Source organism: Lissotriton helveticus, chromosome 10, assembly GCF_964261635.1.
Source record: "Lissotriton helveticus chromosome 10, aLisHel1.1, whole genome shotgun sequence".
Lineage (NCBI taxonomy): Eukaryota > Metazoa > Chordata > Amphibia > Caudata > Salamandridae > Lissotriton > Lissotriton helveticus.
The window spans coordinates 920,481,092-920,553,180 of NC_136071.1; the positions used below are offsets into that span (position 1 = coordinate 920,481,092).

General features: G+C 42.6%; 1 protein-coding gene across 1 annotated transcript; it reads right to left on the reverse strand.

Annotated features, from left to right (window-relative positions):
- Window positions 1-18,749: 18,749 nt before the first annotated feature.
- Window positions 18,750-54,516, reverse strand: LOC144784145 (vimentin A2-like). The gene is made up of 5 exons (XM_078662821.1): window positions 54,133-54,516; window positions 41,391-41,486; window positions 40,684-40,851; window positions 36,961-37,086; window positions 18,750-18,974 (listed from the first exon to the last, which is right to left on the reverse strand). The coding sequence occupies exons 1-5, from the start codon at window positions 54,514-54,516 to the stop codon at window positions 18,750-18,752; spliced, it is 999 nt and encodes a 332-aa protein (XP_078518947.1).
- Between the last annotated feature and the right edge of the window lie 17,573 nt (window positions 54,517-72,089).

The window sequence follows — 72,089 nt, forward strand, 5'->3', positions numbered from 1 at the left end:
CATGCAACTAGCCCGGTGCCCCTTCCTCCTGTGGCTGCGCATGGGCCTGGTCAAGCCAGGGGGACACCGGTAAAATCTCCATGCAGTCTCTTTCATCATACGTTCACTGTGGGTGAGTCCCAACTTATGAGGCTCCCCCACAGTAAAAGCCCAACAATTAGTTGCTCAAGAAGGGAAAAATCTGGGTGGCCCAAAGTGTCAGACCACCTTCTAACAGAAGCACAGAAAGTCTTATATGGATAATGTGTTCATCCAAACTCTGCACCAAATACACAATGCCTATGACATGACAAAGTGCTGGGAATGTGGGTTACTGCCCTTGGTGACTCATAAAAGTGGGGACTTGTTGTCCATGCCATTGTCTTATATCAATAGTTCCGAGGGATGGTTTGCATTTTTTATAATGGTACGTTCATCTCCCCGAGTTGATACCTTAGAACAAAAGAGTACTGATTCCCGCATCATGGTCCGAAAGGTTTGCTTTCAGCATAGAGCTCCACCAAGTGCCAATACAGGTCAACAGCCGTTTGGTTGATTATTCTTAAATTCTTGCATGCATTCACACACAAGTGTGAGAAATAGAACATGGTCCAGTGTGGAAATGGTAAATTTCCCTGCAATTCAACACTTCAGAATATTTCCAGTCCTTTCAGGCCCATAATGTTACTGAAGATAAGACGATACCGCTGTCAGTGGTTAATGTAATGGCTGCTTTCTGTGTCCAGGGGACTGGGAGGGTAGAAGTAGGGGAGAGCAGGTGCAATGCCACTAACAATTTGTGAGCAGCAGAAAGTTCGTCCTTCATACCGACCCCTGATGTTTATTTTGTTTGTGGTTCTCATGGTCATGTCTGGCTTCCTGAGGGGTCTTATCCCTAGTGTATACAGATCCGCCCACTTACCATAAGGACCATCGGTTACAGTGTAGGAATGCAGATGTGCTCCGGTTTAAAAGAATGATCAGCACAGATGACATAGATCCGACCGACACCACTTTGCAGCAGTTGACTAATGCTATGAAGGGTATGATACCCTATTGGGGCCCTGTGTCCAATAGTCTTAACATTTGACGGCTCACAAGAGTGGTGGAAGGGGCCATTAACACTATTGCAGGGATTTTGACCAATATTACCGTAGAGGTCCAGGCTACGAGGCTTGTTGCCCTTCAGAACAGAATGGTGTTAGACGTTATCCTTGCTGATCGGGGTGGGGCCTGTCGCGACATTGTAAGTTGCTGCTGTGTGCATATACCAGACCAGATGCAAGCTCCATAGGCTTGCATCTGACATACATCAAGAGAATAGCACATGGTCCCTCACAGGGTAGTTGTGGGGCCTATTCACATCTTGGGGTTGGAAGATTCTCATTTTCCTGGTTACCAAAGCTGGTATCATTCTAGCATGTCGTCTCTGCATACATTGCCTCCCTGCCTGTTGTGCCTGCTGTGTACAAATCTTGACACCTCGCCACAAACACTTGGAACACAATTTGAAGAACAGGGTCATGATTCAGCAGGATATCCAGAATCTGATGTGCATTGATGAGGGCTTTTTTGGATATTAATGGTATATGTCTAGACTTGTAATATGTTTTTATGCATAGTAGAGAGTTTTAGATTTCACTAGTAGGCAGCTGAGTTAACAAATGCTGCCTATGTTCGATCATTTCACGCCCTTTAGAATTGTAAGACCCTTACCTGATAGCAATACTAAAATTTAGCATTGAATGCTATAAGGAGGGTGTGTTAGAATTGAAATGTTATCCTATTGCTCATGCTCTGTTCTCATTAAGTTAGCATTCATGGCTCCATTTTGATAGCGGCTCCATTTTGTTCTATGACCAAAGCTAAGCTTCTGTCTCACATTAGTTGCTTCAGCAGAAAGCTGCCTCGATGCATTTTACCTGTAATTCTCCAAGGTCGAGTTTCGCTGCACTAAAGAATGTACTCTCTATTATGGCATACCTTTCTTGTTAGATAGGCTCATTCCCACCTTCCAGAATGGGGGCGCAAGCAGAGCAGCCTTGAAACAGAGATAACATGTACCCGGTCTCAGGACCGTAGCTCATCCTCATCCATCTTTTGTTTGCTGTGCCTGTATTGGAATTTTCCAGACTGGGTGGGTTCTTAGAGAATGGGAAATGTATAATATCTGATGTTATGTTGGGGGGAGTCAGTACCTCAGCAGCTATCTCAGGAGGCTGGTCAGACTGGACTCCGCCGTAGCGCAATACTAATAAATAATTTTGGTTTATATTCTCTACTGTCTGATCGACTCTTCATTTGGTTTGGAAGGATGAGAGGTGGTTGTGAGTTACCCGGGTGACCCTATTTGAGTCACTTCCTTCATTTATACCTTCATATTTGAGAATTGTTCACATTATATGCCATTAGAAAAACTCCATTTAAGGCCTTAAGGTTTGGCATGTTCTAAAAATGTACTGATTATTTTGGTTTAGACCTCTGCTCTCTTCTTGGAATCTCAACCAATGCCATACACTCCCAGCTAATGCTGCTCACGTCCTGTTTCTAATTACTCTCTCTTGCACGTTTAATGTTATTTTGTCATTAAATTGTGAGCCAATTAGGCCTGGGCAGAGTTTGCAGAGTACTTCTTTATAGAACTCTTCGAAGTGACAAAAGAACTCCACCGTGCTATGCGGAGTTCCGCAAGCAGCAGAGTGCGTTAGGGTCATGCTGTTCGTAGTGATTTTCAGCGCTGAGTGTTTTTCCCGTGCTGGAAAATCATTGCGAACTGCACCATGCGCAGTGCAAGAGGGCGCTGCTTTCTTTCTGGTGCTTGGGTAGATTTTCTACCCGAGCTGCATCTTTCTCAAAGCAAACGGAATGTTTCTCACCTTGTGCGGTTGCGAGCATACGCAACCCCTCGCATTGAGAAATCCAACCCTCGTATTGAGAAATCTCATCGGGAGGTTGATTTTCCTTGCTCGCCAATTAGACCTTGACAAGTGGGAGGGAGAAAACATCTTACCAGGAGGTGTATTTTCCTCGCTCGCACTTGCTAACTTGACGGTGATGAGCGCAATAAAAGGAAAAAACTCAGTGAAAGGTGGAGTGCGGAAAACTTCGCAAACTGCAAACTAAAGAGGCACTTGTCAAGCAGCTCTCTATTGGTTAGTGATCAGAGGAGGATTGCAGTTGAAAACTGGAAGCCAGAGGCAGCATTGCAAAATCCCACTGGACATGTTGATGTAATGCACTTTGAGGGCTGTAGCAACTCCGGAGGCCCCAGGGACCGGGACACATGGTAAGAAACAGGGGACATAATTGAACTCCACAAAAGATGAAGAAGTGTGGACCCTTAGGGGATGAGAGCAGACGCACCATATGCCAGGGTTCTAGGATCCAGGGCAGAACTGCAACATACGATACCTGCTGTGGGACAAGGCAAAATAAAATGAATAACCATCAACATGTTCCTCCCCAGGAATCTTTAGAGCACGGCCACTGCAATTATGCAATTTTGTCCATGTGATGTTTTCCGCATATATATGGATTTGATGCCTTTTCCAAATAATCTTTCATCTGCCGCAAACTCTGCAGATTGTACCAAAAAAATACTCTAGCTCAAATAGATCAAAAGTTACTAATAACTCAGCAACGTATGTTATACTTATTGCTATATCTGTGTGTTAAACTGGTACTAATGTGATTAAACTTTTACCCAGGCAGTGTTAACATGTATAATTTACAAAATAATGAAGTAATACTATCACAAAATGTACTGCATTACGTATCATAATTTCCTTTTTCTTGCCACATAATTTGGTCAACCTGCTGCATAAAATTTGGTACTCCCCAATGCATAATTCCAGTGGCATGACTTTAGAAGAGGGAGAATAAGACAAATGGTGCTAAGCACCTAATAGGGGTACCTGTTGGTACTTGTCCAAGTCAGATACAAACCCGGCTTCCTGCAGTAGTATCAGAGTTGTAAGCTGTGGGCTACTTTTCATATACAACTCCCCTAATGTCTATTTTTAACATGTGTAGCCATTGGTTCCCGCATGTCCCTCCTAAGCCAATGAAGCCCACCATGTAAGAGCAGGGCCACTGGAATTATGCAGCAGGGAAGCACTAAATTATGCAATAGAATTGACTTAATTATGCAGCATAATGCAGCATTATAGTATTACTTCATTGCTTTGACTTTTTTTATATTAACACTGTCTGAGCACAGTTTTCACCTCATTAGTATCAGGTTAACAATCAAATACAGAAATAAATAACTGAAAGATGACCAATTAACCTTTGGTAAGGGCCTTCCAATACACGCAGACACATTTCATCATATTTTATTCACTTTTGATCTGTTTGAGGTAAAAATAATGTTTTAAGATTATGCAGCAGATGATGGATTGTATGCCAAATCCCTAATTATGTGGAAAAAAGCTGCAGCTGCAGATTCACGTATTTCGAGTGGCCCTGGGTAATAGTTTCCAGGTCCAATAGCCCAGACCACAGCTAGCTGAGGCATAAGAGTCTCACCACTGTGTGAAGTGTGGTTGATGCTCTGCTCAGAACACATTTATGTAGAGTGACTCCATCTGTTTTTTTTTCATATTTTGGGTGATGTACCTTACTCTCATTAATAACAAACTCCAAAGCTGAGTATCACAAACCTTTACAGTCAGAACACAAAGTTATGGATATTTGTAAGCCATCTTGTGGGCACGAAGGTGAATAGCTATACCTACTTTTATACCACTATGCCCCCTAATGTCCTTTTCTCCAGAGTTGCTTGAGTGCCCCATCTCTGATCCACAATCTGTGGGGTAAATTAAAGCAGCATCATGTTGTGACTGGAACAAAGAGCACAACCTACCCTCTTCCGCCTATCTGTAACCACAGAGGCTTCCTGGGCCCAGAATACTATGATCTTGTTGAAGAGTAGCAGTGCGGGGTTTGCGTTCACAGAGGAACATCGTCTAAAGGCTTAGTATGGACCTCGGGCCACCTCTCCTTGGTAACATGAACAGACTGAAGCATCAGTATCCCACTGATACATACTACTCTGGGTGTTTTTCTAACACTTCGGGCCCCTTTTTATATACAGTCCTCCAAGAAGACCTGATACTGATGAAGTTGAAGCCTCCCAGGAGGCTCTCCAACATCAATTGCTTCAGAAGACTAACTCACTCACGAGCACCATTTATCACCGATCAGAATTCAGACACACCCCTTCACCCACCTGAGAATTCATATACTTGCATCATGACTAGCAATGTGGGCCCAATCCACAAAATCTATCAGGCCGCCTTTCTGTTGCTAAGGGATACAATAGCTATTCCACCAATTTCTAATCTGCACATAAAACGACCATCTACTGGACCATCAGTAGCATGTACAAAGGGCTGTTTCACTCACTTGGTACTAACAAGTACCTGTAACCTGATCACCGCACTAAATGACCCCATGTCACAAAAGCCACAGTGGTGGGTAGTGAATTCACTGTTGTATTTCAGCAATCATCCACTACCAGACCTAAAATCAGATGCACTATATGGTTTATCATGGGCATAACACAATCATAAGTGGTTCAGTAGAACCGTAGATTTCACCTGAAGCAATTACACATCACATGGTGACTTTGTGTGTTCATGCAGACTGGCAAAGGTGCTGAATGGGATTTAGGGGTGTGTGAATTTAAAACTTCAACACTGTAATTGGGAGATGGCATGAAACATTCACCGTTGCGAAGATGAGTGAGGCTTCTTGTCACTCCTGCCCCTTTCCCTGGGGCTGCAAGTCTTGAGTGGCAGCAATAGAACACAATTGCTGCTAGGTGAGTCATGTTCTACCCATTAGTCCTGGCCCGTTGATATACCTCTGTAAAATAATTGCTGTCCAGAGATTTTCATTTTTGATGTGTGGTTTTGTATCATTAGAGAAGTTATTTAGTTTATTAATTTTATTTTTTAAGCTTATATAGCGCGCAGCTACCCCCAACGGAGGTGTCCCGGCGCTACGGACAGAGGGCAGTAGTGAGTATCTTAGCGTGGCTAAGGGTTGGAGAACATCCAGGTTTTTAAATTGCGCGGAAACAGGCATTCAGATTCAATCATACGAAGAGATAGTGGCAGGCTATTCCATGATTTAGCAGTAATAACTGCAAAGGCTCTGCCCCCCATTCTGGAGCGATGAAAACGGGGAAGGCGTAGGAGGCATAGATGATTTGATCTAAGTGATCGATTGGACTGGACAAGCTTGAGCCTGGCTCTGAGAAATGCAAGCCCTTGACCTTTTATTGCTCTGAATGTCAGGACCGGGGATTTGAACTGTATGCGGCTAGTCACAGGCAACCAGTTTAGCTTCTTCAGATAAGGAGAGATTGAGTGTCGATAGGGGATATTATATATCAGCCTTGCCGCTGCATTCTGTACAATCTGCAGACGTTTAATCAAATAGGCCGGAGCTCCCACATACAGACTGTTTGCATAGTCCAAGTGTGATGTTATAAGAGCGTGAATGATGGTCCTATGTGTGTCCATAGACCGTACCAAAAGCCGCGGACAGGCCAAGGATGACAAGCATAGCCGCCTCGCCTGCATCCACGCATTTGCAAATAGTCTCAGTCACCTCCAGGAGTGCAGTCGCAGTACTATAACCGGACCTATATCCAGATTGTGAATCATGAAGCAGTTGTCCAGACTCAAGGTAGCCAGCAAGTTGTTCTTGCACTACTTTCTCTAGTATTTTAGCTGGTTTAGGCAAAAGGGAGATAGGCCGGTAGTTACTGAACACCAAAGGATCGGCTTCAGGTTTTTTCAAAATAGGGATCAGCATGGCCTGTTTCCATGGCGTGGGGGAACAGATCAGTTTGTAATGAGGTGTTCCATATCGAATTTAGTGGAGAAATAATGAGAGGGGCAAGAGAGCTAAATAATTGAACTGGACACGGATCCAACGGGGACCCAGATTTACACAACAGCAATTTTTTCAAGGAGGTTTCGGTCAAGATAGTGTTGAAAGACATAAAAGCCTCCTCCTTGGGTACCCTGGAGTCAGGGGCTGGGTCTGACAGGGGTTGATTGAATGTAGCACAAATATCTATGATTTTTTCGTGAAAAAAGTTAGATAGGCCATCGCAGAGGCTTTGGCTTGGGCAGGTCGAACTGGATAGTACAGCAGGTTTAGAAAACTCTTTCACTATTTTGAACAAAGTTTTGGAGGAGGTTTCAGCAGAGCGGATTTTTCCAATAAAGTACTCTCTCATTACAGTACGTTTAAGTATGTGGAATTTTTTTATGGCGGCTCTATAGTAGACTTTAATGTCTGGATCATAGGATTGTCTCCAACTGCGCTCAAGCTTTTTGCAGTTGCTCTTTTCAGCATGCAAGGCAGGGGAGAAACAGGGTCCTGAGGGTTTTAGCCTAGAGGAAGCGATAGGTTGCATAGGGGCAGTAGCGTCAATGGCTGAGGATAACCAGGCATTGAAATTTGAGACATCGGTGTCCAGGTCCCCTACTGACTGCCAGGTAGAACTAGCGAGCACGGGGCTAGTGAGGCACAAGTGATTTTGAATCATTTCCTACCATAGTCCCTGGCCTGAACTGAAATGTCGGTATGAAGGATAGTAGCCAGACTAAATGGGATTAGATAGTGGTCAGACCAAGTGAGAGGTGGGGGAGATGAAGTGGTCAGACCTGAATGATTGGTAAACAATAGATCAAGCGTATGGCCGGTCCGATGTGTGAGGTCACTAACCCGCTGGGTAAGATTGAGGTCCTCCATGGTATTCAGGAGCAATCCTGCTTTGGTGCATGAAGTATCATCTACGTGCAAGTTACAATCTCCTAAAATAGTCAAGTGAGAGTGTTTAAGCGATAGGTCGGCGGCCGTGGTGTGTAGATCAGTGAGAGATTGAGGGGAAGAACAAGGAGGATTATATACATGAATACCCGCCAAGATAGAGTTTGTGGCTTCCGAGATGCTAAAATACATGGCTTTGAGAGAACCAGTGTTAGAAAGTTTTCTAGAGACGGTCTTCCAGCTTGAGCATAGGATCACAGCAATCCCTCCCCCTGCCTAAGTGCCAATACGGTTAACCCCTACAAAACGGTAGTCCAAGATTGAGGTCAGGATTAGAGGAATCTTTGACCCACGTCTCTGTTAAAAACATTAGGTCCCAGGAATGAGTGGTAAGGGAAAGCAAGATATCTCCCGAATGACGGAGTAGCAATCTACAGTTGAGCAGGCACGCCTTGATGAAATAGGAGGGGCCAGAGGGTGCGACTACCGGTCCAGTGGAGAGGAGAAGTGTTCTGAATGGAGCAGCAGGACCCAAATTAAAAGGGCAAGTGCCACAGCTAAAATGGTAATTGAAAGACCCAGAGAAATTGCAAAGTAACAGGGTGTTGCACCCTTTATTTCTAATTGTCAAAAGTTGGGACCTGGACCAACATATACGTGCTCCAGGGGAGCAACCAACAGCATGGCTGGCGCTGGTCCTGGAACAGGCACGGAGGGCGCAGACAGGCTTGCCTTAGGCACGCCATCGGCGCGCCAGTGGCGATCCCACTGCGCGCGTCCGCTGCACATAGGAAATGACATGGCCCTTAAGTATCAGCAGAGGTAATGGTGCTAGATGACAAAGGACAACGGAATATGAAAGTTTTCCTTTCATTTTTTTAAACCACTGCCTGCTCTTAAAAAATGTTTTTACAAACATTCACAAAGGGGAAGAGTGTGGGGACACCTTCCCATTTGCTAATGGGTTACCACCTACTTTAAGTAGGTGGTAAAATGCGAATGTTTTTCAACCGCATTTCGGTCACAAAACCTTTGTACATTCCGAAGCGATTCGGTATTAGGAAGGGACACCCTAAACACGCCCCTTCCTAATAGTGAATGGCAAACCCATTTTGCGATTCGGTAACAGGTTACTGAATCACAATATATGATGTGCTGCATCTGAAAAGCATTTTTTGCATTCGAAAACGATTCTGCAAATTGGGCCATTTGAGAAGACAAAAATGCTTCATGCTTGTGCCCCTTGGTTTGTAATGTCATGAGTAGACAGAAATACGCTCAAATTATAATAATGTTCTAATCAATAGTTATGTTGTAGAAGCTCCAATTTGCTGTAGTTGTTTGTAGGAGTCTCTACACTTGCAGAATGACTGTCCTAATGATAAAGTTAGTAATATTTTGGATTCATATTTTTAATCTGTGGTTAATTTATCACTGTTTGATTTCAGCACTTGGCTAAGAAATATTGCAAATGTTTTTAATTAAAAGCAAAGTCAAATCAGGAGCAAATATATATAAAACCTCCTTTAAGGCATTCTTTTTAAAATATTTATTAAAGCATTGGGAGTTGTGTCATACACAGTATGGAAAACGATCTTTATTGGAAGGCGGGGTTTTTTGTTAAAAAAAACAGTGTGCGGGCACAAGATATTGCTATTGCAGTTTCTGTAAACCAGACACTGTTGTAAATGGGTTTTCTGTCTTTCAGAAGAGGCCTCTGCTCACCAGACCTAAGTACTGTCAGAACTATCTTGCGCTCTAAAATTAACTGCAAAAGGCACTTGCAATGTTGTCTTCATCTTGAACACGGCGGACAGCTTCGTCTTGCTGGTGAATGTTGTCTTTTCTGCTTCAAAGAAAATACATGCAGGGCTTTACAGATGTACCTTTTCACTCCAAATCCGGAGCATTCAGGGCATTTTACTATGCCACGAGGGCCTCTGTTAAGATGATTCATTCTCTTCGTTATCACTCTGTTGAAAGTAATGGTTTGTCTTGAGTAGCGCATACCACAAATGAATCAATTATTAATAGAAATATTGCAACTGCATTATTTGAACTCAAAGACAATATATCAAATGCTACACTTTCCAGTTTGTATTTTACACATCCATGAGACGAAGTGAAGACAGCAACCTTAGGGCACCCTCTAGTGGTGATGACAAATAACATTTAACGGACACAAAAAAAAATATGGGGGCATATTATCAAGGGGGTTTATCTCCGCTTCTTTGGCTTTAAAAGCCAAGAAAGCGGAGATAAAATGATCTCCCTATTACCTAGCTGTCGCTAACACCAGTTAGCGACAGCTAGTAGGAGATAGCGACCATCTTGGGCCCCACTTTGCATGTCAGTGATATTTATCACTAATAACATGCAAAGTGGGCGTGCCAAGATGTTAGCGACTGGAAACAGTCGCTAACATCGCTATCTCCTATTACCAACTTTTGGAGATATTCGCGCTAAGCCCGAATATCTCCAAAAGCTAACACCTGCCCTGAGCAGTTCTTAGCCATGTTATCCAATGGGAGGTGGATAACATGGCTAAGAGCATTAGCTCGGTAATGCATGAATATCGCTGACTTTTCAGCGATATTCATGCATTGCGGCCGATTTTTATTGCATTTGCGATAAACCTTGGTAATACCAAGGTTTATCTGCGATAAAAATCACCGCAGCTCAGCGGTAAATTTTTGTCTCTAACCAAGCAATAGCGATAATTATCGCTATTGCTTGGTAATATGCCCCATGATTTCTAGGGTGAACGTTCAAAATTCTTGCTATTTTCCTGCTTTGGCGGGGCACTTGTGTATCAGCTCCTTCGGTCTGGAAACTTACTCAGTGGTGATATGAAATGCCATGATGAATGAATGAATGAATGAAATTATTTATAGAGCGCACGATGGCCAAACGGCTTCCTGGCGCTGAGAGGTCTAGGGAGCAGAACAAACAGGGCCAGGGAGGATTAACAGGGGTAGGCCAAGGCAAACAGGAATGTTTTAAGCGCTTTACGGAAGTGTGAAAAGATAGGAATAGAACACATAGAAAGAGGAAGAGAATTCCAGAACCGGGGTGCAAGAACAGAAAATCTAGACCCACCAGTGCGAGTTTTGCGTAAACGGGGGAACAGTGAGGAGAGCAGAGGAAGATGAGCGAAGAGTGCGGACAGGGGTGTGGGAAGAGATAAGAGAGTTGATGAACGCCGGTGCAGAGCGATCAAGGGCCCGATAAACAAGGCAACCTAGTTTGAACAAGGATCTCTGCAGAATGGGTAACCAGTGAAGGGATTTGAGGACAGGGGTGATATGGAAGGTTTTGGGCAAGTGAAAGATGAGACGGGCAGCCTGATTTTGGATTGCTTGGAGGCGGCGGGTTTCGTAGGCAGGAATACCCACGAACAAGCTGTTTCCATAATCGAGGCGGGAAGTGATGAGGGCAGAAATGATAATTTTAAGAGATTCAAGGGAAAAGAAACGAGAAATTTTTCGGATCAGCCGAAGGGAGAGAAAACAGGAAGATACTACGGCACTGACCTGGCCATGCATGGACAGGTCGTGGCTGACCTTAATGCCCAAGGTTTTAACGGAGGCAACCAGGGTGGGAGGGGGGCCAAGGGTGGGGGGCCAGAAAGCAGAGGACCAAGGGCTGGATCAGCCGCCAGTCAGGACAAGCTCAGTCTTATCTGGGTTGAGCTTGAGGTGATTGGCGCTCATCCATCCAGAAATAAAGACCATGGTGGAACGAAAAAAGGATAGGGAGTGAGAAGAAGAAGATAGGTCAAAGACAAGCTGGAGGTCGTCTGCGTAATTAAACACCTAGACCCCCAGCTGAAGAAGAGAAGAAATAAGTGGGTGAATATAAAGATTAAAAAGAAGAGGAGAAAGGGAAGAGCCTTGGGGAACCCCACAGGGCACCGGGAGGGGAGGAGCAGAAAAACCGGGGAGGTGAACTGCTTGTGAACGTCCTGTTAGAAAGGACGTGATCCAGGAAAGGGCAGGGCCTCTAATGCCCGCTGCGCTGACACGGTCCAAAAGAATGTTATGGTCGACCGTGTCAAACGCAGCGGACAGGTCGAGGAGAACCAAAGCTTGGGGAGAATTGGTGTCAGCTTTGGCTTTCAGCTCGTCGAGGACGGCGAGCACCACAGATTCGGTCGAATGACCCGAGCGAAAACCTGCTTGGTGAGAAGCAAGAAGTTGGTTCTGCTCAACATAAGTAGAAAGACAAGAAGTAACGTAAGATTCCAGAATTTTAGCAAGATAAGGAAGAAGAGAGATGGGCCTGAAGTTAGAAGGGAGGGAGGAATCAAGACCAGGTTTTTTAAGAATAGGGGAAACAATAGCAGATTTAAATGAAGAAGGGACCGATCCAGTAGAGAGGGAGGCATTGAGGAGGGAAAGAGGGGTAGCAGGGCAAGAAGAAAAGAGAGTTTTAAGAATGCGAGCAGGGGCACAATCGGTGGGAGAGCCGGACTTGACTTTTGTGAGCAGGGCTAAGAAGGAATCCAAAGAGAGGGGTGGAAAAAAGGAGAAGGAAGAATTAGACATAGAGGGGGCAAAATGAAGTGGAGTAAAAGGAGTGATAGAAATGTTGGATTTAATTTTAAAGATCTTCTCAATGAAGAAGTCGTTTAAAGAAGAACAGAGGGCCTGAGAGGGAATAAAATTAGGGCAAGCACGGTCAGAAGTAGCCAAATTGTCGACCAAGGAGAAGATCTCTTTAGATTTGTTGGCCGAAAGGATTATTTGTTCGGAGAAATACTTAGACTTAGTCACAAGAATGGCTTTCTTGTACTCTTTAAGAAGAGATTTATATTTATCCTTAAGGTCAGGGCAGTAGCTACGGCGCCAAAGGCGCTCAGAGCGTCTGAGTTCCAATTTGAGGACCTTGAGCTCAGAGTTAAACCAACGATGAGCCTCGTGTGGACGAATGGACTTAACTAGCTTGAGGGGGGCTACTAGGTCGCAGGCAGACGATAGCCAGTTGTCAACTGCAGCGGCCTGTGAATCAAGGGAAGTGCCATTGAGGTCAGGAGGAGAGGAAGCATGGGGAATGAGAGAGGGAAGACAAATCAGCACGATTCCAGCTACGTGCAAAAACATTCTTAGGGCGGGGGTGTTTGTGAGGGGAACCAATGTTGATAGTGAAGGAGATGAGAGAGTGGTCAGACCAGGTACAAGGGAGGATGCTGGGGGGAGAAACTATATCCGGGGATGACCAAACTTGGTCCAGAGTGTGTCCAAGATTGTGAGTAGGGATCAGTACATGGGACTTAAAATTAAGACATAAAAGAGTGGCCGTGAAGTCCTTGGACGCTAGGTCCTCCCTGGGGTCACCTGGCCAGTAATTAAAATCACCTAACAGGAGAACAGAAGAGTTGTTAAGTACAAGTGTAGCGAGAAGTTCCTGCAGGGAGGCCACAAACAGAGGCATACTCAGGGGGGGGCGATAGACAAGGACGACAGTAAGAGGCGCAGAAAGATTAGTGGAGCGGGCGACCAGGAAGTCCACCCCAGCTATAGAAGATTGAGAGAGAAGCTGGAATTGAAAGGTGGATCGGACAATCATAGCAACACCCCCTCCGGTCTTGCCGTCGGGGCGGTCAGCCCGGAGGGCATAATAAGAGTCGGGGAGGATGGCTAGAATGTCAGGGAGAGATGAATCAGAAAACCATGTTTCCGTTAAGAACAGAATATCAGGGGAGTCAGTGGTAAGAAGGTTGAACAGTTCCAGATGATGCTTGCCTGCCGAGCGAGTGTTGAGGAGGTAGGCAGTGTGAGTAGATAGTGAGGTTGTAATGGGGCGAAGTCTATTGTCCAAAATAGGCAAGGGAGGCGTAGAGCGCGGAGGAGTGACACGGCCTAAGTGGGGGACATAGATACCTAGTGCAACGAGGTGCTGCATGAGAGAATGGGGAAGGGGTACATCAACAGTGCAGGAAAGAAGTTGTCCAGAAGTATATGCCAATGAAGAGGCAGGGGATATGGCCCCTGGGCCCGTCCGGCCGCGGACGGGCGCAGACGGGCTTAACTCTGGCGCAACTCCGGCGCGTTTACGGCGCGCCCCTGCGCTTGTCCGCTGCGCTGACGCATGAGGGACGTTTAAATAGGCTGTGACGAGGGAGGTGGGAGGAGTCAGCAGGGCGGGATGGGAGGGGTGTTTTAAAAAAATGGAACCGACCACCGCTCGTATTCAGCAGGACGAGGAAGCGTGGGGCTGCTATTAGTCAGCAGAGAGGAGAAGAGAAAGGTATTTAAAAATGGTTCCAGCGCCCAGCGCGCGAGCCCTCTGCCACAGGGCTGCTTGTCTGCGCTGGGGGAAAAGTGGGCGGAGCCTAAATAGGCTGTGACGAGGGAGGTGGGAGGAGTCAGCAGGGCGGGATGGGAGGGGTGTTTTTAAAAAATGGAACCGTCCACCGCTCGTATTCAGCGGGACGAGGAAGCGTGGGGCTGCTATTAGTCAGCAGAGAGGTGAAGAGAAAGGTATTTACAAATGGTTCCAGCGCCCAGCGCGCGAGCCCTCTGCCACAGGGCTGCTTGTCTGCGCTGGGGAAAAAGTGGGCGGAGCCTAAATAGGCTGTGACGAGGGAGGTGGGAGGAGTCAGCAGGGCGGGATGGGAGGGGTGTTTTTAAAAAATGGAACCGTCCACCGCTCGTATTCAGCGGGACGAGGAAGCGTGGGGCTGCTATTAGTCAGCAGAGAGGAGAAGAGAAAGGTATTTAAAAATGGTTCCAGCGCCCAGCGCGCGAGCCCTCTGCCACAGGGCTGCTTGTCTGCGCTGGGGAAAAAGTGGGCGGAGCCTAAATAGGCTGTGACGATGGAGGTGGGAGGAGTCAGCAGGGCGGGATGGGAGGGGTGTTTTTAAAAAATGGAACCGTCCACCGCTCGTATTCAGCGGGACGAGGAAGCGTGGGGCTGCTATTAGTCAGCAGAGAGGAGAAGAGAAAGGTATTTAAAAATGGTTCCAGCGCCCAGCGCGCGAGCCCTCTGCCACAGGGCTGCTTGTCTGCGCTGGGGAAAAAGTGGGCGGAGCCTAAATAGGCTGTGACGAGGGAGGTGGGAGGAGTCAGCAGGGCAGGATGGGAGGGGTGTTTTTAAAAAATGGAACCGTCCACCGCTCGTATTCAGCGGGACGAGGAAGCGTGGGGCTGCTATTAGTCAGCAGAGAGGAGAAGAGAAAGATATTTAAAAATGGTTCCAGCGCCCAGCGCGCGAGCCCTCTGCCACAGGGCTGCTTGTCTGCGCTGGGGGAAAAGTGGGCGGAGCCTAAATAGGCTGTGACGAGGGAGGTGGGAGGAGTCAGCAGGGCAGGATGGGAGGGGTGTTTTTAAAAAATGGAACCGTCCACCGCTCGTATTCAGCCCGACGAGGAAGCGTGGGGCTGCTATTAGTCAGCAGAGAGGAGAAGAGAAAGGTATTTAAAAATGGTTCCAGCGCCCAGCGCGCGAGCCCTCTGCCACAGGGCTGCTTGTCTGCGCTGGGGAAAAAGTGGGCGGAGCCTAAATAGGCTGTGACGAGGGAGGTGGGAGGAGTCAGCAGGGCGGGATGGGAGGGGTGTTTTTAAAAAATGGAACCGTCCACCGCTCGTATTCAGCGGGACGAGGAAGCGTGGGGCTGCTATTAGTCAGCAGAGAGGAGAAGAGAAAGGTATTTAAAAATGGTTCCAGCGCCCAGCGCGCGAGCCCTCTGCCACAGGGCTGCTTGTCTGCGCTGGGGGGAAAGTGGGCGGAGCCTAAATAGGCTGTGACGAGGGAGGTGGGAGGAGTCAGCAGGGCGGGATGGGAGGGGTGTTTTTAAAAAATGGAACCGTCCACCGCTCGTATTCAGCCGGACGAGGAAGCGTGGGGCTGCTATTAGTCAGCAGAGAGGAGAAGAGAAAGGTATTTAAAAATGGTTCCAGCGCCCAGCGCGCGAGCCCTCTGCCACAGGGCTGCTTGTCTGCTTGATAAACAAACAAAATTAGACGGAAAAGCATAAATACAAGTGGCCCTTCCAATATGGCAACCGAATCGAAGTTCATCACGAGTGTCTCAGTTCAATGATTTCCTGCAGTTTTCGAAGCAAAGATTGCTCAGGGTGTTTCAATGAAAAATCCAATTGGAGTAATTACTTTCTTACAGGACTATCAAGTGGCAGCTTAGTCATGGAATCCCGAGTTCCAGGCCACACTTTAATAGACAAAAGTATCTGCTTTTTAAGAGTGTGGTTTGGCTTACAGATATTAAAACATGGATAAAAGGAAAAAAAATCATAACTACCAAATGCACTTTTTCATAAATGCGTTATGCCTGTGGTAGCTCAGTGACGTGTCGAAAGGCCAAAGTGTCATGGTATTACTGTGGAATGCATGTTGCTTGTCCGGTTTTTTGTTAATCTTTACTTACAACTTTCAGTGGTAGAAATGCGAAAAATATACATTCAAATAGGATCTTCATGTAAAGACCATCACCTGGCCAGACTCCCCAACACAGACCAAAACAGCCCAGGATCTGTTGTATGCCGTAAGGGAGCAAGAGGAGTGGTGTCGAGTGTGGCCATGCCAATCATGGTCAAAGATGCTTCTGGCATCTTGTCATGGTGAAGCAGAGTATGGTACAGAGGTCTGCTGATAAATGGACAATGCCTTATCATACATGTATTGAGATCCAAATCATGTGCAACAAAAAATGTATAATATTCTTCATTACACAGAGGAAAATGTTTTATGATATTGAAGAAGGAGTAAGAAGTTGTCTCTGAATCAGTGTAACTTACTGACCTATGGCAACTGTATGCAGGAATTGAGACACTTATCTCTTCAGAGGATCGAACACAATAATCTAGGTGGTGCTAAAACGTACCTGGCCATCTATTTTGACCAAATCTTTAATCAGATGTTGAATCTTCACGATGGTGTTCTTGGGCGATGATTGAAAGTGTCCATCTGTAGAAGTTAGATAGACAGTCTTTGAATGGAAGACTTCAAAGGAAAGGAAACTGATTTCCCTACAAGCATGCATACAACATAACTAGAAGAAACAGTAAGTGCAGGCTACTTGCAGCGGACATACAAAATTTGCACATCATCCCCAAGAGTGTGATTGAAGTTATTTAGTCGTATGTGTCAAGAATCCCAGGCTAGCACCAAGCAAATCCCTCAATGAGGAATGAACGCCTCCTCTCCCTTATCTGTGAATGTTACTACACAGTTTATGACAATTTTTTAATCAAGTGAATCCCTCAGTGGGTGAATAATGCCTCTGCTGCCTCATCATCTATGAATGGGTATGTTACTACATAATTTATGTGAACCTCTCAGTCAGTGAATAAAAGCCTTAACTCCCTATCTATGAATGAGTATGTTAGTACATACTTCATCCAGTGCACAGCAATGCTATGCCCATTGGCACATTTTACCCCTTGCTCGATGATTTGTAAGAACTGGTCCTGTGTTTCTCCATGTTAACTCTCTTTTTATTATTTTAGTCCACACGTGGGAATGTGCGCCATTTTTCCAAGTTTCTCCTGTTCACCATGTGCCCATCCGGACCTCGATATGTAAACACGACAGAAGCGCTTTTCATAAAAAAGGCAGCGTTTATTCAAAATAAAACCCAATGCATTTCGTGCAGACTGTGCCCTTCGTCAGGGGTCACTGAAGAATAAATACATTTATTCTTCATTGACCCTTGACGAAGGGCACAGTCTGCCCAAAATGCATTGGGCTTTATTTTGAATAAACGCTGCCTTTTTTATGAAAAGCGCTTCTGTCGTGTTTACATATCGAGGTCCGGATGGGCACATGGTGAACAGGAGAAACTTGGAAAAATGGCGCACATTCCCACGTGTGGACTAAAATAATAAAAAGAGAGTTAACATGGAGAAACACAGGACCAGTTCTTACAAATCATCGAGCAAGGGGTAAAATGTGCCAATGGGCATAGCATTGCTGTGCATTGGTTGGGGGGGAAAGGTCTCCCCGCTTATTGGAGTTTTGTCTAAATCGCGTCATTTGGGCATAACACTGAGCCAGGAAGCATACAGATTTGTTTCAGGGCATAATTCAAGTGAAATGTGGAGAAAATGGTATGCATCTCACCCCCGATGTGTGAGTACATACTTCATGACTTTATATTCCGGAAGCAAAACTCTCAATGAGTGACTTACACCTCCTGTTCCTCATCTATGAATGCATTTGTTACTACATAGATCATGATATTTTGTTTCTAAAATGAATCCCCCAGTGAGTGAATAACATCTATGCTCCCTCATCCACCAATATGTTACTACATAGTAAATTGCATTTTATTCATAAAGCTAAGCCCTCAATGAGTGAATGAAAGCCTCCGCTCCCTCAACTAGGAATTAATATATTACGTAGCTCATGACATTATATTTACAAGGGATTCATTTAATGTTTAATTCAATGTTTATAGGAGGTGGTGCTAATATGTATTAGTAATAGTACCATTACGATGTTATTAGCTTCTTTTGACTATTATCTAACCTGAAAGCGTTGCAAACACCCTATTTCCAGTTTTCAATCGATGTACTGTACATTATAATTCGGAAATGCTGTGCAAACACCAAACATGCAGCATGTAATAGCTACTTCAAAGAAGATCAGTACTCAAAAAACAAAAAAACAAATAAATTGTTGAAAACCATGTATTGCTTCTTCTAATAGGCCGAGACTGCCTCTTCTTTCTACTGATTATCTTAAGTTTATACAAATGTTACTATGCAAGCAGACAAGGTACTTTTTCAACTGTAATGTGTTACTACACTAGACATATGGTGTGAAGGATTAGCGGCGCACATGTACCCATGGTACGAGTTAGCGCTGGTGTACATTTCTTACCTTTCGTAGCAGAGAATGAGCGATCAATCCTGTAAAGACATGGAAAAGCAGATTATGGTCAATGAACTGGTGTTACTCATGAATAGTGACCACATGTAGTTGTTGTGGTATATCATGTGGTGCTCATAATGTTGGCAATCTACCTGCTCTCCTCCCCCTCCAACAGTGTCCTGTAAAATGCGATCTCAATATCCAGGGCCCTCTTGACATTCAGCAGCTCCTGGTTCTCACACTGCTGGCGTGCCACTGTTTCATTCATGTTCTGGATTTCAACACGAAGGTGGCTGATCATGTCTTGGTTGCAAGCAGTTTCCATCACAAAGTTATCTTCCCGCTCATGCATCTGGAGCACCAGAGACTTGTTCTGCAAACAGTGATAGGACCAGTGGTCATTCCAAGGACACATTTCTTAATTATGACTAGTTATTATCATGGCTAAATGAGAATGTGTGGGTGTCAAGTTAGGATGGGCTTTCAGAAAACTAAACCCAGCAAGTACATGAACAAGAAATCCCCCAGAAATCCCCCAAACACCAGTAGTGGTTTAGCAAAAAATGATTGGGCCCTATTCTGCTATATGCACTTAGGATTAAATAATGGCCTTGGCTACCATTGTCTTAATTGCCTCTCTGTGTTTCACTTGCATTTTAACTTGCAATTTCATTTCATGTCACCTTAAAGCTGCAGAGTAGGAGAGTTTCAAAACAGCCTTGTTCGGAAAAGAATGTGTGTTTGAAAGCATGAGAGAGAGAAATGTGTGAAATTTAGTTCTCCGTCTCAGTGTGTGGTGCTAAAGGCAGTGGTGCACAAATGTGCAGTATGTTGTACATTGGCTTTGACATGCCCTCATGTCATCTTGAATTCTGAGTTTTACATACACAAGCAGGCCCGTAGATTCAGATTGGTTTCCTCTTTCAAGGGAGTTTGCATACTTTCTGAAATGTTTTTGTACTTTCTCAAACCGATGCAAGATTAGGGAAACCTGTAGTATGGGAACGCAAAGAAATATGTGAAGCATCCTGTGCCTTGGAATGCTTGCTGGCACCTGAAGCTATTGCAGCTGGTGAGGTATTTTCTCTGATCATTGGTTTTGAGACATATGTGCATATACATATATATATATATATATTCACTGAAAAAACCATAGGTTATAGACCATATATAGTTAGGAATTAGCATTTACAAAACCTTGAAAATTCACTGAAAAAACCATAGGTTATAGACCATATATAGTTAGGAATTAGCATTTACAAAACCTTATTTTACTCACACAAAACCATTGAAATTCGCATATATAGTTAGTTGCACTAACTATATATCGCGCACCCGCAATCCACTGCTGATCATGTCACATATTACATCATTCATGACATGGTCAGTGACATCACTGATGACATCATTGATGACATCGCAAATGACGCGGGTAGCGCTTCCACCGCGAAAAATCGAAAAAAAATGTATTTTATTTTTTTGCCCCACGGGGCCCTTTAATAGCCCCCACATCAATCCTAGGGGGTCAGGAGGGGTCTACCTTGCCCCCTTTCATTCATTTCCCCCTTCGTTTATTTCCACCTCTTGTCTCTCGATCCTACCGAGAGACAAGATGGCGGCCGCTCTGGACTGTTTAGAATGTTGACAGTCACCGGAGAGCCAATCCGCTTCTCCTCGCGAAGTTCCGTTACGCGTCTGGTACGCGAACCAGGGCGCTAACCGGGACGCTGTCACAGATATATATTTTTTTTTAACGTTAATTTCTCAAAATCCACTGGAGCACATATCTTGAGACCTAGCAAAGGCACATCGGGCAAACAGTCTCTACAATTTTGCCAAGTTTCATAGAAATCCATTCAGCCGTTCGAGCTAAAAGTGAGTCCAACCGCCCTATGGAAAACTCAATGGTAAAAACACGTTTTGGGACCCCCCTTTTTTCTCGGCCCCTGCTTGACGAAACCCCCCCAAACTTTCAGGGGACGCTAAGAAACAAAATGTGACATTTTCCTGAAAATGTCAGCCAATTCCGTCCATCAACGCCAAAGTTATTCAACATAGAATTTTCAGAAATCCCTATTCAAAAAAATCCTAACTATATATACCTACTGGCGACCGCCAGTAGGTAATATATATATATATATATATATATATATATATATATATATATATATATAACATTTCTATGGCAAAATGAAACCCCTTATTTTGTTCCTTTTCAAATTAAATGTATTAAGTGTTACCACTTTATTCCAATCAAGATGACTTCAGGTGTGCCATACTTTTGTCATATGTAAGACTGTTAGCATTCTAGTTGTTCTTTAGAACACTCTGGGACATTCTGTCATTGGGCTATAGTTGGGCTACATCTGGCTGATATTTGGGCTACATTTGGGCTCTTTTGTCTCTGGTGGCCATCTTGGGAGACTGCATATCAGAATTTTTTTAATGAAATATAAGAGGATTTGAGAAGTCACTCAAAATGTGCCCTAATTTTTCTTTCTTCAGCACTAATCATAATTTCTATGGCAAAATGAACCCCCTCTTTTTGTTCCTTTGCCAATTAAATGTTTTAAGTGTTAACACTTTATTCCAATCAAGATGACTTCAGGTGTGCCATACTTTTGTCATAAGTAAGACTGTTAGCACTCTAGTTGTTCTTTAGAGCACTCTGGGACATTCTGTCACTGGGCTATAGTTGGGCTACATCTGGCTGATATTTGGGCCACATTTGTTTTTTTTTGTCTCTGGTGGCCATCTTTGGGCTACATTGGGCTTCATTGGGCTTCATTGGGCTACATTGGGCTACATTTGGGCTCTAACATATATATAGCCCAATGTAGCACAATATATATTTTTCAAAGTTAATTTTCGTAAAAACCACTGGAGCATATATCTTGAGACATAGTAAAGGCACATCGGGCTACCGGTCCCTACAATTTTGCCAAGTTTCGTGGAAATCCATTCAGCCGTTCGAGCTAAAAGTGAGTCCAACCGCCCTATGGAAAACTCAATGTTAAAAACATGTTTTGGGACCCCCCTTTTTTCTCGGCCCCCGCTTGACGAAACCCGCCCAAATTTTCAGGGGTTGCTCAGAAACAAAATGTTCCATTTTCCTGAAAATTTCAGCCAATTCCGTCCTCAAACGCCAAAGTTATTCGACATAGAATTTTCAAAAATCCCATAGGAAAAAAATCCTAACTATATATACCTACTGGCGACCGCCAGTAGGTAATATATATATAAATATATATATATATATATATATATATATATATATATATATATATATATATATATATATCTCCTGGTTCCACTCTCAACGCCAACATCCATACGGCGTCCACAAAAAACGAGAGAGACAGACTCTCTTCAAATTCAGCAGCCACTGAGTTTCTTTATTTTTTCAATTATTCCAAGTGCATTACCGTGCCTAACCAAACGCGTTTCGGCGTACCTGACGCCTTGCTCGCTGGTAGTGATCGTGAGGATCCCTCCATTATTTAAATTGTAAAGTACATCGTGATTGGTCAGTTCATCTGAATGGAAACAAAAAACATACTATACATTTTTATTTTGAAGGCCCGTTTTACCATCATTTCATCAGCCTTCAATTCACTTCATTTAAAACTGTTGATGTTGCGTTTTTTCACAGCTATGTGGTTAAAGTAAATATAAATCACTTTCAAACCAGGCGATATGTAATGTCAACAAAAAGTCGCAAATGTCCGGTTTCTAATGAATGTGAGTCCCCTTCTCTTCTCATGAATCACCCTGCGCATTTAAGCATACTCCATATTAACAGGCTTCTTGCTGGTACTAATTTCAGTTTCCACTAGTGTATATCTGACCAACTTATTCACCTTCTTATGTGCAAATGTGCATAAAGTGCAAATTTTTTAAAACATTTTCAGTGATAGTAACATTTTTATCCTTCCGGCCGGAAGTGTATAATTACAATTACCACAATATTCAATTCATTCTCTGTGTTCATTGGAGGTATTTGCGAGGAGCAAAAAGGCGGTTCTATGCATTGTTATGTTTTTACTCTTATACCTGTACAAATACATTAATGCAATACTACACACTGTTACAGAATTGTAGGTCCTGAATAATCACTTTCTAGAATAGTTTCACATTTCATACCTATGGGTTATTCTAGTACCATTCAACTGATATCCCATTTTTTGTCAAATCATTGTACAAACAAATACCTTCTACTCTCATTTGTAGTGTTACTTATTTCATATGACACACTGTAACTCCTGATTCTAGGAACACCATATAAAAAGTATAAATACATAAATAGTTTAAAACCCTTGTATGAAATATAAAAGGTTTTCCTATCTATTGCACCTCGCCAGGAATTAAAGTGCTTCGTGCTTCACTGCTATATCCTTTAATGGTATTATATTGCTCCCTTGTTAAAAATCATTATCAGTGTTCCAATTGATCGGGATATTTAAAGAAAATGGTACAAATCTTCACACGTGTTCAGGCCCTTCGGGCTCTTGCTGTCCAGCTCCATAATGTAACTGGTTTCCAGTCTGCGGAGTTTTTTCTCCCTGTCTCCCCCTCTTTTGCTGCTAGGAACATGATCAATTACAAAATATGTGAGAACATTAAGGTTGTTACCATGTTCGGCTTTTACGTGTCTAGCTACGGGGTAGCCGGGGTCCGAATTCACTGTGGCCCGTAGATGCTGTAAGATCCTAGCCTGTGCTGGAAGCTTAGTGCTTCCAACATACCTCAAACCACATGCACACGTTAAAATATACACAACATACCCAGTCTTGCATGTAAAATGCCCTTTGATTTTAATGGGCCGATCTGAGAATGCGTTTGTGTGGTGGTATTGGAGCCAAATTTACAGGCCCTGCAGGACGCACATTTAAAAAAACCATTACGGGAGGACAACCAGTTATCTTTGTTAAAATTTTCAGGGCTGGTTTTCACAAGGTCAGATTTCATAGAATGGGCTTTTCTAAAAGTGAATGTGGGTTTATTTACATAGATCTCATTTAAGACCCCTTCTGTCAGTATAATCGGCCATTCTTTAGCAACGATTTTCCTTATTATTTTAGACTGTCTACTATAGGTAGAGATAAACCTACAGCTTTTCTTGGTCTCCTCAGATTCGACATTAGTTTCTCTTGTAGGTGCTGGATTAGGATCTATAGCAACTGCTTTAGGTTGTAAAAGTGTCTCTCTTTTAATGAGAGATACTTTATGAAGTGCAGCTTTCAAGTTTTTTTCCCGATATCCTCTTTCTAACAGTTTTTTCTTAGTAATGGGGAGGGCTTCATCACACGCTTGTGTAGAGCTACAAGTTCTTTTTCCTCTGAGGAATTCCCCATATGGGAGACTTGCTATTGTGTGGCTTGGGTGAAAACTGCTTGCATGCAGCAGGGTATTTCCTGCTGTCGGTTTTACAAACAAGCTGGTTTCTATTTGCCCTGATTTTATGTTGACCTGTACATCAAGGAAGCTAATCTTAGTTTCCTCTATCTGATGTGTGAATTCTAAATTCAATGAGTTATTATTCATAATGTTAATGAATTCACCAGCTTCTTCTTTTGTGCCTCTCCAGATTATAAACATATCGTCTATGAATCGCCATAGACGAACAATATGTAGGTCATAAAGGGCATGATGTTCCCGCCTGAGGACATGCTCCTCCCACCAGCCCACATGAAGACATGCGTAACTGGGGGAGAAGCATGCCCCCATAGCCACTCCCTGCTTTTGTCTATATACCTTACCATCATAGAGGAATCTGTTATTAAATAAGCACCAATGTATCATGCTGAGCAGCATTTTATTATGTCCATAATATTGAACATTTCGTTAACTAAGGAAATATTCAACTGCTGCCAAGCCATCCTCATGTTTGATACACGTATAGAGTGATTTAATGTCCAATGTTATCAGTAAGTAATCATCTTTCCATTCCACGTTGTTAAGTTTTGCCAAGAAGTCTCTAGAATCTTGAATAAATGAGGGCAATGTTTGTACGAAGTCCTGTAGGAAAAAGTCCACATATTTGGACGTGTTTTCAAAGTTGCTGTTTTGCGCTGAGATGATAGGCCTTCCTTGGAGTGGATTGATCCCTTTGTGGACCTTTTGGATTAGATAAAATGTTGGTAACTTGGGGAAATTGTTAGTTAAAAATGTGTTCTCCTCCTTGGTTATCAATCCCTCATGTGTCCATTTGTATAATTCTTTCTTGTATTGTTCATTCGTTTTATGGACCGCTGCTCCATTGGAAAGCTCATAGCAATTGGTATCATTGAGATGTGTACTAGCTTCTTCTCTCTATAAACTCTTATCCCATAGGACGATGTTGCCCCCTTTGTCTGCCCGGTTTATTACAACGGTATCGTTGTTCTTTAGTTTGGCCCTTAATTGAAAGTATTGCTTGTTTTTATTTGAATTTTTTGTCTTTTGAATGCACGTTTTTTTGTGGAGAGTTTTAAGTTCTTCCACCACTCAGTCATGGAAAACATCCACCGCGTCCCTCGGCATGACCGGGACGAATGTGGATGGGGCTTTGAATGGACTTATACCTCCTCTGTTTTCAACAATATCTTCCTCTTGCAGTAATTCTTGGGTGTTAAGAGTGGTGTCATTAGATGTATCAATTCCTAGGTTGTATAACGTTCTTAGCAGGAGGATTTCTTTTAATGCCATGTCCACTGTTCCATAAGTTTGTGTTTGCGCTTTCCGTGGGTTTTTACCTTCCGGGTTTGTGATGGTGAAGTATTTCGTTAATTTCAACTTCCTTATGAACTTGTAAATATCCACTCTAGTTTTCACAAAGTCAAAGTTGCTTTCAGGACAATAACTGAGGCCTAAAGTAAGTAGCTGTTTCTCTGCCTCATTCAAGTCTATTTTTGTTAGATTGACGATGGTACGATCTGTGTTCCCGGTGATTTTTGTTTGTTCCAATTCTTCTTTTTCTGCTGCCAATTTCCGCGTTCTTTTGTTGGATTGCGACCGTTGGCGGCAGCTCCTGTTCCTTTCTGTAACGGTACGCTTTGCTTCTGTTGGTGACGCGGCCTGAGGGACTGAACTCTTTACTCTCGGATATATTCTAGTTCCTCCGCGTAAGATAAAGGGCCCAACAGTTCAGAGGCCTGTTCCGTACTGCCTCTGTCAGAATCTTCATCACTAGACAGAATGCTATATGTATTACTGTCTACATGTGTTTTCATCTGAGTGACCATGCTGTGAAGTATTTCTGTTCCTAACTATATATTTATGTTCATAGAGTTATTCTTCCATGCATTTATCATTACTTGTGTTCTACTTCCCTGCATTATTCTTGTGAATTTTAATATTGCTTGCATATACCTACATCTATCTATCTATCTATCTATCTATCTATCTATCTATCTATCTATCTAAATATATATGTATAAATATATATATATATATATATATATATATATATATATATATATATATATATATATATATATATATATATATATATATATATATACACATATATATCAATCAGCAAATCTCCGGACCACCTGCAGCTCTACAGAACCAGCGAAGAAGGAGAACAGACCACTGGAGTACGGCAAGATGTTCCTTTCTTTATTGCCAAGTATTACAAATGACGCGTTTCGGGCGCGAAGGCCCTTGATCACACAACGGTCACAGCAACCTTTTCCATTTTTAAATGCTTTAAAGTGGACACCCACCAAAATCATGTTACTTGGTCATGTGACCATAGAAAGTGAGAACATACTTTGTAAACTCCACAAAAACGAATATATACTTGTGTATATTTACTTATTTGCTGAATACATCCATAAAATGGATATAAATATTGCAGCAATGTTATAATAAATACAATCTCAGTTTAAATACAGATATATATATGTATATTTCTTCCACCTTGGTTCCCCTTCACATGATTCTGCAGCGGTCCATGCGGGTGCGATCCCCTGTGGCGGAACCCCGCCGCTTCACATTTCCACACAATCCTTCCCGACAGGAAAGAAAAATAGGCCACACTCTTGAAGTACTTTTTGCAATTTATTTTTGTTTCTTACTCCTTCATTCAATAGAGTTAATCAGCGAGACTAGATCTACGTGTTTCGGTACCTCCTAATACCTTGCTCACGATCAACTGACTACTTGTCAACTCTCTATTCAAGTATTCAAACCGCTACGCCATAATTTCCTGTTTGAGTCACAAGTATCCCTTTGCATTCTGGAGAATATAGTTTTTCTTATTACTCCTTTAAAAGTGAATTTCTTCACCGTGACAATTTAAACTATTGGCATTTTATATGGGATAAAATCCCCTTTATATTTTATCAGAATGGCTTGTTCCAATGTTCAACTCAGTCCCGCTTTATTTGTGAATCTTTTTCTTTTTCTCTTCCTCGTTCAATCCAACTTTATTTATCATCATGATATTTATTTTCGGGTAAGTGTATAATTAGGTTTGTATTTCTTTCCAAGCCACCGATTTCCTTTCAGATATGTATCAAACCCAGCTCATTCGCACCCCTCCAGTGGGGCTACTTATGTCACATTTCTTCTCTTCACTTTCCTTAGTTTCCTTATTCAGCTTCATCGAGGATTACTCTCTTATTACGCATGATTATATTGCTCCTCCGATTGATTCAGGCCGTGCAGGCTTAATGTTCTCAGATTTAGAATATGGCACGATTATTTTTGGCGCAATAGTTTTTCCCCGTCCCCACCACATTCTCTTTTTGGGACCGTCTCTATTCCAAAGAATTTTAACTGTTTCCAGTTCCTTTGATGGCCCTGCTCCATATGTTTCACCACGGCATTAGCATGTGAGGGCAACCATACACAAAGACAGAGCTAATGCTGTGGCGAAACATATGGAGCAGGTGGGAAAAGGAAAGAGCATGGAGCACATTTAACGATCATGTGTTGAATAAAATTGTCAGTTGGAAAAGATTCATTGATGATTTATTCAAAATTTGCACCACAAACTTTAAATTTACCTATGAGATAAGCAATGAAAGATTAGTATTCTTAGATACGGAAATCTATATCAAGGATAATGAAATCCAAACAATGTTTGGATTTGATCAAGGGCACTGGATGCCCGAAACGCGTCATGGAGATTGAGGAGTGAAGAGAAATAAACAACTTTTCCGTCAAATTGCCTGGGTTTTTCGTTTCTCACAGTTCGCCGAAAGGAAATGCTGGGAGCAGTGTTGGATGTATATTATTGCACTATTCCACCAAGAAACACACACTACTCCGGAGCAGGTGCCTGTCTTTTAGGGCGTGGTAGTGGGACCACGAATTCTATTCAGCTTGAATTTCTTCAAAAGAAGAGACTGCACTCTTGAGGGAGGAAAATAACTCAATTTAATTAGACGAGTTACAGGTACAACGGAGGCGTTTTAGATTGAGCCTTCATCAACATGCTTACGTGCAGCCTCTCCATGTATTTTAAACATATCATTACCTACAACTTCCTGTGTCATCAAAAACTCATTGACATAGACATAGGACAAGAATGGAATGCATAGTACACATTACATTTCTTGACCTCCATATTGGAACATGTCTATTTCCCACTGAAATCGCGATTAAATATTGCTTCATTATCCTTCACAGTCAATAATTTCTCTCATTGACAACGGGGGTTTCACTGTTAATTATTACATTTTATAATTAATTATTTCACATTGATTTATAATGCTAGGAAATCATATATGAATTTTTTTTTATATAACACACGCTGACATGATAGTGCTCTTTATGAGCCATTTGTTGAGTAATTCATGGCATTGTTTCTTTCAATTGAAATGCAATACACCTTATTGTGTTTATTGCTTGGAATGTCTATAGCAAGTAATGTATATTGGTAGCACGATACATTGGACTAAACCAGCCAGTAAAGCAGGGTCTTGCATTACTCTCCATCACACCAGGTCTGGGTTAGATTGCAGCCTTTTATACAGTCCTACATGCTATCTTGAGAATGTTATTCATATGAGGAGATAACCAAAAGTATGCACTATTTTAGTGACACATAAAATCTGATCAGAATATAAGGCAAGCATGGTTTTCCCCGTTTCAATGTTACCGGACCCAAAAAATGTGAAGTCTGTATCATGCTAGCAGCACATTGAGAAGTGCCAGTACTGATAACATTTCTTCATAATTACAACTCATCATCCACATCGAGAAAATTAATCCAAGAAAGGGAATTGCTACTTATTCGCAATTTTATTTTTTGAGAGATTCAACGGTTCAATACAAAACATTTTTTTATCTTTTCATAAAAAAGAGAAGCATAAAGTGAGATAGAACAATTACGGACACATCACATTCAATTCTATAACGCAATCATGTCACAGTCAAACAACATTCGCCACATTCATACCTGAATCAAACATACCATATACTGCTATTTACAAAAGGTAATAATAACTGGATCTGCGCAAATTTATACAATAGTTAAATATAATTGTCTGAAAATAGTACATTCCATTAGAATTTTAAATTTTACATCATTCAAATGAAGAAATAATAGGTAATGTACAACAAAATTGTGCGGAGTCTGAGAATAGTAAAGACTCCTCAGCAGACCAGTGGGAAATTGGCCAATTTCCCACTGGTCTGCTGAGGAGTCTTTACTATTCTCAGACTCCGCACAATTTTGTTGTACATTACCTATTATTTCTTCATTTGAATGATGTAAAATTAAAAATTCTAATGGAATGTACTATTTTCAGACAATTAAATCCAGTTATTATTCCCTTTTGTAGGGGGGGCGTGGCTTGGCGCCGTGGAGGATGGCGGCGACTCCGTGAGGCTCCGACGAGGCACCGGGAGACCTTCTCCTTCCAGCACGTAGTTCCTGTGCTGCATCCCTGTATTGCCGTCGGACTACCTTCGGTATGCGGCGGTGCTCCTGAGACTTCATTTCCGGCGTCGGAGAAGCAAGTAATCACCGTTTCTCCCGCAAGGGCGCTCCGGCGTTCACAGACGCCATTTCGCGAGCCCCGTCACGGAGCAGCCCCTGACGGAGACGTGAGTGGTTCGCCTGCCCAGCATCAGAGCGTCTGCTGTAATATTCGTGGAATGCCTCTCCAGCCCCTAAGAGGTACAAGCTTGCTGTTTTGCTTCACTGACACTTCATACCGGCAGTTTTCTATACCTCTCCACACAGCGCGACCGCCATTTTGTGCGCTCTGGATCTTTTCTCCTTACACAGCGGTATGTTTTCTCTGCTTCAACTCCGCCTCCAGGCTTCATTTCTACATGGCACATTCATGCCTGGTTGCCTGCTACAACGATTTTTCTGCCTTAATTAAAGCTCTTTGCAAGCAGGGGTGGTAGATTACTTACTATCCCCGCTAGCTAATGTATTTGCTCAAGACTTATTTCAACAGTGCAATTTCTCTACCTCAGACTTAAATCTATGCTGCAGCTATTCCTTACATGCCTGCTTCTACTCTTAGCACTGCCATGATGATTCACTTCTAAATGTATATTTTATGAGTTGGACATTTTCTTCCTTCCTGATGTTCTTCATGTACAATTTAATGCTTCATGTTTCTCAGTGAAGGTTTTACTTTTTCACCGTGATGCAATTACCTATGTGTTTTCATCCTCCAATGGTGCATGATCCCTGTCTGCAGTATTTTCTTCAATGATTCACCTCATTACTGCTTCCATCGCATGTATCTATCAATTTTCCCTCTTTCATTTCCTCAGGCTTCATTCCTCATAATTGGGGTGGTTGTCTAGTGCTTTTACAAAGTTGTGTCTAGTGTTTTTGAGCGCTACCACCAAGTGTTTGCCATTCTTCGTTTGGGCTCCTCTACATGGGCAAACAACAACAAATGTCTCGCTTCTCACCGAAGGCACCTGCAAAAGTAGCTTTTGTTAAGAACTCTAAAGTTTTTTCAGCTTTCTCCCAACTGGAAGACTCCCTTCCACCCTCAGACTCGGAGACACTCATGGAAGCGCCTTCTCCTACTTCTTCAGGTAAAGTCACTGCCAAACGGCTAAAAAAGCATCCTCCGTCTCCACCTAAATCATCGTCACCTGTATCCATGGAACTCTTATTGGAAGAAATCCGCTCTTTTCGTCCCTTCCTTGAGGAAATTGGGACCTTACGCCCCTTCATGGAGGAAACTAACACCAATGTCCAAGTTCTGACAGATAATTGGTCTCAAATTGAAACGAGAGTCTCTACGGTAGAGCACTCTGTCGCATCTTTTCAAGAATCTCAAACTAAAGTTGCGCACTTGTCCTCGCAAGTAGGAGCCCTTCAGAAGCAGGTGGAGGAGTTGGAAAATAGAGGCAGACGTAATAATCTTCGCATTTACGGCCTGGCGGAAAATCTTGAAGGGTCTGACCCGCTTGCCTTTTTCAAGTCTTTCCTTCCCAAACTGCTACGTATGCCACAGGATACCTCTCTCAACATTCAACGGGCGCATCGCCTAGGCCGTCTGCCTACATCCCTCTCCATGTCACAAAAGCCAAGAGGGGTCATTCTTTATTTCCTGGAATACACGGACCTCCTGAAAGTTCTAGCAGCTGCCAAGGCTATTCCTAAACTGTCTTGGCTTGAATCTCCATTGTTCTTCGCCCAGGACTATGCTAAAGCAACTGCTAATCGTAGAAAAGCCTTCCTCAGCATGAGAGAGTCCCTCCGTGTCATGGGTGCCCGATATGGCCTGTATCATCCATGTCTGTTTAAGGTCACCTACAATAATATGACCACCACTTATGAGGATCCTGTGAGATTGCAGAGCTTCATTAATGCACACCGTACCTCTACCATGGATACCTCTGGCCCTTCGTCTTCCTCTCCTGGTTGACTTTTCGCATCACACACTTGTTTTCACATTACAGCTCTCTTAATGTTATGTTGTTATTTGCCTCATGTTTTTGGCTGATTACTTGGTTATGCTGGCACAGTTCTTGTTCTCCTCCTATGTTCAGTTAATGTGTCTTTCCCCTTTTTGGACTTTTCTGATTGCTTGTTTATCCTATTCCTTTTTAATATAGTAATGCTTTTATTTAGTTTCATTCCCCTCTCTTCATTTTTTGCCATTGCTCTTTGTATTATTGTCTCAGTTTTACCCCGTCTTTGTTTCCGCAGGAACTCCCCATCGTACGATGTCGTCTCCCTGGTTCCTTGCCCGGAAGCTCTCAGTTGTGTTGCCTCTCCCACCTGGCTCCTCCCCCCCCCCAACCTCTTCTCGTACCTCCCCTTCGTAGGTATGTCAATTTCATGTTTTCTGTACCTTCCTTGTTTTTTATTCCTCCTTACTTCCCCCTTCTTTAACAATGACTTCATGTTTTGCTTTACGATGATGATTTTTTTCTCCTCAGGTTATATTACATCTTTCCTTCCTTTTTTTTTCTATTTACTTCTTACCCTTATCTCCATTCTTCTGTCCTCCTCTTCTGCTTCTTACTCATTACTCGTCACTCTTTGATCTCTCTCCTCTTTCTCATCTTTATTTACACGTATATTTTTCCCATCTTCCACAGTTTCCTGTCTTCTTTTTTCGTCTCTTTTTCCTCGTTCTTTCATTTTCTTCTACCTTCTTTCATTCTATTTCTCATTACTTCTTTGAATCGTTGATCAAAAAATGTATGGCTTTCATATATATACTATGTCTCTGAATTTGGTTTCATGGAATGTTAAGGGTATTAACTCCCCAATTAAGCGTCAGCGCATTTTATCTCATTTAGCTAAATTGCATGTTGACATTGCGTTTCTTCAAGAAACTCACCTTTCGGACCTAGAATCTGACAAACTTAAGAGAGGTTGGGTGGGTGACGTCTTTTTCTCACAGGGTGATGGGAAACGTAATGGTGTTGCCATTTTATGCCGTAGGTCACTTCCTCTAACGGTTATCTCCCAAGAATCAGATACCAATGGCAGATGGATTCATGTCAGACTATCACTTAGAGGTGTTCCAATCTCTCTCCTTAATGTTTATGGTCCCACGGCCGGTGAACCCCTTTTTTGGGCGGATCTTTCTCCCCGCATCACCCAATTCATGGACGATAACTTCATCCTTGCGGGTGATTGTAATCACCCTTATGATCCTTTTCTGGACAGGAAGTCTGATGCCAATTTTATTCCTACGAAATCGCACAAATTGTTCACCCAAGCTATCTCACAACATAAGCTTGTGGACTCCTGGCGTTTATGCAACCCAACTTTACAAGAATTCACTTTTTATTCCCCTCACCATCGGTCCCAATCACGGCTTGATTACATTTTTGTTTCCCACGCACTCACTCAAACCCTCCAGGCAGCAGAAATTGGCCCGATTTTACTTTCTGACCATGCCCCTGTATTGGTCAGTCTCGAAGTTTTACCCAAAACTGATGGTCCTAAACAATGGCGTTTCAACAATGCCCTTCTTTTGGATCCCAACTTCTCTGCTTCTTTTTCTGCCTTTTTTGATGAGTTTTTCCTCTTCAATGATACCCCACCCATTTCGAAACATACCCTCTGGGATACCTTTAAAGCAGCTACTCGTGATTTTATTATTACTTATGTTGCCAAAAAACGTAAATCTGCACGCCAATTTACCAAAACCCTTCTTCATGACATTAAAAGATTGGAACACGCCTACTTCTCTTCTCATTCCTCAGATAGTCTGACATCTCTGGTTGCTGCCAAAATTAAATTTAATGAACAGTCCACTGAAGATGCTTCTCTGTACTTGCTTAAATCTAGTGCCAAGTTTTATGGTGGTAGGAACAAGGCCGGGAAGATTCTTGCTAATTATTTAAAGATCAAACAAAATAAGGTCAATATTGAATCAATTTATGATGATAATGCCCATTTACAACATAAAGATGCTGACATTCTTGCTACTTTCTCACATTTTTATGAGTCTTTATACACTTCAGATACACCCTCTTCTCCTCAGTCTCTTACTCACTTTTTTCCACTATTCAAGCCCCCCCTTCCTTCCCTCTTGACCTCTCCTCCTTAGAATCTGCTGCCTCACAAACGGAATTATTTGCTGCTCTTCATCGTTTGAAACTGAACAAAGCCCCTGGCCCTGACGGGTTCACTGTTGAGTTTTATCTCCACTTTTCGAAGCTTCTTATTCCAAAACTTCACTCCCTTATATCCTCCTTTACTGACATGGGCACTTCTTCTGGTACTTTTTCAGACGCCCATATTTGTCTAATTCCCAAACCCGGAAAAGACGTCCAATATTGTAAAAATTACAGACCTATTTCACTAGTTAATATAGATTACAAAATCTTCGCTAAATTATTGGCAATGAGATTAGATCATTTGCTCCCTGACCTGCTTGGAGATGAACAATCGGGCTTTGTTAAAGGCCGTTACATTACAGATAATACACGGCTCCTATTCAACATCTTAACGAAATCTTCTCGTCTCCAATCTCCCCTTGCAGCCATAGCATTGGATGCTGAAAAGGCATTCGACAGGGTCGAATGGCCGTACCTTTTTCACACCCTTACTTGGTTTGGATTCGGTCCTAAATTTATCTCCCTAGTCTCATTGTTATACTCTCATCCCCGGGCTGCAGTTTTCGCTAATGGCCAAATCTCTCCTTATTTTAATCTTAGTAGAGGTGTCCGTCAAGGATGTCCCCTTTCTCCCTTCCTTTTTAACCTGGCCCTCGAACCTTTTTTATCCAAACTTCGTCAAAACCCTAACATTACTGGTTTCAGTACTACAGAGCTCTCCATAAAAATGGCTGCTTACGCGGACGACATTTTGTTATTTATTTCAAATCCTACTGTTTCCATCCCTGCTTTTTTAACAGAAGTACAACAGTATTCCTCAGTCTCTGGTTATAAACTTAATAATGACAAATGCGAAATTTTACCTTTAACAAAGTTTACTTTTAAACATGATTTCACTGCCTCAAACTTCACCTGGAGTCCTTCCAATATTAAATACCTAGGTTTACATATTACCCCCTCCATTCGTGACACTGTCTCCCTTTGTTTAACCAAGTGCATCCAGAAAATATCTGATCTCACAGCTAGATGGCATCCCCTTTACTTGTCCTGGTGGGGTCGCCTTGATACCATCAAGATGATGATTACCCCTATTATTCTTTATACCTTATCCAATATTCCCGTTCCCATTCCAGCCAAACTCATCAAAAAACTACATTCAGTTGTATCTTCCTTTCTTTGGCATAAAAACAAACCCAGAATGTCTTTAGCTAGACTTAGTCGTCCCACCTCCGAAGGTGGGGTCAACTTTCCAAATTTCTCTGCTTATCATAAGGCCTTTTTGCTACGTCAATCTTCCTTCTGGTTGCAAGACCCTGATTCTCCATGCCCTTTATGGACAAAGGTGGAGCGCCTCTATCTTTCCCCTTTCTCTTTTGCTGAATGCATCTCCTTTTCCCGCAAACCTGCCTCGCTCCTTACCCCTATTCATAAGTTCACCCTCAAACTCCTCCTGTCTTCTCACCCTCCGGCTCCTACTTGTATTGCTGCCTTCCTCTCCTCAACTATCTGGAATAATAAATACCTTCTGATCCGAGGTAAACCCATCCTATGGAAGTCTTGGAGATCCAAAGGACTGCTTTGGGTTTCCCAATTGTTTTCACACTCCACTTTTATACCCTTTTCCACTCTCCGTCTCACCTTTCACCTACCCCTCTCCTGTCTTTCCCAGTATCTTCTCCTTAAGGCATCAGTTATGGACGTGTATGTTACACTTCCTGCCTCTCCTCCTCCTACACCTACTCCAGACCCTATCGCACACCTTCATTCCACTTTACTCACCCTTCCAAAGGCTTCTGTTCTTTATAAACAGCTTCATGTCCACATTATTCCCAGACTTAAAAGCAAAGTTGAGGAGCAGTGGGAGACTGATTTTTCCCTCTCATGGCCGACTCACCTTTGGGATAGGATTTGGTTAAAGATTCGTAAATCCTCCAGGGCTGCTTCCTTGGTGCAATCCCTATTCTTCATTTATAACCGTTTATTACACACTCCTTCCACCCTTCACAAACGTTTCCCTAACACACCCGATACTTGTTGGTCATGTGCCTCCCCACACGCTACCCTGTTTCACATGTTGTTCCTTTGCAAGAATGTTCATGCCTTCTGGTTACAAGTTTGGGCTCAAATTAATGTCATTTTTTCCACTAATATTCCCTTTTCGAATGCTCATGTTTTTCTAGGTAGCCTATCCCCTTGTTGGGATCGTAATGACCTTAATGTTCGAATTGTTGATTTATTATTAGCGGTTGCTTTTCAACAGATCACGATCAATTGGAAGTCTACATCCAGTATTACTTTTAAAGCTTGGTGGTATAATGTCTGTCATAACCACAGACTCAATACTGCTTTTGTCTTTCCTCCACAGCTGGCAAATAAGCGTGCTGACTTATGGCTTCCTATTACATTGTTTTTAGATAAATGTGCATTATGTTCTTTTCGCCCTCGACCTGCGCAGCAGGAGGTCCCTAAACCTCCTTGATGCCCTTCACATTCCTTTCTATTTAACCATTCTATGTTACTGCATTGCCGTATTTGCATTCTATTACATTATTTATTTACTATACCCTTCATTTTTGTGCATTCCTAATTACGATTCACTTCTATATTTTGTTATTGTAATGATTATATTGAATTGACTTGCTCTCCTTTTTATTACTTCATCATTGTACGTTTTTATTTCCCCTCCCCCCTACTCCCCCCTTATTATTTCTCCATCATTGCTCCCTTATTAGTATTGTTCTAGATTTGTATTATTACCATGTTCTTCTTTAATAAACTTGATTTTGAACTCAAAAAAAAATTATTCCCTTTTGTAAATAGCAGTATATGGTATGTTTGATTCAGGTATGAATGTGGCGAATGTTGTTTGACTGTGACATGATTGAGTTATAGAATTGAATGTGATGTGTCCGTAATTGTTCTATCTCACTTTATGCTTCTCTTTTTTATGAAAAGATAAAAAAATGTTTTGTAATGAACCGTTGAATCTCTCAAAAAATAAAATTGCGAATAAGTAGCAATTCCCTTTCTTGGATTAATTTTCTCGATGTGGATGATGATTTGTAATTATGAAGAAATGTTATCAGTACTGGCACTTCTTTTTGTTATTTGATATATAGGCTCAGCCTTGCTCATTAGAGCGAACCCTATGTTTGCTTTCTCAGCAGCACATTGAGGCAGATGGACCGTGACTGAAAATGGACGTGGAGCTACATGTAATGCATTTGGGGCTTACAAACAAAAATCAGCTTAAACTCTTGTACATATTATCAGAATAAGACGCTATTTTGTGAAAGGGCAAGCAAATAAAGGGAGCAAAATTGCCACTGGAAACATGGAGACATTAGATACATTTTACTCACAGTTACTTTCAGTGCATCGACTTCCGATTTCAGCGTCTGTAGCTGCCTGCGGGACTCATTTGATTCCCGTTTAGCTTTGCGCAGGGCATCATTGTTCTGGATCGCAGCTGTAGAAAGTTCTGCAAACTGGGGTACAAAAGTAGTAAATTGTGAAAATTTGAATGATATAAAATCTATATATCAGTGAGGTGCAGGCTTCATGGTCTCACAATAAGACAAGCACAAGGCCAACATTACTGTCCATGTAGATGATGATGTAGATGTAGAGTCCATTTATAACGCGCTAGCAATCGCTCCAAGGAGCATCTCGGCGCCAATATGAGGACAACCAGATGAGAAAGTTGCCTTACTGCTAAGGAGACCATAACCGGGATCACACTAGCGCTCTGGCCATTGGGTCTGGAAGATTGCAAATCCAGGTTTTCAATTGCTTGCGGAACTCAGACTCCTTGTCCAGTGCTCTTAATAGAGGGGGTAGGGCATTCCATGCTTTGGCACCCAACACCGCTAGGGATTTGCCCCCGCGGGTTTTGAGTCTGAATCTAGGGATGGTCAAAAGATTGGCATTGGAGGATCTTAGTGCGCGATTTGGACAGTATTTTACAAATTTATTTCTTAGGTAAGTGGGGCCTGAATTATGCACAGCGCGAAAAGTGATAGTTAAAACTTTGTGGAGGACCCTTTTAGTTATAGGCAGCCAGTGTAGTGCATTGAGGGCTTTGGTTGCTGAGGATCTTCTTGGCCATTTCAGAACCAGCCTTGCAGCTGCATGCTGCACCATCTGGAGTTTATGAGTAACCATCTTATTGGTGCCAGCGTACAGGCTATTGCAATAGTCAATGCGGGAGGTGACTAATGCAATCGTAACAGTTTTCCTTGCTTCGAGGGGCAGCAAGTCGAAGAACTTTCTAAGCATTTTTATTACCCCGAAACAAGTGCCTGCCACTTTTGACGCTTGATGTTTGAAGGATAGATCGGCGTCAAACTGTACCCCAAGGTTGCGGGCCGAGGAGGTAGTGTGGGGTGGAATTTCTGCCTTCTCAGGCCACCACAGTCTGGGGATGAAATCATTATTTGAGCCTATGGGCATGATCTCGGTCTTTCCTGTGTTACATTTTAGGTGGTTTTTCCGCATCCACTCAAAGGTGGCCGTTAAGCAGCACTTAAGCTTTTCCTCCCAGGCCTGGTTGTCTTTGTCCATGACCAGGATTAGTTGGGTATCGTCCGCATATGCTATTACATCTATGCCGTAGGACGATATCAGCTGAATCAGGGGTGCGGTGTAAACATTAAACAATGTCGGACTCAGACTGGAGCCCTGAGGTACTCCCGTTGACAGTGGCTTCTCGCTGGAACGGAATTCCCCCAGAGTCACCACTTGTCTCCTGTCACTAAGAAAATTTTGTATCCACTCTAAGGCAATACCTTTAATGCCAGATGTTATTAGCCGGTCTATTAAGATGGCATGTGAGACCGTGTCGAAGGCCGCCGACAGATCTAATAGTATCAGGACGGCCTTCTTGCCTTGGTCTAGAGCTGAGCGGATAGTTTCCGTAGTGAACAGGAGAGCCGATTCGGTGGAATGCTGAGTTCTGAAGCCAGCCTGATTGGGGTGCCATACTTCATTATTTTCCAAGAAAAGTGTCAGCTGTTTGTTAACTGTGGACTCAGTGATTTTACACAGAGCTGGAAGTAATGAAATCGGACGTAGATTGGATAGTGTGGAGGGGTCAGGAAGTTGTTTTTTTTGTAGGGGTTTTACAGCTGCCAGTTTCCACTCGGGGGGGACATAGGCGGTGGACAGAGAGTTGTTAATGATAACATTTATGTCCGGGTTGACAATATCCGCAATAAGATGTAGGAGTGCTATAGGACATGGATCAAATGGTGATCCTGATTTGGTTGCCATGATGGCCTTTTTTGTCTCTTCCAGGCTGATTGTGCGGAAAGCTGTAAGCTGGGTGACTTCCTGCCTAGTAGTTTCATCCTCACATATTTGATCAAAGCTGGGAGCCTCAAAGTCTTTCGTCAGACCCTTAACCTTTTCCTCAAAAAAGTCTGCGATGGAGTTGCAAAGCATTTGAGAGGGGGGGATGTCCTGTGTTAGACATTTGGGTTTACTAAAATCTTTTACAATATTAAAAATCGCCTTCTGTTTACAATTGGCTGTTGCTATGGCTGACGTGAAATACTTTGTTTTTGCCTGTTTGATTAAGGCATGATACGCTTTCTTGGTCTTTTTGTATTTGCTGCGTTCTGTGCTGAGGTAGTTCTTACGCCATCTACGTTCAGCCCGTCTTAGTTCCCCCTGTTTATTTTTGAGCTCTAGGTCAAACCAAGGGGCAGATCTCTTCTTATTCCCGGGTTTGGGCTTGCGTCTTCCCTGTCCGGTCATATTTTTTAGTTCTGTCATCCATTCCCTAAAGGTATTTAGGTTTGGGGGTCCGGGTAACTTAGTTCTACACTCTCTGGCTATTGGTATTAATTCTGGATGCTTCATGGTGAATCTAATTCACTAATAGTGCACTGCTATTAATAAATCAGTCACACTTAATTTAATAAAATCTTTCAAATAGGGCACAATACCATAAAACTGAGATTTCATGTTGCCAAAATTCACCAGATTGAAGGGCATCGTCCATTGAGTGCATACTCAATCTGGAGCCCAAAAGCATATAATCGAAAAGCTGCTAAGTTTCTAAATACTTGTAAAATGAATGAAGTGCCATTTCAATCGTTATGAGTGCAAGTAGTGATACATGAGAAATATGTAATCAGTGGGTAAATCCATGGCAGATGTACGAAACACTAGTTGCAAAATACTGGTTGCATTCAGTGACCAGTATTTTTGTGACTAGTGTGGTATTTTACTAACAAATAGGTCGGCTCACAAAGCACTGAAGCGTAGTGGGTCACAATTTCACCTTCTTCATGAATATTAATGAGGTCGGTCACAAAATTGGGACCTACTATGATTCACTGACATCACAGCGATGGATGGACTGCTGGGGTCTGAGACTGCTTTTGAATAAAGCAATTGTTTTTTAAATGCATCCCATTTTCCTTAGGAAAAAAATAATTAGGACATTTCTTTGAAGAGTAGGCAGTGGTAAAAAAAAAATTCTGGCAACATTACCTTTTGCAAAATGTCTACCACTAGCTTTCAGTAGTAAGTCATCTATTAATGCTTTACGACTAGATTTCAGTTGCAAAACATTCATACATTTCCACCAAATCACTATTTGCAAGGGGTGCCCTAAACATGCCCTTTAAAAATACTGATTCAGGTTTATTCACACGTCCAAATCAGCCGTGGCCCGCATAGGTAAGAGCGGAAGGGCAGAGTGAGGAGGGATTTTGACGGACGATGACCAGGGTGAATTAATTGTTTATTTCATTTTCCCTGGTCATCGTCCGTTGAAATTTCCCCTCACCCAGCCCCACCACTCTTACCTGTACGGCCACAGCTGGTCCAAATTGCAATTCGGTAACGTGTTACTGATTCTCAATTGGGAATATTACATACAAAAAGACCATTTTGCAGTTGCAAATGGCCTTATTTTGTGAATGGGACCCGGTACGACCACAAAAAGCCTTAGTGCATCTGGCTCCGAATTCTTAATAGTGGTAAAAATAATCTGTTGGTTCATGACCTTTGCCTTACGACAATGATGAATTGCCTTTTTGTCTATAATCTAATTTATATTAAATACCATTCTGTACCTTGGCCTTGTACCAATCATTTTCCTCAGAGAGGTTTTTGATTGCCATCTTTTCGTACTGTAGGCGGACCTCACCGAGGGCAGCTGCAAGGTCAAAATTAGGCACATCTAGTTCAGTGATGTTGTTGGCTGGCTTCTTGATCATATGTGACTGAAGTTCCCAGATTTCCTGCGAACACAAAAAACAGAAGTGGCGGCAAACAATTCAAGAGGACAACCCACACCTAACCCAGAGGGGAAAGCAAGCTTTGTACGTTAACCGCATGCGTGCGGTAGGATTTCCGCCCGTACGCTGGGTTTTGCGGATTCGCATGTTACGTGACGAGCTGAGCTCGTCATGAGCGTGCGAGGAGGCTACCTCATGACGAGCCCAGCTCGTCATGAGCGTCGAAGGGGTTAAAGTAAAACAGTTTAAAAACATTAGCACATGGTTAATGTCATTTTATTGCAGTGAACAGCTACTTCCTCTATTCTTTTTTCACTCTGTCAGTGTTTAATGAAGCTTTCACTGCAGCAGAGAAAATATAAACTGATTAAAACATACTTTGAGGAAAACTACTTTATTTATTGTAGGTGTTATTGGTGTTTGATTTACTTAAAGAGCATGCAACGAAATTAACTGAAGTAGTGTTGAAAGGTTTATGTTGCTCTTTTCCTTACCATAATCATGAATGTTTAAAAAAAAAACTGTCCTGCAAAATATCTTACTTCATTGTGAAGCTTCATCAAAAAGTCGATTTCTTCTTGGAGGGTCTTTACTTTGCACTCCAGATCACGGCGTTCCTGTTTGACATTGTCAAGCTCCTTATTGAGACAGAAAACAATTGGAAGATGTTAGTAAATGCAGCTGTCCTCATTGTGTAGTCAACAGCATGTATGATACAATTTTAGGGTACTTTATGCATGCATGAAATGTAAATAATAATTATTCACTCGTCCCATGAAATATTTAAAAAAAAATAGCAGTAAAACAATCCACCCTCCCCAATGATCTTAATGAAGACTGAGATGGTACATTTTCATGATTTCAACTCAGTGATAGGCCACAACCTCATGAAATTTAAGGAGGATTTGTTTGTGATCGCGGACTGGATGGCTTCAAACTACCTGCAGTTGAATGCCAGTAAGTCAGAAATTCTGTTGTTCGGGAGAGACCGTGATATGTGGTCTGAGCAATATTGGCCAGATCGACTAAAACCAGCTCCTCTGCATAAATAGGCAGTTAAGAATCTCGGTGTTTGGATTGACAGTGGTCTCTCCTTTGATACCCAATCTAAATCTGTATCTGGGACCTGTTTTGGACTCTTGGGAGGATTAAAACCTCTACTTGGCTTTTTTGATTCGAAAATTCGTCAGACCATTGTTCAGGCTATGATTTTATCTAGATTGGACTATGGCAACTCTCTCTCTTTAGGCGCCAATAAGTCCAGTATCTGGCGTCTGCAGAGAATACAGAACGCTGCAGCCCACATTCTCCTGGCGCTCCCGAAATCTTTCTCAGTGTCCAAATTGCTACCTAAATTACACTGACTGCCAGTTGAAAAAAGAATCCAGTTTAAAACACTATGGGGGTCATTAGGATGGCGGACAAACGTCCGTCCGCCATCCTGTCGTGGGCAGGGATCGTCTTCCATAAGGGCAGAGGTCCTGTGCCTCGAATTAGGATGCACCCACCACAGTGCATCCCGCATTTTTAACATTGCGGCGGGCGGTGCTGAAAGCACTGTCCTCCACAATACCAAAAATGCATGTTGTGCGTTTCAAAGCACAACATGACAGGCACCGCGCGGTGCCTGCCATGTTGTACTTTGAAACGCAGGGGGGTACCATAGGTACCCCCTATGTGCACACCCCAGCTCCCCTTCACCATGGGGGCCCACAACCGGCCCCCAAAGCAAAGACTGTATGCCTTTCCGTGGCAGCATTGCCGCCACAGAAAGGCATTCCCCAAAGTACATCCTAATATGGCTGGCGGTGTCTGATAGACACTACCACCATATTAGCCCTGTTCGGCCATGGTTGCAAGGCGACCGCGGCGGACCCCCCCAGCCATCCTAATGTGGCAGGGGGTCTTTTCTGTGAGGATGGTGGACGGGTTGCCCCTGCCGGGCCGGCCGTGGCTACCGCCAGTCGGCGGGGGAAATCCGTCCTCCATCCTAATCGACCCCTATGTGTGGCTCACAGAACTCTGACTCAACAAGCACCACGGGGCTGGCGAATCTGCAAGCCTTTTACGTTTCTCGGCGTACTTTACGCTCAGCTGACCAAGGGCTGGCTTGTATCCCCTGAGTTCTAAGAGCCAGAGCTGGAGGCCGCTCTTTTAGAACTCTCATGGCCAGACTATGGAACTCGCTCCCAGCCTCCATCAGAGGGATCCAGAATCATCTTGCCTTTCGCAAAGCCATAAAGACCTGGCTATTTCCGGTGTAACCCCTCTCCAACTTTTACAGTCTCAAGTCCTCGGTTGCACTGGGAAGCCCTGTTGCTGGAGCAGCCATGTGTATTACAAATCTTACAATAATAATAATAATAATAATATGGGATTATTTCAATCAATCCACAGCTCACAAAGCTAGAAAACAGAATAGTCCACAGAACTGTCCAAATATTAGGAAAACATTGGTCAAGTGAATATAAATCCCTGGGGTGGGTGGGGCAGCTTTATTCCTGCAATGTCATTTTTAAGCCAGTCACGTTTTACTATTAACTAAGATATAGCTTTCTGTTGGATCTTTAGCTTTCTTAAACAAGAATTTTCAATGCAATAGGTCTAAAATTTGTGAGAGTTAGAGCTATTAGCGTTGTAAATGACAATGGGCCAGATGTACAACTGTTTTTTGCTGTCACAAACGGGAGATCGGCCCGTTTGCAAATGCAAAAAAGGGTCCTGGCATGTGCAAATGCAATTTTGCGAATCATTGCCTAAATTGCGACCACATTGGGAATTGCAAACAGTGTCTTAGACACTGTTGTACATTCACTTTTGCGAGTCACAAATTGCAATTTCCAATTCGATGCAATTTGCGACTCACAAAAGTGAATTGTCGTATATCTGCCCAATGTCTTTTACCCATGTGTTTTGTTTTGGCGTTTGCTTGAAGCTAAATGGATGGGAAATGAGAAGGGAACAAAGAAAAGGTGACATCTATAAAAGGGCCACAGCGCTAAGCCATGCAAAAAGTGCAGAAACACAAAGGCAACAAGGACAAACAAGCAGCAATGGGGGTGGTGGGGTAGTGGCAAATTACATCAGGTAAGCACTGTGTGTGCTGTAGCTACAATAATTTGATAGATCTGCAGTAAAATGTCATGACTTGGCATACAATAGTTTTTAGGCACATATGATTTACCTTCTCAGAAAACAATACCTGCTGGTTGGAATGTGTCATTAGTTCTCCTTAAAACAGTCTTAAAACTCTATTGATGTTAGGTTAAATAGTAAGATGGTGTTCTAAGTGCACTTTTTATTTTATTTTTCTCAGAAATACATTTTTAGGAGAAGAACTTTCTCACGCTCCGGGGTGAGGTCAAGCCTGCTTACTATACAAGCTCTCTCGGGGCAATGTGGGGTAGGTATGGCTATGTTTGGGATGGGTTACATTGCCAGTCCATGATAACCAAGAATGCTGCAAAATGTTTTCAGTGGTCCAGGAAATGTTTTATTTTGCCTATGGAGCCATGCCCATACATAGACGGTTTGCTGTCTTTTGGCGCCTTATGAAAGTGTTGAACCTGGTGATGAAAATGATCTACGTGTTTTTATGTATGTATTGGAGCCACCTAAGCATACTTATTGCCAGTCCTCCCAGAAAAGATGAATTATTACCCTGCAAAATGCTGTCATAACTATGGCTGGACATAGTGTGGGCATCTTTACAAACATGCAATATTTCATCCAGCAGAAAGGCTTCCAACCATATTACTCAACTGAAGCACAGTAAGCAACTTTTAAATAATATATAGCTTTTCATACTGCAGTTTTGGTATTTATAAGTGCTGAAATTAATAAGCGATGCTATTGCTCAATTTACTGCCACTCATAATCAAACTTGTAGGCATGAAAAACTCATTTGGGCCTACGAGAAGTCAAAGGTGTGACGTGCGAATCATAGCAGATGTAACGCGGATCTATTTAACTCGATGGGCTTTCTGTCAGTAGATACACTGTGTTAAGGATATCGTTTATACCTTTATAGTTAGGCATTCCAGCCGTCTATAGCCACATATTGGTCAAAGCACAGAGGAAAAGTTTAAATACATTGGTTTGTTATTGAAAAGGCACACTTACAGAAAGCTTTTGTATGTAGAATTCAAACACAAGTGCAATGTACAACTGCAGCTCTACAAAGCGTGGAAGATATTATTTGCAAGCTTTTAGTTTGCCATTATAGCTATCCATAAATCTATTATGGACGGTCTGCATTGAGAAGTAGTATTGTCCATGGGGGTTAAAGAACCCAATATGTAGTACACCATTTTGCTACTTGAGGGAATGCTCTAACCATTTTAATAGGAAGGCCCAATGTCAATACTACACAGACCTTCTACAGTACAATCATTGAAAGGAGAGCATCGCTTTATAGGTTTTGTGAGCAACGTGCAAGCTAGAGAAAAAGGATGAATCTCTGAATAAATCAGAGCTCCCAGAAGTCTCGCCACACAAAACAACACTTGGTAGTCTGTCAGCTGACAAATGGGCTCTGGTAAATATGTATACCTAGACGACAGAGTTAGTAGGTTGGTGGGAGTCTGTAGAGACCATCTATATGTTTGTTGGTACTTTAGGTGGAAACGATTCCTGGGGTTGACATTAGATGCGTCCTTGTAAATATCACTGGTACAAGAAATATTATTAAGGAAGAAACAGTAGGAGAAACACTTTGAGGTCGATAAAATGAGCTCGGTAACAACAAACATCTCGTATGCAGCGCCAAGATACCAGTAGTGGTGAATGTGTGCCTTACAAATACACATTATATGTAGAAGTAAAAGGGCCAGTCCTCAAGGGAGGTAATGAACGAAGACAAGGCGGTACTAAGGAGGGTCCAACAACATATTAAAGAATCAGAAGCCAGCATTTACAAAGGACAAAGACACATGCCAATGAAAAATATGTGCGCAGAGTAGGCGGGCTTCAGTTCTGTACTCAATACTTCATGCCTCACAGAGCAGTGCATGCACTCCCCAGGCTCAACCTAAAAAGAGGGGGTCCTGAAATATGTTTTCCCTATGCAAATTTCCATAGCACTTTTAATAAGTGAGACAGAAAAAATGTCTCAACAGGACTTAGTGTAAATCTGTTCAGCTTGTTTTGATAAATTATTGGACAAAATATATTTGGTTCCACTAGATACTTTTTTGTAAAAATAGACTTCTGGCTGACCACAGATCGTCACAGAATATTGTGGCAGCTGTCCTGAATTATTTTGGGAAAAAGGCTGTAAGAGGGCAAGGTGACCCCGTCTCTGACCCCCAAGGCCCCGTAGGGGGTCCCAAAAGGCAAGAAAGTAAAAAAAAAACTAACCCAGACACCACAGTATTAAACAGCAAGTATCGGCATACCCAGCTAGGCCACCTGGTTCAAAGTCATGTTACCTCCTCTAATAAACGGACACACATTAAACCAAGTTTTACACCACTTTCTACTCTTTACTGGTATTATACATCTTGTATGTGCAATTTATATAACTATATTGTCACTGGCACTCAATGAGGTGCTCTACGTCATCTTAAAACATAGCGAATACTTCAAATGAAACTGCAACTTTGTATTTCCTGTCTTAACCCCTGTGCATTGCCTCTATTTGAATCTCCGATCCCAGCATACACCTTACATTAATCAAATTGAGTGAAATGTAGTATCCAGTGCTTCTGGGGATGCAGCACTCGAGGTGTTGCTCAGTCTGTACCAGTGCTTAATTTGAGCAGGTGGTTTCCGGTGTGCAGCACCATCACTTAATTGTCACCACCGCTGATTGTGACAGTCTGCCACAAGGTGGCATTGTCTGGCTAATTTAAAGATAACCACTACAGCATTTAAATAGTAATTCAGTTTACATTAAAAATGACTATCACTTGATGCCCAAGCCGTTGTTCTAGCTTTGAGGGCCTGAAATGCAGTGACTTGTCACACTTGTAGGGCGGTATGGTTAGTAGTGTGATGTTACCATCATTGGTAGCGCTGGAAGGGTGAAGGTAGGGTGCAAGCTGCAGTGGTCTCCTTACGAGAGCCCTGTCACTTACTTTTTTACAATGTATGGACTGGGGTGCACACATCAGTTAGATGCTTTGAGCTTTACATTCCGCAATTCCTTGCAGACTACCCACCGATGGGACTAGTGATCTGGCTTGCCAACTCTTAGCGCCAGGATTAGGTTGCCTCATATATATTCCCTCTGTCCTGAAGAAGACCCGCAAACGGAGGTTTAAAGTTGCCCTCTACGCAATAAGCTGGGTCGAAACGTCGACTCATACCCCCAGCCCAGGGCGTGTACTACAACATATCACCCTGCCCTATTACCAGATGATGCCTTTTTTTGCTTACAAAAAGATGAACGAATGAAGTTTAAAAATGTCATTGTGGACAGGCCTAACCAAACTGGTGTATGTTGTATCAATTAACCAGTGTTGATTTCAAACTGTTGAAACTACCTTTACGTTGAACAGCCTTTACTCTGAAATCTCACGTTCCTTCTTTTCATTCATTTTTACCTCAAACTTGAGCACTTTTTTCTCTGCACCTTTTTCCCTTGAGCAACCCTCTATCTAGGAAATATGTGATAATGAATTTACCTTCTTCTTGCATTTTTGAAAAATATATAAAACTAAGATGTTTACTTAAAAAACTGTGGCTGTGTTATTTTGCTCCTATTGGTGCGTAATAATGAATGATTCTGGTTTTGATATGCATTAATTACCAGTTACTGAATATTTGAGCAGCCAAGTAACTAATATTCAAGAAATCTTCTTTTCTTTGTGTTTTTCTAAATCAGTCTGGGGACATTAGTTTTTCAGATAATACTACACCCAGGTCCTTTGACTTTAATTGGGTTTCCCCATTAGTTGGAAATGACTTTGTTCATGCTGGTGCATGTTATTACTCTAGGGTTTGAAATCTGCACTTGTTGAAACATCTTTTTTTGAGTTTTTCAATTGCCTGGTAACATTAGCAACTAATGTACCGAACTCTCATGACACATTATTCATCTATTAAACGTACATTATAAAATAAAGCGCAGCATGCTAGGCTGCTTTCCCAAAAATATACTATAGCCTGAGCAGCATTAATGGAGCCCCCCCCCATGTAAAAGCAAACAAGCTTTTGGAATTATTCATGTGGAACTGCCCGAGAGAGCTTCATAAATGATTGGAAGTGAGGGGGGAGGAACAGCAGAGAGAGTGGGTGGAGGAGTGAGGGTAGAGAGACGACAAGGAAAGCAAAACCAGCACGGCCCGCTGGCGGAAGATAGATATAATATAGAGATGCTGCAGTTCTCTTCGAAGACAGAGTCAGTTCATGGCTGGGGCTGCTGCAAGGAGTAGGGAAGGCACAGACAGCAGTGTTCCCTGCTGTAGGGCAGACTGCAGGACAACCCTCCCTCTCCCTCCACATGGCTCTGCTGTGAGGCAGGTTGGAGCCAGCTGACTGATTGGGAGGGGGAGGGGAGCAGAGAAAGTGGGACCAAGGAGCCAGCAAATACACAATAAAACCAAAACCAGCGCAGACAATTATTAAGATATAATACTCACAAAAATACCCGGATGGTTTCAGCAACTATACCCAAATCGTAAGTTGAAACAAAAAAGAGGGGGAGAGAAATGGGGAGGATTGTGAATTGGAAAGAAAATTATTGTCTAAAAGACGAGAACCCTCACTCACCAGAGGGTGACATGCTTCATCATTGGGGTCCCTCTTGCACACTTTGGCCGCAAGGTACACAGCCCCAATTCACACAATCCACGCAAATAACCTTCCCCCCAAATTCCCTCTGTCACACAACAAAGAACGCTTATTTTAAAATGAGGAGGGTGGGCAAAAAACGACCTTTTCCAAGCGACTCATATGTTTGGTGAAAGGGCACACGGGACAACATCCACAAGGGAAATGATCTGTGACTGGTGAAGCCCCCCATAAAGTATTCTGTCTGGCCCCCTGTTGTGGTAGTCTCCGTCTAGTATGAACTAGTAGATCTTGCAGATTACTACTCCTTTTCAGAGCAAATAAACGCTTCTCCAATGTTAGAGAACCTGTATTCAAAATATGCCAGGATTTTGTAACTGTCAAGATTGCGTTAGTATGGGACTACAGTTCCCGGCATACCCTGGGCCAGAACTACTAATCCCATGATCCTCCGCGACGGAGCGGGATCTCGTGAGAGAACATAAGGAAGTCAGCGGCAGGGGACCGGCGTCGGGAATTCCTTCAGAGTACTGGCTTGCCGTGTTTTTGTTCAGCATCTTGGACGGTGCGGTAAGGGTGCTTTGCACCACTGTGCTTTTCAGCGGGATCGCTGAATTCAGAAAGACTGTGTTTTTGCTCGAAGTAATTGCGGTTACTTCTGTGTTGGTTTTGTGAACTGCTGGGTGTTGGATTTTGTCTCGGTTGGCATTTTCGGCCGACGGAGGGAAAAAGAGGATGTTTTGGAGTTTTTCTGGAAACTTTCACTGCTACTGACCTTTGGTTATTTGGTGTGCAAACTAAACTCTAGAGGTTGTGCTTTGTCTGTACTGAGGATGCTACCCCCACCCATATAAGAGGCATTATATGGATCTTTGTATGTACTTGTGTTCCTGGGGTCTACAATTATTTATTTCCGTTGGATTGGATTTCTATTTCCTAATGTGGCAGCGTGCATTACATTGTGTATTGGTGTTAACTACTGTCTATACCTCTTCTAAATAACAGGGGTTCCTTGGAGGTGTATTGCTTACACTCTACCCCTGTGAAGCATTATAGAGGTATACTTCGGTAGGTTCTTATAGCTGTGATACATGTGATCAGTGTGACCTCCTGTGATGGTTCAGACATACATAATTTGACTATTCCATGCCTTTTTGTATTGCTGTAGTTACACCGCAACAACCCCCAACGCCACCAGATACCTCTGCACATCTACGAGTTTTATTTTTCCTTTACAGGTATAATCAATAGATGTATGCCTGATATGTAAAACGTTAGCACTGTTAGAGAAATCGTAATTTCATGTGTGTGCTCTGTTTATGTCTTTCAGATCTCCCTCCCCGCTGTCCCCTTCCTTTCCTTCCCTGATCATTTCCTTTTTACCCTCACTTGATCTTCCCAATGCTCTGTGCCATCACAGCAATTCAGGCATTGGTTCGATCTAGAGGTGGGTGTACTATTCAACAAACCGATCCCGAGGACGTTATCATAACAGAATTCCCGACCCACGTATTATAGTCCTCCCGGTCGGGTTGTGCTAGTATGGCCACTTTGGAAGATGTGATAGAGGTACTGGCCAACCTGCAGTTCGAGGTAGCAGCGTCCAGACTGGAGACCGCTGACCTAAGGGCCCGATTGGATGGCGTACAGCGCAATCCTTATGATGCGGGGCGGCTCCTCCACCGCAGCCGGTGGTTGTTGAAATGCCTGTGTCTATTCCGTTGGCTTCTCCTGAACGTTTTCATGGGGATTCAGATAAAGTACAGGTGTTCCTAACTCAGGTAGCTTTGCATTATTTATGTAAACCTAAATCTTTCCCTACAAATCAGGCCAAGGTGGCCTTTCAGATTTCATACTTAGCTGGCAACGCTCCGCAATGGGCGGTCCCGTTGGTTAATCGCAATGATCCTTTATTGCATGATTGGGAAGCATTTAGAACGGAATTCCTTAGAGTGTTTGATAGAAGGGCAGATTCATATACAGCCAATAGGGAACTGCTGGAATTACGGCAGGGTAAGAAAGACTTAGTTGTGTATTTGAATGCCTTCAGGCGTTTAGTGGCGGAAACCAGCTGGCCAGAAAACAAACAGGCTTCTTTGTTCCATCAAGGGTTGAATGATGAACTTAAGGATGTCATAGCGCAGATTGATCCTCAACCCGTTTCATGTGAGGATTTGATTAATTTGGCCCTGCGGCTAGACCATAAACTGGGTGAAAGGAAAGGCGAGTGTCGAAGGAAGCCAGTAGTTGAGACACATGTTACCAAGGAAGGGAATCAGACCACCTCATCCGAACCCATGGAGATAGGGGCCGTGAGGACGGCTTTGACGCCTGCCGAGAGAGAATCATGGCGTAAACAGGGGCTTTGTTTATACTGTGGGAAAAAAGGTCACTATGTGAGAGAATGCCCAGTGAAGCCTAAAACTAACCGTTTTTGGGGTAACAGAGTGGCTTCTGCGGATACGGAAGAGGTGGCGGAAAACTGATTGACTCTGGGTAACATGAAGGGGTTTCTTGGAGTCCTATGTATGTCCCTTCTTTATGTGGTGGAATGAACAGGGTAACTAATCATCTTTTCATATCCATTGTGTTGATGCTTGCTGGAGAATCTGTGGTCACGTCAGCTATGGTTGATTCAGGAGCAACGGGTATGTTTATTGATATACAGGAAGCACAACGTATGGGCGTTACTCTAGTGCAGAAAGAGAGGCCTGAGGAAGTGTATGCTGTGGATGGGAGGAAGCTCGGTACGGGTCCAATTGGCTATGACACAGAAGAAATTGAGGTGATATTGCGAACACACACTCTGAATTTATCACATTTAGCGTTATCAGGGCCCGACAATATGGTATCATCTTTGGTTTACCTTGGTTGGAGAAACACAACCCTGGTATAAATTGGGACACTAGAATCGTTCAGATGGGGTCTGAGTTTTGCATGGAAAATTGTCATAAGGTGGTTATAAAACCTGCTCAAGCTCTGTCTGGTGGGTCATGTATTGCCACAGCAGCGGAAAAATGTGTTCAACTTCCTGCCGTGTATCATTCATTTGGTAAGGTGTTCAATGAAGTTCAAGCTGAGGAACTCCCTCCTCATAGGCAGTATGACTGCCAGATCGATCTGGTCCCGGGAGCAGCGGTACCATGTGGGCGTATCTATGCTCTAACAGAGCCTGAGAATTTACACCTTCGTGAGTATCTGGACAAATTGTTGGGCTTGGGTTTTATACGTCCATCTAAATCCCCAGCTGCCTCGCCCCTTTTCTTTATACCAAAAGCGAATGGTGAACTACGCGCATGTGTGGACTTTAGGGCGCTGAATGCGATAACTGTGAAGAATAGGTATCCTTTACCCTTGATCAGTGTTTTGCTGGAACAGGTAAAAAAGGCAACTGTGTTCACCAAACTAGATTTGAAAGGGGCATACCATTTGGTCCGCATGCGTAGCGGGGATGAATGGAAGACCACATTTAAGACCAGATACGGGCTATTCGAGTACAGAGTGATGCCATTCGGACTCTGTAACGCCCCTGCGGCCTTTCAATTCTTTTTGAACTATGTCTTTCGTGAGATCTTGGACCATTATGTGATCGTCTACATTGACGATATTCTGGTGTACTCAGAGATGGTTGAAATTCACAGTCAGCATGTGGCAAGTGTGCTTAACATCTTGCAGTCCAATAATCTTTCCTGCAAACTAAGTAAATGTGACTTTCATGTTCGAACTGTAGAGTTTCTGGGAGTAATGCTGAGTCCTGAGGGCCAAGAGATGGCAGAGCGGAAGGTAGCGGCGGTCAGGAATTGGCCTGTTCCATGTAATGTCCGTGATTGTCAGACGATGTCTTCCTCTGGATCTGATGTGAAGATATAAGGGCCCACCTCTCGATACCTCCAATCCTGATTGTAATAATTACACAGAATATTGAAGTGATCAAGCGGGGGGAATTAGGGAATTAGGAAGGGAACTGCGGGGAGGGAGATCTGAAAAGGAAAAGTTATTGTTGCAAGTTTTCTTAATGCTTCACTCGACTCTTAGACAATTATAAATAATAATATCTTGGGAACAATATTACTTCAGTTGTCAATGAAAAAAGATTGTTATCACCTTTGCACTTTAACTAACAACTTGTTCCCAAAAGAAATAACACCAAAGAAACTTGCGACTGATCTATCTTGTAAATAGGATCTTTACAATCTGTGCAACCTCTTACAGTTGTATCTTAAAACACATCAGCAAATAATCACTTTTATTAAATCTCTTATTTTCTCAAAAGAGTCAATCTCAGCATAAATTGTGACTAACAGTTCAGCATTTGCGACCATTCAATTCTGAATTGCGACCAAGCAAATTAGCAAGCGTCTCGATTTATCCATAGAACCATGAATTAGAAAAATCTAAACATCTTTTAAATTTTAACTAAGACGAATATTTGCTCTCTTATATTTTAACCATGAAATATCTCAAAGAACCTTTGCGCTAAGAATTTCCAAAAATCAGAATAAATATACTCTTTATTTCACTTTGACGAATTATGTTAACCTTAAAATTGAAAGTTTTTACTTTCTCCTACCTGTAGAGTACGACCTACTCTACTAACTGGAAGGGTGTGTCAGCCTCCCTGGATTCACGAAATCAGTCTTCCTCTTACTGCAGCTCTCGATTGGAAAACGCCTCTCCGAACTGGTTACCTGATGCCAAAGACTCAATCCACCTGGAAAAGACTGCTAAAAACTCCTTCTAGAAAATTCCCCAGATTGGAGCACCTGGGAAAAGCTGTAACACCACCAAGATCCTCAGAATAGTGAGCAAAGGGGATTGGGTGTGGTCGCGTACATCAACGCGACCACGTTCCGTGTTTTCCCGTAAGCGATGCGACATCTTGCCAAATCTCACGCATCTCGCGGACACGTTCAGGTTGCCGAACCTCACACATTAGGCGGACAGAGGTACATTAAACTTCCATACAAAGTGTGCATAGCATTATAGGTTTAAACACTTGTGCCACCAATGATCGCCCAAAGGAAAATAGTGCACTTTACCACACAAGAAGTTCTTGGGACATCTGAATGGGGGCTTGGGACACCTGATTGGGGCGGGCCCTAGACCGCAAGCCTCCCTAGTCCTGACAGTATTCCCCCCTCCCAGGAGCGGTTTAGGGCCCGGCTTCGAAGGATGAAGGAGGTGGAATCGTCGCACAATGCGAGGCGCATGAATGTTCTCAGCTGGTTCCCAAGAGTCATTCTCGGATCCATACCCTTTCCAGGACACAAGACACCACAGCTTTGCACCCCTGCGCTTAGAGTCTAGTATAGCCTGCACTTCGTACTCCTAATTGCCATGAACCAAAATCGGAGCAGGTCTGAGTTTTATATCCTGTCTAGCTGGTTTTAACAAGGACGTGTGAAACACAGGATGAATTCACAAGTTTTTGGGAAGTTTTATTTTATATGTCACTGGATAAACTTGACGAAGTACTGGATATGGGCCGATAAATTTGGGATGAAACATGTTTTTGTGTTTAAAATGCAAATTCTTTGTAGACAGCCATACCTTATCTCCAGAAGTATACACTGGTCCTGAACGATGATGTTTATCATATTGTGTTTTGTATTTATCCTTACTTTGTAATAACCGTTTGTGAATCTTCTGGTGAACAGTCTGCACGAGTTGTACTGTATCTTGTACCGCAGGTGCACTAGTCTCTTCTTTGGGCAGGGTTAAAGGAATAGTCTTTGGTAGGTATCCATAAAGAGCTTCAAAAGGAGAAGATCCAGTAGAAGAATGAGGTGAAGAATTATAGGCTACCTCAGCAATCCACAGCAAATCCAACCAGGACCTTTTGGAATCTTCAACATAACATCTTAAGTATTGTTTTAGTGTTTGATTTAATCGTTCGGTTTGGCCGTCAGTTTGCGGATGATAACTGGTAGACATGTTTGATGTGATTTGTAAACTATGACACCATTGCTGCCAAAACTTAGATGAAAACTGAGATCCTCAGTCAGATAACAACACTGAAGGCAAACCATGTAATCACACTATTTCTTTAAGGAAAATCTGTGCTAATTGTCCTGCTGTGGGCAATCTTTTACAAGCTATAAAATGTGCCTACTTAGATAGATTATCCACTACAACCAGAATGACTGAATGTTGATTGATCTGTGGAAGATTTGTAATAAAGTCTAACGAAATATATTCCCATGGTTTGGTTGGTGTTGGTAAAACCTGTAACAAACTCTTTGGTTTACTATGATCTGTCTTAAATCTTGCACAAGTTTCACAGTTTTGAGTCCTTTTTGTAACATCTTTCTGTAAATTTGGCCACCAGAACAACCTTTGTATTTTTTCTACAGTCTTTTTGGGACCAGGATGTCCAGCCATAGGATGGGAGTGCAACCAATTGAACACTGTTTCTTGCAATTCCTTGGTAGGAAGGTAAACCTGCTTTCCGTGGAAAGGTATGCCTTCTTTAATTGTCTGATTTTCTTCTTTATTCTCCCATTTCTTCCATTGAGACGGAGGAAAATTTTCATGAATATTTTCTAGAAATTGGTCTGCAGACAATAAACAGATTACTTTGTCTGGATCTATTATAGCTTGTGGTGCACCTTCAACTCTGTGTAAAGAAGAATCCTTTCTGGAAAGAGCATCAACTTTTTTATTGTCTTGTCCTGGACGATAAGTTACTATGAAATCATACTCTGCAAAGAACATCATCCATCTTATCTGTCGAGGTGTCAACATTCTAGCAGAACTCATAAATTGCAAATTTCGATGGTCCGTATATACTGTTACTGTGAACTTTGCTCCTATTATATAATGTCTCCACTCTTTGAAAGCTTCTAGTATGGCAAGCAATTCTTTCTCTGCAATGATGTAGTTTTGTTCTGCTGATTTCAGTTTTCGAGACATATATGCGACTGGATGCATCTGACCTGTTTTATGATGCCTCTGAGACAAAATGGCTGCTATTGCTACATCTGAAGCATCTGCTTCAATTATGGTTCATTTACATCAGGATGCTGCAGGATTGGCGCAGCAGTAAAAGCCTTTTTCAAATTCTGAAATGCATCGTTGGCTTCAGAAGTCCATTCAAATTTCACCTTTTTCCCTAGTAATCGAGTGATGGGAGCGACCACTGCAGAGAAATGATCAATAAAACGGCGATAAAAATTTCCAAAGCCTAAAAAACATTGTACATCTCGAACTGAAGTTGGGATGGGCCATTCTGCAACTGCCTGGATTATTCTATCTGTCATTTTCATGCCTGTTGGTGTGAGTAACACTCCCAGGAATTCCACTTCAAAAACATGAAAGTCGCATTTAGATAATTTGCAATATAGATTATGTGATTGCAAAGTGCTCAAAACCTTTTTGACATGTCCTTCATGTTTTTCCACTGAATCTGAATAGATTAAAATATCATCTATGTAGACGATAACGAACAGATCCAAAAATTCTCTCAAGACATCGTTTAAGAAAAATTGAAAGGCCGCTGGTGCGTTACATAGGCCAAACGGCATTACCAGATATTCAAATAATCCATATCGAGTTTTAAATGCAGTTTTCCACTCGTCGCCTTGTCTGATTCGCACCAAATGGTAAGCTCCTCTCAGATCGAGCTTTGTATAGATTACTGCGGTCTTAACTTGATCCAAGAGGACAGAAATGAGTGGCAAAGGGTATTTATTTTTGATCGTTATTTTATTCAACGCCCTATAATCGATACAAGTTCTCAATTCCCCATTTGCTTTTGGGATAAAAAACAAAGGGGAGGCTGCTGGTGACTTAGAAGGGCGGATAAAACCATTCTCCAAATACTGATCCAGATATTGTCTTAAATGTTGATTTTCGTTTTCAGACAGAGCATATATTCTACAATATGGTACACAAGACCCTGGTATAAGATCAATTTGACAACCGTAACTGCGATGAGGAGGAAGAATTGCTGCCTTTTCTTCACTGAAGACTTCTTGATATTTTTTATATATAATGTGGGTAAAATGGTTTCTTTTTCTTCAGCCGTCGCGATTTGACTAACAATTGCCTTGAAGGAATTTAAACAGGTAGAATGACAAAATTCAGAGTGAAATAATAGTTCTCTTTTTTGCCAATCAATCAAAGGATTATGTAAACAAAGCCAAGGCATTCCTAGAATGAATCCATACTGGGGAGCTTGGATGACGTCAAATTGAACCTCCTCCATATGTCTTTGTCTTTTTGAGTCTTCACAAATCATAGTCACTTTTGACGTCTGCATAGTTATTGGCCCTACGGACAAGATTTTTCCATCTACTGCCTGAACGATTTCTGGTGTTTCTTTTTCCTCACAGATTATGCTCAATCGTAGCGCAGTTTCCAAATCTACAAAGTTTCCTGTGGCTCCTGAATCTATTAATACTTCCATTTGCCAGATCTTTTGAGTTAACTGTATTTGGACCGCTAAACGAAAGTGAGCTTTATAATTGGTCACACAAGAGTTTATAGAAGGGTAAGCAATGGTTCCCAGAGAAACGTTCCGGATTAGCCAAAGGAATCTGTGGTGGAACAGTTACTGATATGTTTGTGGAAGCCCTTGCTCCTAAGTCTTGAACATCCTCTGGAAGGGGAGTGTTCTGAAGTTGTATATTATCTACCTTGTTTGCTAATAATGTGGTTGCACTCATAGTATTTTTTAAATCAGCCTGCATTTTAATAATTACAGCCATTAAGTCATCGATGGTGGCCATTATGGCAACACAATCAGATCAGGAGGAAAATGTTTCGTGGGCTCACTATTCTGTCAGACGATGTCATCCTCGGGATCTGATGTGAAGATATAAGGGCCCACCTCTCGATACCTCCAATTCTGATTGTAATAATTACACAGAATACTGAAGTGATCAAGCGGGGGGAATTAGGGAATTAGGAAGGGAACTGCGGGGAGGGAGATCTGAAAAGGAAAAGTTATTGTTGCGAGTTTTCTTAATGCTTCACTCGACTCTTAGACAAATATAAATAATAATATCTTGGGAACAATATTATTTCAGTTGTCAATGAAAAAAGATTGTTATCACCTTTGCACTTTAACTAACAACTTGTTCCCAGAAGAAATAACACCAAAGAAACTTGCGACTGATCTATCTTGTAAATATGCTCTTTACAATCTGCACAACCTCTTACAGTTGTATCCTAAAACACATCAGCAAATAATCACTTTTATTAAATCTCTTATTTTCTCAAAAGAGTCAATCTCAGCATAAATTGCGACTAACAGTTCAGCATTTGCGACCATTCAATTCTGAATTGCGACCAAGCAAATTAGCAAGCGTCTCGATTTATCCATAGAACCATGAATTAGAAAAATCTAAACATCTTTTAAATTTTAACTAAGACGAATATTTGCTCTCTTATATTTTAACCATGAAATATCTCGAAAAACCTTTGCGCTAAGAATTTCCAAAAATCAGAATAAATATACTCTTTATTTCACTTTGACGAATTATGTTAACCTTAAAATTGAAAGTTTTCACTTTCTCCTACCTGTAGAGTACGACCTACTCTACTAACTGGAAGGGTGTGTCAGCCTCTCTGGATTCCCGAAATCAGTCTTCCTCTTACTGCAGCTCTCGATTGGAAAACGCCTCTCCGAACTGGTTACCTGCTGCCAAAGACTCAATCCACCTGGAAAAGACTGCTAAAAACTCCTTCTAGAAAATTCCCCAGATTGGAGCACCTGGGAAAAGCTGTAACACCACCAAGATCCTCAGAATAGTGAGCAAAGGGGATTGGGTGTGGTCGCGTACATCAACGCGACCACGTTCCGTGTTTTCCCGTAAGCGATGCGACATCTTGCCAAATCTCACGCATCTCGCGGACACGTTCAGGTTGCCGAACCTCACACATTAGGCGGACAGAGGTACATTAAACTTCCATACAAAGTGTGCATAGCATTATAGGTTTAAACACTTGTGCCACCAATGATCGCCCAAAGGAAAATAGTGCACTTTACCACACAAGAAGTTCTTGGGACATCTGAATGGGGGCTTGGGACACCTGATTGGGGCGGGCCCTAGACCGCAAGCCTCCCTAGTCCTGACAGTATTCCCCCCTCCCAGGAGCGGTTTAGGGCCCGGCTTCGAAGGATGAAGGAGGTGGAATCGTCGCACAATGCGAGGCGCATGAATGTTCTCAGCTGGTTCCCAAGAGTCATTCTCGGATCCATACCCTTTCCAGGACACAAGACACCACAGCTTTGCACCCCTGCGCTTAGAGTCTAGTATAGCCTGCACTTCGTACTCCTAATTGCCATGAACCAAAATCGGAGCAGGTCTGAGTTTTATATCCTGTCTAGCTGGTTTTAACAAGGACGTGTGAAACACAGGATGAATTCGCAAGTTTTTGGGAAGTTTTATTTTATATGTCACTGGATAAACTTGACGAAGTACTGGATATGGGCCGATAAATTTGGGATGAAACATGTTTTTGTGTTTAAAATGCAAATTCTTTGTAGACAGCCATACCTTATCTCCAGAAGTATACACTGGTCCTGAACGATGATGTTTATCATATTGTGTTTTGTATTTATCCTTACTTTGTAATAACCGTTTGTGAATCTTCTGGTGAACAGTCTGCACGAGTTGTACTGTATCTTGTACCGCAGGTGCACTAGTCTCTTCTTTGGGCAGGGTTAAAGGAATAGTCTTTGGTAGGTATCCATAAAGAGCTTCAAAAGGAGAAGATCCAGTAGAAGAATGAGGTGAAGAATTATAGGCTACCTCAGCAATCCACAGCAAATCCAACCAGGACCTTTTGGAATCTTCAACATAACATCTTAAGTATTGTTTTAGTGTTTGATTTAATCGTTCGGTTTGGCCGTCAGTTTGCGGATGATAACTGGTAGACATGTTTGATGTGATTTGTAAACTATGACACCATTGCTGCCAAAACTTAGATGAAAACTGAGATCCTCAGTCAGATAACAACACTGAAGGCAAACCATGTAATCACACTATTTCTTTAAGGAAAATCTGTGCTAATTGTCCTGCTGTGGGCAATCTTTTACAAGCTATAAAATGTGCCTACTTAGATAGATTATCCACTACAACCAGAATGACTGAATGTTGATTGATCTGTGGAAGATTTGTAATAAAGTCTAACGAAATATATTCCCATGGTTTGGTTGGTGTTGGTAAAACCTGTAACAAACTCTTTGGTTTACTATGATCTGTCTTAAATCTTGCACAAGTTTCACAGTTTTGAGTCCTTTTTGTAACATCTTTCTGTAAATTTGGCCACCAGAACAACCTTTGTATTTTTTCTACAGTCTTTTTGGGACCAGGATGTCCAGCCATAGGATGGGAGTGCAACCAATTGAACACTGTTTCTTGCAATTCCTTGGTAGGAAGGTAAACCTGCTTTCCGTGGAAAGGTATGCCTTCTTTAATTGTCTGATTTTCTTCTTTATTCTCCCATTTCTTCCATTGAGACGGAGGAAAATTTTCATGAATATTTTCTAGAAATTGGTCTGCAGACAATAAACAGATTACTTTGTCTGGATCTATTATAGCTTGTGGTGCACCTTCAACTCTGTGTAAAGAAGAATCCTTTCTGGAAAGAGCATCAACTTTTTTATTGTCTTGTCCTGGACGATAAGTTACTATGAAATCATACTCTGCAAAGAACATCATCCATCTTATCTGTCGAGGTGTCAACATTCTAGCAGAACTCATAAATTGCAAATTTCGATGGTCCGTATATACTGTTACTGTGAACTTTGCTCCTATTATATAATGTCTCCACTCTTTGAAAGCTTCTAGTATGGCAAGCAATTCTTTCTCTGCAATGATGTAGTTTTGTTCTGCTGATTTCAGTTTTCGAGACATATATGCGACTGGATGCATCTGACCTGTTTTATGATGCCTCTGAGACAAAATGGCTGCTATTGCTACATCTGAAGCATCTGCTTCAATTATGGTTCATTTACATCAGGATGCTGCAGGATTGGCGCAGCAGTAAAAGCCTTTTTCAAATTCTGAAATGCATCGTTGGCTTCAGAAGTCCATTCAAATTTCACCTTTTTCCCTAGTAATCGAGTGATGGGAGCGACCACTGCAGAGAAATGATCAATAAAACGGCGATAAAAATTTCCAAAGCCTAAAAAACATTGTACATCTCGAACTGAAGTTGGGATGGGCCATTCTGCAACTGCCTGGATTATTCTATCTGTCATTTTCATGCCTGTTGGTGTGAGTAACACTCCCAGGAATTCCACTTCAAAAACATGAAAGTCGCATTTAGATAATTTGCAATATAGATTATGTGATTGCAAAGTGCTCAAAACCTTTTTGACATGTCCTTCATGTTTTTCCACTGAATCTGAATAGATTAAAATATCATCTATGTAGACGATAACGAACAGATCCAAAAATTCTCTCAAGACATCGTTTAAGAAAAATTGAAAGGCCGCTGGTGCGTTACATAGGCCAAACGGCATTACCAGATATTCAAATAATCCATATCGAGTTTTAAATGCAGTTTTCCACTCGTCGCCTTGTCTGATTCGCACCAAATGGTAAGCTCCTCTCAGATCGAGCTTTGTATAGATTACTGCGGTCTTAACTTGATCCAAGAGGACAGAAATGAGTGGCAAAGGGTATTTATTTTTGATCGTTATTTTATTCAACGCCCTATAATCGATACAAGTTCTCAATTCCCCATTTGCTTTTGGGATAAAAAACAAAGGGGAGGCTGCTGGTGACTTAGAAGGGCGGATAAAACCATTCTCCAAATACTGATCCAGATATTGTCTTAAATGTTGATTTTCGTTTTCAGACAGAGCATATATTCTACAATATGGTACACAAGACCCTGGTATAAGATCAATTTGACAACCGTAACTGCGATGAGGAGGAAGAATTGCTGCCTTTTCTTCACTGAAGACTTCTTGATATTTTTTATATATAATGTGGGTAAAATGGTTTCTTTTTCTTCAGCCGTCGCGATTTGACTAACAATTGCCTTGAAGGAATTTAAACAGGTAGAATGACAAAATTCAGAGTGAAATAATAGTTCTCTTTTTTGCCAATCAATCAAAGGATTATGTAAACAAAGCCAAGGCATTCCTAGAATGAATCCATACTGGGGAGCTTGGATGACGTCAAATTGAACCTCCTCCATATGTCTTTGTCTTTTTGAGTCTTCACAAATCATAGTCACTTTTGACGTCTGCATAGTTATTGGCCCTACGGACAAGATTTTTCCATCTACTGCCTGAACGATTTCTGGTGTTTCTTTTTCCTCACAGATTATGCTCAATCGTAGCGCAGTTTCCAAATCTACAAAGTTTCCTGTGGCTCCTGAATCTATTAATACTTCCATTTGCCAGATCTTTTGAGTTAACTGTATTTGGACCGCTAAACGAAAGTGAGCTTTATAATTGGTCACACAAGAGTTTATAGAAGGGTAAGCAATGGTTCCCAGAGAAACGTTCCGGATTAGCCAAAGGAATCTGTGGTGGAACAGTTACTGATATGTTTGTGGAAGCCCTTGCTCCTAAGTCTTGAACATCCTCTGGAAGGGGAGTGTTCTGAAGTTGTATATTATCTACCTTGTTTGCTAATAATGTGGTTGCACTCATAGTATTTTTTAAATCAGCCTGCATTTTAATAATTACAGCCATTAAGTCATCGATGGTGGCCATTATGGCAACACAATCAGATCAGGAGGAAAATGTTTCGTGGGCTCACTATTCTGTCAGACGATGTCATCCTCGGGATCTGATGTGAAGATATAAGGGCCCACCTCTCGATACCTCCAATTCTGATTGTAATAATTACACAGAATACTGAAGTGATCAAGCGGGGGGAATTAGGGAATTAGGAAGGGAACTGCGGGGAGGGAGATCTGAAAAGGAAAAGTTATTGTTGCGAGTTTTCTTAATGCTTCACTCGACTCTTAGACAAATATAAATAATAATATCTTGGGAACAATATTATTTCAGTTGTCAATGAAAAAAGATTGTTATCACCTTTGCACTTTAACTAACAACTTGTTCCCAGAAGAAATAACACCAAAGAAACTTGCGACTGATCTATCTTGTAAATATGCTCTTTACAATCTGCACAACCTCTTACAGTTGTATCCTAAAACACATCAGCAAATAATCACTTTTATTAAATCTCTTATTTTCTCAAAAGAGTCAATCTCAGCATAAATTGCGACTAACAGTTCAGCATTTGCGACCATTCAATTCTGAATTGCGACCAAGCAAATTAGCAAGCGTCTCGATTTATCCATAGAACCATGAATTAGAAAAATCTAAACATCTTTTAAATTTTAACTAAGACGAATATTTGCTCTCTTATATTTTAACCATGAAATATCTCGAAAAACCTTTGCGCTAAGAATTTCCAAAAATCAGAATAAATATACTCTTTATTTCACTTTGACGAATTATGTTAACCTTAAAATTGAAAGTTTTCACTTTCTCCTACCTGTAGAGTACGACCTACTCTACTAACTGGAAGGGTGTGTCAGCCTCTCTGGATTCCCGAAATCAGTCTTCCTCTTACTGCAGCTCTCGATTGGAAAACGCCTCTCCGAACTGGTTACCTGCTGCCAAAGACTCAATCCACCTGGAAAAGACTGCTAAAAACTCCTTCTAGAAAATTCCCCAGATTGGAGCACCTGGGAAAAGCTGTAACACCACCAAGATCCTCAGAATAGTGAGCAAAGGAGATTGGTTGTGGTCGCGTACATCAACGTGACCAAGTTCCGTGTTTTCCCATAAGCGATGCGACATCTTGCCAAATCTCACGCATCTCGCGGACGCGTTCAGGTTGCCAAACCTCACGCATCTCGCGGACGCGTTCAGGTTGCCGAACCTCACGCATTAGGCGGACAGAGGTACATTAAACTTCCATACAAAGTGTGCATAGCATTATAGGTTTAAACACTTGTGCAACCAACGACCCCCCAAAGGAAAATAGTGCACTTTACCACACAAGAAGTGCTTGGGACATCTGAATGGGGGCTTGGGACACCTGAATGGGGCGGGCCCTAGACCGCAAGCCTCCCTAGTCCTGACAGTGATGTACAAAGTTTCATCGGATTCGCCAATTTTTATAGGCGTTTCATCAATCAGTTTTCACATTTAGTGGCGCCTATCACTCAGCTTCTGAGGAAAGCGAGCGTGTTTGTATGGACTGAAGATGCTCAAGCTGCTTTCTCGGCTCTTAAAACCGCCTTTGAGTCAGCCCCGGTGTTGGCTCACCCAGATCCTGATAAACCGTATGTAGTGAAGGCGGATGCCTCGGATGTGGCAATCGGGGCCATCCTGTCCCAACGTCATACGGACACGGGTCAGCTCCACCCGGTGGCCTACATGTCTCATAAACTTAATCCAGCCGAGAAGAACTACCACATAGAGGAGAAAGAGCTTCTGGCTATTCGGGACTCTTTTCAGGAATGGCGGTATTTCCTACTGGGGGCCCGTCATGTGGTCACAGTTTACTCTGACCACAGAAATTTGCAGTTCATGTCAGCCGCTCGTAATCTCACGCCTAGGCAGCTCAGGTGGATGATGCTTTTCTCTGGTTTTATCTTTGTCATCACGTTCTGCCCAGGAACGGACAATCGTAAGGCTGATGCACTCACTCGCCAGTCGACTGTTTCTCCGTGTGAGGAGAGGACTGAGGCTAGCATTGTGGATCCTGGTAGAGTGGTGTGTGCTATGCAGCCTGATACATTCCTAAGGGATGTCAAGAAGGGGGCTGACTCCTTCTCTTGGAGGACCTGGCTTAGTGGTCACCCGGAATGGAGGTTGTATGGGGGCCTACCGATGTTTCGCAGCAGGTTGCTGGCGCCTACGTTGGCCTTGAGGAAACGGGTCTACGTGTGGTGCCATGAGTCCCCATGTGCTGGTCACCTTGGATTTGCTAAGACCCTGGAGCGTGTACTGCAGCATTTCTGGTGGCCTTCTGTGAGACCTGATGTTGGGCGATAGGTGTCCGCTTGTGATCAATGTGCAATGATGAAGTTCGACCACTCTCGTCCGCAGGGCTTGCTGCAGCCTCTTCCTACTCCCTCCGTCCCTTGGGATCGGATTTTGGTGGATTTCACCGTGGGTCTTCCTGCTGATCGGGGACGTAAGTTGTGGTATTTGGTGTCATGGAAGGGGTATGGGCCGGAGGAGAACTCGTGGGAGCCTGCTATGGGGATCCATGCCCCGGCTTTGGTGGCTGCCTTCCATCGTAGATGCCCCTCTAAGCCTGGTCCGTGATCTCTTCTGGTTGAAGGGGGGATGTACTGTCAAGATCGCGTTAGTATGGGACTACAGTTCGCGGCATACCCTGGGCCAGAACTACTATTCCCATGATCCTCCGCGACGGAGCGCTATCTCGCGAGAGAACATAAGGAAGTCAGCAGCAGGGGACCGGCGTCGGGAATTCCTTCAGAGTACTGGCTTGCCGTGTTTTTGTTCAGGATCTTCTACGGTGCAGTAAGAGTGCTTTGCACCACTGTGCTTTTCAGCGGGATCGCTGAATTCAGAAAGACTGTGTTTTTGCTCAAAGTAATTGCGGTTACTTCTGTGTTGGTTTTGTGAACTGCTGGGTGTTGGATTTTGTCTCGGTCGGCATTTTCGGCCGATGGAGGGAAAAAGAGGATGTTTTGGAGTTTCTCTGGAAACTTTCACTGCTACTGACCTTTGGTTATTTGGTGTGCAATCTAAACTCTAGAGGTTGTGCTTTGTCTGTACTGAGGATGCTACCCCCACCCATATAAGAGGCATTAAATGAATCTTTGGATGTACTTGTGTTCCTGGGGTCTACAATTATTTATTTCCGTTGGATTGGATTTCTATTTCCTAATGTGGCAGCGTGCATTAAATTGTGTATTGGTGTTAACTACTGTCTATACCTCTTCTAATTAACAGGGGTTCCTTGGAGGTGTATTGCTTACACTCTACCCCTGTGAAGCATTATAGAGGTATACTTAGGTAGGTTCTTATACCTGTGATACATGTGATCAGTGTGATCTCCTGTGATGGTTCAGACATACATCATTTGACTATTCCATGCCTTTTTGTATTTCTGTAGTTACACCGCAACAACCCCCAACGCTACCAGATACCTCTGCACATCTACGAGGTTTATTTTTCCTTTACAGGTATAATCAATAGATGTATGCCTGATATGTGAAATGTTAGCACTGTTAGAGAAATCGTAGTTTCATGTGTGTGCTCTGTTTATGTCTTTCAGATCTCCCTCCCCGCTGTCCCCTTCCTTTCCTTCCCTGATCATTTCCTTTTTCCCCTCACTTGATATTCCCAATGCTCTGTGCCATCCCGGCAATTGAGGCGTTGGTTCGATCTAGAGGTGGGCGTTCTATTCAACAAACCGATCCGAGGACGTTATCATAACAGTAACAGCCCTTTTGATATTGTCAGTCAGGGGGGTGGGCTCGCTCCCACCCCCCTGACTTTTGATATTGTCAGCCAAGTCACTGTAAGTAGTCACACAAACCATTCTCTTTTTTTCTGGTTCATCATAAGATTCAAGCAATACTTCTCAGTGGTTATTATGTGCTCTTTTTCTGCTCTATACACCAAGTGAGTGGGATATTTTCTTGCAAGTAATTCTTCACTCAAATTCATGGCATGTTGTTTGTATCTAGCAACCTCGCTACAATTCCTACGTAGTCTTAAAAACTAACCTATAGGAATATTCGTCAATAAGGCACGTGGTTGGAAGCTATGATAACTAAGCAGTGAATTCCTAGCCATAGGCTTTTGGTATAATTCTGTGTGGATTTTATAATTTTTAGGGTATAGCCTAAGATCTAGGTATGATACTGTCATGGTACTGGCCTCACCAGTAAATTTCAGATTAATGTCACAGTCATTCAACCAATTGGAAAACGTATGTAGAGATCCCTGGTCACCTTCCCAGATGACCAGGATATCGTCTATATACTGTTTCCGCAGTTTGAGTTGAGGTTGAAAAGGATTGGTACTGGGGTATATAAACTTGGTTTCGAAGCCATGTATCTATAAATTGGACAAACTAGGGGCACAAGTGCTGCCCATAGAAGTGCCCGTAGTTTGCCAATATAATTTCCCTTCATAACTGAAGAAATTTTCTTTTAATGTTAAACTTGCACATCGCATCACAAAGGCAATCAGGGTCTGATCCTCATGTGGATGACACTCAAGTAATTATTAAGAACAAGCAACATAGCAGGAGGCAGGGCAGGGGAGGCAGCAGTAACACAACTGGGATGTTAAGAGGGGTTGGAGGAAGAATGCTATATTTAAATGTAAGAAGCCAGGGCACTGACGCTGAACACAACAAACCGTACCAGAGCAGGAAACCAAGAAAAAATATGGTAACCCAGAGACCAAATAACAAACCATAGAGCAGTGATACAGTACTAAGCCCCTGCTCTGTGGGAGGAACAGAAAAGAGAAAGGATGGGAAAAGAGGCTGGACTGACCACTAGCAAGCAAAAAAATTTAAAGGACACTGACATAGACAAATGAAAAGCAATATTAAAAAAGGGGATGGACTTTAAGCACACAGACTGATTACAGCAGGTCTCGAAGTGGCAGCTGCGCTGTCCAGCTCGAACTAAAAAAAAGGTTAAAACAAAAACAAAAAGATCTGGAGAGTGCTAAGAAAATATCTGCTATTCAATTTTCAAAAAGTGCCTTAAGAGAGTATGGCAAAGGAGCAGAGATTCCTCTCTGTGAATAACCGGTTATGTACCCGTTAATCTTTGAGCAAGTTTAATAAAAGTTAGACCAACTAATGTTATTTAATGTACTTTACTTAAATTGCCTGGGCAGAAAGGTCTGGCACCTATACACTTAATTTTTACTACAGAATTCCTGAGCTCAGACATGAAAATATTAGGAACAAGAAAACAAACCTAATAATAATTCAAACAAGTATTTACCTGACAGCTGCAGTTCTCTTCAGGTTGCCTAGCTCCTGATTCTTCATGAGATGTGAAAACACAACAGGAGGTTGGGGAAGAAGGAAGACAAAGCGAAAATAAGCTTGAAGGCACCAGTCTCTTGACTGCACCCATTGGAGGGAGGGAGAGCAGGGTGAGAAGGAAAAAGCCTGGCAGCAGCAGTCTCATGACAAAAGGGATGGAGTTGAAAGTAGGAGAAGAGGTACACAGTCAAATTGTGCATGGCCTCCAGGCTACGTGTCAAAACAAAGAAGAGCAAAGAATAAACACAAGCATTTGCAATGCAATAGGTCTCGCATTTACGAGAGTTTGAGCTATTGGCAATAGCTTAAAGTCTCACAAATGCAAGAGCTATTGCATTGCAAATACTTTTTTTGTAAAAGTGCCCCATGCTGCGCTAACACATTAATGGCAGTCGAGCTCCTTTCTTTAGACGAGCTGTGTCCAAAGAAAGGTGCACAGTGGCCATTAAAGTGAGAGTGTAGTGTAGGTCACTTTTACAAAAAAAAGCGTTTGTCAGGTTGACAAACAAATTATTTTTTTTGTAAATGCGCCCCATGCTGCAGTTTCACTTTAATAGCGGCTGCGCGTCTTTCTTTAGACGTGCCACGTCTAAAGAAAGGGGCAGACCTCCATTAACATGAAATTCTGGCAGGGTGCGCTTGTAAACAAAAATAAAAAAGTGAATAGATAGAAAAAATACAGACGGCTGCATTTGGTGCCACAAATAAACCAAAGGATTGGCCATCACTGTGGCGTGCGGTGCTATAAAAAAGAAGTGTTAGGAGAGAGCGTGTCTTGCCTGCAACAGCAGGAAGGTGAAAAACATTTAACGAAATAGTCGTCGGAGGCTATAATTAAAGATGACCAAGTAACAACACATGTAAGAGGGACAGTCCTTAACAGAGGCTACAAGACGAGACATGGCGGTACTAAGGAGGGACTACTAAGCCTATTGACCAATGAATAGCCACAGTTTACAAAAAACAATGACACAGCCAATGAAAAATATGGGCGATGAGTGGGAGGAGCTTCAAGTCCATACCCAAATACAGCATGCCTCGCAGAGCAGTGATGAGCTGCCCAGGCTTGACCTAAAAATAACGAAAATATATCTCCAGTGTTGATGCACAAACAGACATCTCCTGTATCTGCAAGAAAACACATAATGTATTCAAATTTGATTTTAATTGGATGAAGCCAGCTGTCAAAAGATTTTACAACTCCTATTTGCACAAAGTTTGAGTGGCTTAGCTGAATCTGTGTCCAGTGATTTAGGGCTGAGATAGGGTAAGCATTATAGACACTGCAGTTCTGGTGAGAGTCGAAATTACCCGCAATTGCAGATGAGTGGGTAAAATTGAGGATCGAAATTAGTGTAAATGTCATTTGATGGCTACCTTTATCAATTCTTACTAGTAAAGATCATTGCAACAATAAATTCCTCATGAAGACATGTTAACCGGTTAAGTCAAACAACGTAAGAGACACATGATGCATCATTATAAAGCATGTAGCGTGTTCTAACCCGATGAACGCAAACATTTAAACAATGAGAGAAACAAATGAGAATACACATAACTGTATCTATTTGTTGAGAGAAAATAAAAAATATGTTAACATTGAGAGTTTGTGATAACATTTATGAGTGCATCGAAATATGAAAATATATATAGGGGGGAGGGAGCACACTGCCTCTCGTCCCAACACAGGTCACCCCATTGCATCCTGGTAAATGCAGTATGCTTACTTTCAAAGTTGCTGTAATCTTTCACCAAAGTTGGTGCAGGTAGTACTGTTATCTCTAAACACGTGTTTCTGGGTTTATCCGGTAATCAGTAGAGAGGTTCTGTGTCTTGCTTTCAAGATCTTGAGAGGTATTGGCCCGGAAATTTTATCCAGCTGTCTTTCTTTTTATGTTCCCACCCGTACCCTCCGTTCCCAGGGTCTGGCCCTTGCTGTGGTCCCCAGGTTCAGACTTAGCCATATGGGTGGCCGCTCTTTTAGTGTAAAAGCTGCAGCAGCTTGGAACTCCCTCCCTGTGGAAATTCGCCTGTTGGAGGACCTTTTGACCTTCCGGAGGGCTATAAAAACATTCTTGTTTTAAGGTGTTTTTTCTGTATCATTATTTTCTTGTTGTGTTATGTACTACCTTGTCTCTGCGCCGGGACGCTCCTTGGCTGGAGTATCTGCGCGCATAATAAATTGATATAACATAACATAACATAACATAACAGGAAAGAGTAGTAAGGAGCAGAGAAAAGTCATCAGGGGTTGCTGAAATGGTGCCCAAGTCTTCACAGGTCGCAGTACCTTTCCACAGGCACACAGGTGCATCCCAGGAGAGCTTGTCAGCTCGTTGGCTCAGGGAGCCTTTTGAACACAGGGGGGGAGGGAGCACACTGCCTCTTATCCCAGCACAGTTCACCCCATTGCATCCTGGTAAATGCAGTATGCTTGCTTTCAAAGTTGCTGTAGTCTTTCACCAAAGTTGGTGCAGGTAGTGCTGTTATCTCTAGACACGTGTTTCTGGGTTTGTATGATTAATGAATCATGAAACTCATTTTGTTTCTTTCCCCAGATAAACCATCAGCTGTCTTTCAATGCCTTGTACTGTATTGTGAGGCTACATGTATTAGTGAATTTGTCATTAAATCAGATTTGAAATGCAAATTCTTCAACTGTCCATTCAAACTGAGGTTTTTATATAAATGTTTTCATGAATTATCTTTATCGATGCTGTCTTTTTCTCTTAGACCTATTTCTAGTCAAGGTGTGTAACAGTGTCTGCAAATCAGCAGGGATGCGCCAGGAAACTTGCGACACGCATCACAATCCTTGCGCTACCAAAGATGCGCCTCATTTACAATGCGATGCATCATGGCGCAAGGAAATGTCGTAACGTTGGCGCAGTGCTAGAGTCCCTTGCTCACTGCTCCATCAGGATTCAAGCAAGCCGGGCCGAAGACGGCTGAAATGCCAGAAACCGGTCCCCGGAAGCTTGTCTCCTTTCTGGTGAAGAATTGGCTTGATAGTTTGGTCTGCCCTGTTCCCATGATGCACTGGGCCAGGGACAGACTAATTTGCATATAGCCAGGTTCTGAGCTGGGATGGGGCAGTGAGCTAAATAACGGTGATGGATCAAGCCCTGATCTTTGGACTGGGTAAGAGTGGTCTGCTTAATTCAAACACTCTGTTCATCACCACCCCCTTTTCTGAATCGTTTTTGGCCACTATAGGTGTGGCAGGGTATACTCAGACATGATTCCCTTGCTCACTGCTCCATCAGGCTTCAAGCAAGCCGGGCCGAAGACGGCTGAAATGCCAGAAACTGGTCCCCGGAAGCTTGTCTCCTTTGTGGTGAAGAATTGGCTTGGTAGTTTGGTCTGCCCTGTTCCCATGATGCACTGGGCCAGGGACAGACTAATTTGCATATAGCCAGGTTCTGAGCTGGGATGGGGCAGTGAGCTAAATAACGGTGATGGATCAAGCCCTGATATTTGGACTGGGTAAGAGTGGTCTGCTTAATTCAGACACTCCGTTCATCACCACCCCCTTTCCTGAATCGGAGTTGTGTGGCAGGCACGACACAACTCCAGCACTGTACCAACCCGGCCTATCTTGCATATGGTGGGTCACTCCTTACGCCTTCTTCAAGAAGGCGCAAGGGTATGACGCAGCGGGGTCGGAAAAGTGACCGAGTGAAATCTTGTAGATTTCACTCAGGCGCTTTTCCGAGGCGTTCCTGCGCCGAAAACCTTCCCCCTACACCGGAACGCCCACATGAAACCTGATGCAGGTTTCATGTGGCGCAGGGCTTTACAACGCAACGTATCTCCCTAGATGCGTCACGTTATAAATCCCCTGCAGCATGGCGCTAGCTTTATGCTGCCGCTGCGTCCCAGAAGTGACGCAACAGTGGCGCAAAAGTGGCGCATGGGACTTGTACATCTGCCCCTAAGAGACCTACAAAAGTTTAGATTTGGAGATAAAAGTAAGTGTCCCAAACCTGTCTGTAAGACTTGCTGGTCTCCTCCGCCTTCTCTCGCTTTATTATTTCATCCTTCAGCCTGAAAACAAAAACATGACAGGAGAATCAGGAACAATTCCTCCAACAAACTTTCTGTCACAATTTGGGGTGTTTTTGTGCATGTTTTCTTAATGTATATAAATTGTAGCACGCAAAGTAAAATGTAAGATGCTCTGATTCCTATAGGGGCCTTCCTTGCACTTCATAAAAATCTGAAAATAAAATTAAAAAAGACTAACAGCCTGATTCATGTACAATCCGTTTTGCGTGGCCCTAATAGCGAATCATAGCGATTCGCTATTGAGGACACGCAAAACGGCATTCATGTAGGAATTGCTACTTAAATAGCGATTCCTACATGTTCTTTATTTGCGAGTAGCAATTTGCTACTCGCAAATACTCCCCATTCATTCCTATGGGCCAAGAGGCCCTTAGGAATGAATGGGGAGTATCCCTCATTTGCGAGTAGCAATTTGCTACTCGCAAATGAGATAGCGATTTTAAGGGTGCCAGGGGTGTC

Bases quoted from the DNA above. Each gene is read 5' to 3' on its own strand.
- LOC144784145 (XM_078662821.1), bottom strand. From the start codon at position 54,516: ATGTCTACCAGTTATCATCCGCAAACTGACGGCCAAACCGAACGATTA. The intron at 41,487-54,132 runs GTATGGCTGTCT...TGTCTCAATAAG, and splicing joins TGTATACTTCTGGAGATAAG to GAGCTTGACAATGTCAAACA. The intron at 37,087-40,683 runs GTACAGAATGGT...TTTGTACCCCAG, and splicing joins ATGATTGGTACAAGGCCAAG to TTTGCAGAACTTTCTACAGC.